This window comes from Electrona antarctica (genome assembly GCF_951216825.1).
Source record: "Electrona antarctica genome assembly, chromosome: 8".
Classification (NCBI taxonomy): domain Eukaryota; kingdom Metazoa; phylum Chordata; class Actinopteri; order Myctophiformes; family Myctophidae; genus Electrona; species Electrona antarctica.
The window spans coordinates 50,647,737-50,719,825 of NC_136789.1; the positions used below are offsets into that span (position 1 = coordinate 50,647,737).

The 72,089-nt window shown below is 42.0% G+C and overlaps 3 protein-coding genes across 4 annotated transcripts; all 3 read left to right on the forward strand.

Annotated features, from left to right (window-relative positions):
- The first annotated feature begins 471 nt into the window (after positions 1 to 471).
- LOC306927753 (E3 ubiquitin-protein ligase rififylin) lies at positions 472 to 23,590 on the forward strand. Of its 2 annotated transcripts, none has more exons than XM_079507598.1 (8): positions 472 to 574; positions 4,172 to 4,361; positions 7,981 to 8,118; positions 11,244 to 11,540; positions 14,022 to 14,156; positions 16,736 to 16,943; positions 17,866 to 17,892; positions 20,352 to 23,590. In XM_079507598.1, exons 3-8 carry the CDS (start codon positions 8,107 to 8,109, stop codon positions 20,531 to 20,533), a joined length of 861 nt encoding a protein of 286 aa, XP_079363724.1. In that variant the 5' UTR covers positions 472 to 574; positions 4,172 to 4,361; positions 7,981 to 8,106; the 3' UTR covers positions 20,534 to 23,590. The 2 variants fall into 2 exon arrangements, with proteins under 2 accessions (XP_079363724.1, XP_079363723.1); XM_079507597.1 differs by lacking the exon at positions 472 to 574 and adding an exon at positions 1,022 to 1,195.
- A 5,320-nt stretch (positions 23,591 to 28,910) lies between these two features.
- Positions 28,911 to 35,851, forward strand: LOC306927768 (interferon-induced protein 44-like). Its single transcript, XM_079507617.1, has 8 exons — positions 28,911 to 28,963; positions 30,060 to 30,561; positions 30,638 to 30,686; positions 31,810 to 32,005; positions 33,372 to 33,524; positions 33,723 to 33,894; positions 34,474 to 34,574; positions 34,717 to 35,851. Exons 2-8 carry the CDS (start codon positions 30,087 to 30,089, stop codon positions 34,903 to 34,905), a joined length of 1,335 nt encoding a protein of 444 aa, XP_079363743.1. The 5' UTR covers positions 28,911 to 28,963; positions 30,060 to 30,086; the 3' UTR covers positions 34,906 to 35,851.
- A 9,393-nt stretch (positions 35,852 to 45,244) lies between these two features.
- Positions 45,245 to 49,104, forward strand: LOC306928827 (interferon-induced protein 44-like; the record flags this gene model as incomplete). The annotated part of the gene is made up of 7 exons (XM_079509099.1): positions 45,245 to 45,719; positions 45,803 to 45,851; positions 46,846 to 47,041; positions 47,594 to 47,746; positions 48,086 to 48,257; positions 48,646 to 48,746; positions 48,925 to 49,104. 7 exons carry the CDS (start codon positions 45,245 to 45,247, stop codon positions 49,102 to 49,104), a joined length of 1,326 nt encoding a protein of 441 aa, XP_079365225.1.
- Between the last annotated feature and the right edge of the window lie 22,985 nt (positions 49,105 to 72,089).

Consider the following 72,089-nt stretch of genomic DNA (forward strand, 5'->3'; position numbering starts at 1 on the left):
CGTTGCTTATACAGACATGCATATGCAAATAGAACATAGCCTATTGTGAATATCTCACTATTTATTGTCCAGTTTGGCATGCAAATTACAATGAGTTAACTTATGACGTTAATGTTGTAGGCCTACAGAACTGTGTCATTCACACGTACTTCAGCGCAGGCGCAATAGGACCAAATTGGCTTCGCTGCGTCGATCAATGCGCTACGTCGCAATTGGTGGACTATTGAATTCGGTGACGACAGGGGTCGCTGTTGTGCATTATTCGCCGGAGTCGGGGCTTTCTACTGTTGTGCAAAATGTGAGAGGAACAACTACTTGTTTCGTTTAGTTAGTTTGAGGTTATTGAGGCTACAGACTGCATGCGGTCACACATTCTGATCTGATGGTGGGGGAAATAGAAAAACAGGTAGGTAAGGTAAGGCCAGGCAACAAAAGACTGAAATTATTTTCCCCCACCTCGTAGCCTAGTCAAAATGTAATCCAAATACAATAACAATGGCCATTGGCCACGTCTACTCCAAAAATCATAATTCATGATGGATTGAAAATGGAGGACCCTGATGCGTAAACACAAGTAGGCTATTTAACAGCGCCTTTTCTGGTTTTATCCTAGTTCTTGTATTGGCTTTTGATTGATTGATTGATTGATTGATTGATTGATTGATTGATTGAAGTATTAACAGTTTGCAGAAGTACGGTATACATTTCAAGCACAATTAACTCAATACAAAAACTGTTAACTGTGAGTGGACGACACCATATTAAGCATTACACTTGTTTACAAGAGGGTCCACCGTTTTCAATTCATCACCTGATCCTGATCTGTATCTTCCTTGGGAGTCTTGGACTGTAATACCATTCTGCAATCTGTGCAATTTTCAATCAATCAATCTTTCTTCTTGCGGGAGTCACGCTATTCGATAGGTCACCAACTCGGGTGCTACTGCTGGTTAAAAAAAAACAAAAAAAACATCGTAGCTGACTGTGGCTTCATGGCCCAGGCAGCCCAGGCACCGTCCGCGACACGCACGCACGCAGACGAAGATCCACAGCATCCACACACCGTCCGGACTATAAAAGCCTTCCCTGGGTTGCGTGGTCTGCAAAACCGTTGAACCGCAGATGGATCATCTGAGACGGACCAGCAGCAGATCACCATGGCTGTCACGGAACGGACACGCGCTTGGTTAGACAGGTAATGTCGGAGGAGGCTGACAGTCTGATATATAGCATTGACTGACACACACACACACACACACACACACACACACACACACACACACACACACACACACACGCAAAACGACCGGTAGGCCTATGTTGTGTGTTTTTTTTATGTCTTTCGGGGATTGCACAAAATAGGCCAGGCGATTCACTATAATATAAGCATGAGATCCAGCAACCAGAGACTGCATGGCATGCCTGGATGTCTGATATCTCTGTTGCTCAATGATGGATGATAAACCACCACCACCATCATCATCATCGTCATCATCCACCATCCATGTTTCATCCATCCATCCATCCATCCACAGTCCACATTGTTGTATCACCATCCATCCATCCATACATGTAGGCACCAGGGGTGTCGCCATGAGCAATGATAGCTCCTCCCTGACAACCATGATCAGTATGATGGTGCGACAGCTAGTGGGGGTCCCTCATGGCCCCCCCACTGGCCTGCTGCCACCAACACGCACACGCATGCACGCACATACACGTGTGTGTGTGTGTGTGGGTGGGTGTGTTAATGATGGTGCAGGACAATTGCATCACTTGTGGTGATGCAACATTTTGAAATGGGTGAAAAAATGATGATCTTTTTATTTACATTTTTCTCCTCCATAGATGAAAATGCAATGTGACACATAACATAAAATGGAAAAGATCTCCTATTGGGCAATGTTTGCTGCTACTCCAAGCATATAACCCATTACGATCCGAAGCCCTTTACATTCTAAAAATCACACCCGTGTGAACTGAGTGGTGTAAGGTCTTATATAGACTGATCAGCTGTGGTCTGACGTAATGTCTGACGTAATGAAATCACACCCGTGTGAACTGGGTGACCATAGCAACCATGCAATTTTTTTTGGTACGAACAAACACGTGGACACGTAAACTAACAAAGCCAGTTGTTGGAGTGGTTTACACCACTCAAAAATAGTTTAATGAAAGAAAAAAAGAAAGAATTGAAAACGTAGAATACGTAGAATACGTTGCTATATCAGTGGTTCTCGACTTCTCAAACCTTTTCATGTCAATGACCCACAAAATGATGTTTGGCTGCTGACCTCCATCTGAAAATATTATGTTCCAGACTCCAGTGACCCCCAGAAGCAAAGATTTGCTATAAAATACATATATATATTCAAAGATTTGCACACATTTTCATGATTTTTCAAAAATAGCAGATCTACAAGCTGATAGTGTAAATGGCGCATTTATATAGCACTTTTATCCAAAGCGCTTTAGTTTACATAGATTGTGCAGTACATTAACACCCATTCAGCATTCACACACACATTCATGAATGCAACCATGCAAGGCACCGGCCTGCACATCGGGAGCAATTAGGGGTGCAGAGTCAGAGTCTCGCTGAAGGACACACACACACACTCTGGGGCTTCGTACACACATAAAGAACAACTGTGCTGTGCTCTGCCTGTGTTTCATGGCCGCCCCAATGCTTTTCCAATGGAAGTCACGTGGTTTGACCAAACACTTGTGTTTGATTGCCCCCCCTCCCCCCATCACACACAACTGTTTGGTCAAACCACGTGACTTCCATTGGAAAAGCATTGAGGCGGCCATGAAACACGGACAGCACAGAGCATGTCCGTCTGTTATGTGTGTACGAAGCCTGGGGGAGCCCACGGGGATCGAACTGGGAACCTCACGGTCTCCATCTGGCTGTTCTATACCGGCCACTCTACCCCTGAGCCACTGCCGCAGCGTGGCACGAAGTGAGCTTGTATATCTGCTATTTTTTAATAGCCAAAGTATTTTAGCAAAAGGCTGATGCACACCTCAGAAGGCTAGTCACAGGTGCGTATAGGGCAATAGAGCATATATTAAAAGGGAAAGGGAGACAAACCAGACATCAAGCAATGGTACAAAGAATTGTCAAATTGTCTTGCACTAGAAAAATTTACTTTAGCCATTAAAGGGAAATCTGATGACTTTCAAGAAATATGGGGACAGTTCATGCATTTTATGAGAAGCAATCCATTAGGACCTGTATTAGATAATCCACAGTAATGTGGGGAGGAAAATGGGGACCATATCTGTTTTATTTGTTTTTGTTTTTTATTGTTGAGTTGTTTGTTATGATTGTATTTTTTATTTATTTGTTGTCATTGTATTTGTGTTGTATTGTATTGTATTCTATTGTTGTATTGTATTTGTTATGTTTGTTTTTTCTGGACATTTTATTTAACAAGAGAGCTATAACTGTAATGTTTTATATAAATGTCAATAAATATATTGTTTTAAAAAAAAAAGAAAAAAAAAGTGAAAGGGTATGTTTGGAAAACAAAGAAAAGGTCCCGCACACTGTCAGTCGTCAGACACTTGATGTTGCTCTTTAGTAGGTCGACGTTTCGGTCGATTAGACCTTCATCAGGACAGACAATTGACCGAAACAACGACCTAATAAAGAGCAACATTTTGGCAAGTGTCTTGACAGTGTGCGGGACCCTTTCTTTGTTTTGTTTTTAAGTATAAAATCTAAATTACACTGATTCTCGGCCGAGCTACACCAGGCACCAGGTGTATACGCACACACGCGCCCACCCACCTATAGGTCCAGTCCTATTTTAACCCATTTAGGCCTGACGTCGAAATTATAAAAAAAAACGTTCGCTCTGAAAGAATATATATTCAAAGATCTGTGCCGCATTTTCATGATTTTTCAAAAATCGCAGACCTACAAGCTCGTAGCGCGCCACTCGGTGGCGCGCTATGAGCTTGTAGATCTGCTATTTTTCAATAGCTAAACTGTAACATAATGCTTAGTTAAAACACCAAAAGGGGTTCCCGTCCGTATGCGGGGCTCGCGTGTGTGCGTAAACGCGCGCGAAAAGCCTGGAGTAGCCTCGGCCGTCTTTACCTCTTTTAATTGGTTTGTGTGTGTTTGTGTGTGTGTGTGTGTGTGTGTACGTGCGTGCAGACAGGAGCATGTGAGCGGCCTCCTGTAGCTGGTTCGGTTCGGTGTGAAGCCCACCGCCACAGTGGAAGAAGACGGAAGCTCATGGCGCCAGGCCTGCACCCAGCTGGGCGTCATCAGCCCCTCCGAGACCACCTCACACACACAGCTGTGTAAGGCATGCGGAGGCCATTTTGACACCACAGCGAGGAAGGTGAGACGGTAGCGGAATTACATCTGGAACTTTACACGACGCTCCACGATTTAGCGTCGCTTGATAGTTCACAGTAATCGTAAAGAAATCCAACAACAAACAAATCACGTGCATTAAGGCTCACACTAAAGGCTCATTCATAGTCTGGATTTTCGGTGGTGAGGTGACCACCGCTCCGGTGGTGAGGTGACCACCGGAGCTGAAATAACGTTGAGCGGTGGTGAGTAAAAACAGAGAGAAGGGCTGGAGCGGTGGCGGTAGTTTGCTCTTCACCGCGGCTCGTGACGTCATGTTGTAGTTCGGTGGTGAGCTGACCACCGAAAATCCAGACTATGTATGAGCCTTTACTCCAGTTTTAGGTGATAAGGTGACCACCGCGGTGGTTGGAAAAACTACAAAATGACATCACCGAGCCGCGGTGATAAGTGACTCAAGGCTCATACATAGTCTAGATTTTCGGTACTCACCGCTCACCCAAACACATCTCTCTGTTTTGACTAAAACTACAACATGACGTCACTGAGCCGCGGTGGTAAGAGACTCACCGCTCACCCAAACACATCTCTCTGCTTTTACTAAAACTGCAACATGACGTCACTGAGCCGCGGTGGTAAGAGACTCACCGCTCACCCAAACACATCTCTCTGTTTTGACTAAAACTACAACATGACGTCACTGAGCCGAGGTGGTAAGAGACTCACCGCTCACCCAAACACATCTCTCTGTTTTGACTATAACTACAACATGACGTCACTGAGCCGCGGTGGTAAGAGACTCACCGCTCACCCAAACACATCTCTCTGCTTTTACTAAAACTGCAACATGACGTCACTGAGCCGCGGTGGTAAGAGACTCACCGCTCACCCAAACACATCTCTCTGCTTTTACTAAAACTACAACATGACGTCACTGAGCCGCGGTGGTAAGAGACTCACCGCTCACCCAAACACATCTCTCTGCTTTTACTAAAACTACAACATGACGTCACTGAGCCGCGGTGATAAATGTAAGAGACTCACCGCTCACCCAAACACATCTCTCTGTTTTGACTAGCCACCGTTTCGGTGGTCACCTTATCACCTAATGAAAAGGAAGGGATGTCCGCACACTGTTTCTCTGCTCCCAGGCAAATGTTACGTCTGCAGGTCTTCGTCAGGTATGTTATAGGTATCATACCCGACGAAGACCCGCAAGGGTCGAAACGTTAAAAAATGTCCTTCCTTTTCATTGTACGTATATTTTTGACCAGGACCTGTAGAATTTCTGGAGATGTGCGTGCTTCCTTTTGGATCCTGTACACCGTATCACCTAAAACTAGGGGTGCAGTACTAAGTTCCGACACGTGTTTTGGTCCGACATGCAGTCATTAGACCGGGGTGCATACTTAGTTTAGACTAGTCATTGGTTAGACATGGGTTAAGGTTAGGTTTAGGTGTGCTGCCCCGTGGGAGGTTAGGTTTATAGGGTGAGGGTTTGAGATAGGTTGTAGTTGTAGGACTAATGACTGGTCTAACCAATGACTTCACTAGTCTAAACCAAAAACTGTCTGTACTGCACCCCATTAGACCGACACCCTACCTTCTATCCCTAACCTAACCATGGTACTTAGTTCAGACTAGTCATTGGTCCGACAAAAGACAACCTACCTCAAACCCTAACCTAACCATAACCGCAAGCAAGCACGGGAGTAGCGCATGTTCGAGCGGTTCCCACATGACTAATGCTCCGTCTTTACGTGCCGGATCCCAACGAGAGTATGAATGGGCTTTTAGAAGGACTGAAGCAGTGTTGTTTTCGTCGACTAAAACTAAGACGAAAAATGTTCGTCGACTACCTTTTTTCACTGACGAAAACTAAATGGAAACTAAATGAAAACTAAGCCATGATGACTAAAACTGAGACTAAATATGTTGACGATTTCGTCAACAAATAAAAACAAGACTAAAATGTTAGGAAGGGACTAGTGGACAAGAGATCCAGTATAAGTCATTTTACACTTGGTTGCATGCTGAAAATAGCAGATCTACAAGCTCGACGCGTTGTGCGCTTGTAGATCTGCTATTTTCAGCAAGCGTAAAAACAGTCATTACGATGGCATCGAGACCCACCAAAATGCATTTTAGTCGACTAAATCAGACTAAAATCGTATGATATTTAGTCGACTAAAACTAGACACTAAAACATTCCAGGTGACTAAAATGTGACTGAAACTAAATGAAAACGATTGGAGAGACTATGACTAAAGCTAAAAATCTAAATTGTGCTGCCAAAAACAGCAATGGACTGAAGGTGTAGTGTAGTGTAATATCCAATGATATTGATACACAGTGTGTGTGTGTGTGTGTGTGTGTGTGCGTGCGTGCGTGCGTGCGTGCGTGCGTGCGTGCGTGCGTGCGTGCGTGCGTGCGTGCGTGCGTGCGTGCGTGCGTGCGTGCGTGCGTGCGTGCGTGCGCTAGCCACTGTTCTTTTGGGCACATGAACGAGGCACAGTGGAGACGGGAGCGCAAAATGATCCGAAGTTTACAATAGTATAGCTTACCCCCAGAGTCCCATTGATGATCCGATCACAATTATTATGCATATGCCATGTTAGCTATACAGTTTATAGCTCATGCTGAGCTAAACATGTGTTTTAATTTTGAAGTATTTATATTTAAACAAGATGAAGAAAGTCTCCACTCTCCACTCGGATCCCCACACAGTGACAGCCCTCCATGTTTACGCACGACAGACAGAATATTCTGTACACTGCAATGTTTTTTTATGTGTTTCCTTAAGCAATAGATTAATGTGCTCGTCCTCATATTTCGATGAGGGCTTAATTCGGTCTCCTTATTTGACCACGTCACATGATAACGGGACATCTTTGCACTGCGTAAAATTAATATCCCTTCTCCGTCTCCAACTGTAGTGTTTAGCTCCTTATCCGCCACATGATAGTTTGATTCATTTCCTTTATTTGCTACGGATTGCATTCCCACCTGCACCGAATCGAAATCAAGTCCGTTTTGGGGCGGAGTAGAATGTGGTTCTTTGCTGCGCATTAGGATGAGCCTTCACACCTGCCAAACGAAGCGAACTTTCGGACAATGCGCAGCAGGATTCGTTTTAATCACAGTAAAGCTTTCTGGTGTGAATGTCACCTAAATCTACAGTTGATTTAGTCGACTAAATTGTATTTTGGCGGTCCTTGATGCCAAGCTCACAACGCGTTGCAGCGCGACGCATTGTGAGCTTGTAGATCGGCTATTTTCAGCATGCAACCAATTGTAAAATGACATACTGGATCTCTTAATTGTCCACTAGTCCCTTCTTAACATTTTTGTCTAGTTTTTATTTGGTGACGAAATTATCAGTATCTTTAGTCCTAGTTTTAGTCACCATAGCTTAGTTTTCATTTAGTTTCCATTTAGCTTTCGTCAGTGGAAAAAGGTAGTCGACGAACATTTTTCGTCTTAGTTTTAGTCGACGAAATCAACACTGCTTGAAATGTACTGTAATTCTCCAATCTGTTAATCAATCAATCAATCAATCAATCAATCAATCAATCAATTGTGGCTTCTCGCACTCAGGGTTATCTTACTGGTAATAATAACTATAACGTGTCTCCCGCGTGCAGCATGTTTGCGTGGACTGCAGGAAGAGCTTCTGCGGGCGCTGCTCGGTGCAGCCGGAGCCCCTCCGCCCGCCACTGTGTCACACGTGCCAGCGCTTCCGCGGAACCTTCTTTGACCGCGCCCAGCTGATGAGGCTCAAGGTGAGCTCCGGGCCTCTCTTGCTTCTGTGTTTTGTTCGCATGCTATGTGTTTAGCCCCATTTAGACCATAGAGTATATAAAGGATAGAGACCGAACTGGAGCAGTTGCTCAGTGGCGTTTTGAAGCGCCCGGAAGACTGCCGGAAGTACCTCCTCCGGACCTCAAATTTGAGGTCCGGGGTGACGTATGGGTGACGTAGGGAGTGATGGTCCTACGTGTCCGTGCACGGGTCCGCCTGCAGTCCTTCCTCTTACCACTAGGGCCCAGAGCTTCAACGTTGGAGCGCCTCACTGGCCCCTTGATTTAGACCTGAGGACGATTCTTAAAAAAAAATGTTTCTGGAAAAACCTATGTTTCTGTGTCAGCGGTGCTCAACCTTTTTCACGTCAAGGACGGGTGCAGTACTTAGTTTAGACAGTATTTGGTTTAGACTAGTCATTGGTTAGACCAGTGACTACAACCTACAACCTACAACCTACAACTACAACCTATCTCAAACCCTCACCCTAAACCTAACCTCCCACGGGGCAGCACACCTAAACCTAACCTTAACCCATGTCTAACCAATGACTAGTCTAAACTAAGTATGCACCCCGTCAAGGACCCCCAGAATCATCTGTATTTGGCCGCAGGCACTAGACCCCCATCTGAAAATGCGTTGTTCCAGAGACCCCCCCCCCCCCCCCCCTCCAGAAGCAAAGATTTGAGTTAAAAACGTTCACTCTGAAAGAATATATATATTCAAAGATCTGCGGCACATTTTCACGATTATTCAAAAAAATAGCAGACCTACAAGCTCATAGCGCGGCACAGAGTGCCGCGCTATGAGCTTGTTGATCTGCTATTTTTCGACAGCTAAAGCATAACATAATGCTTAAAGGGGCATTCCACTCATTTTCAACATTTTACTATGTCATTAATATACCTTAGAGCTGCTGTGTGGAAATAATAAAAAAAGTCCCCCCATGCTGTGTTTCCTAGTATGAAAAGTATGAAAGAAATAATTAACATGGTGAAACACATCTTGATGACATCATCAAGATGTGTTTTACCATGTTAATGATTTGTTCAGACCTCCAGTTCTAGGAAACACAGCATGGGGGGACTTTTTTTTATTATTTCCACACAGCAGCTCTAAGGTATATTAATGACATAGTAAAATGTTGAAAATGAGTGGAATGCCCCTTTAAAAACACCAAAAGGGGTTCCCGCCCCAAAAGGGGGTTAGGCATAGATACATGTCCGCGGGGAAACTAAATGACATAAAGCTGCTGCCGTAGGCAGTAGGAGAGGTGTTCACACGTCATCATGCCCTATTTCCCCTGTACAGTTTGCGGTATGTACCGTTCTCTTTCTTGGCAGAATAGTGAGTACCGTACTGTACTTTCTACTCAGGTAAGATATTACTGTATTCGCATGCGAGACAACAATAGTATATCCATGCATTTGCAAGCTGGCAGACCTGCGGTAACAAATTGCAATACATTTGAGGAGAACGAATGATTTTCCGCTGAGGAAAACTACGAAAGCGACCATTTACAGGCAGAATAACAATAATGTGATATGATCATCATTCATTATCACATGGAATGCAGGGCTTAACAAATGTGTTCTGCTTCTCCTGCAGCCTAAAATCTCATGCTCACTCCAAACATAATCTTGAAATGTTCGCTTGCTCACTCGTGCCGCCCACTGTATTTGTATTCGGCCACATGACATCTTACGTCGTCATTTAGTGCTCTAAGCGAGCCTTAGAAGGTCTTAAGTACCAGGTCTTATTACTTAACTTAAGACCTGGAGGCGTGGTCAATGCTGTTTGGCCACTCAGAATAGCCAAATGGCATTGATCACGCCTCCAGGTCTTACGTTAAGTAATAAGACCTGGTACTTAAGACACGCATAACACTGCCCTAAAGTCTAAAGACTTGGCTGGCAAACGATTTACGTCGTAAGTGCTCTAAACAAACAATTACAAATCCCATAAACTTGGCTGCCATATGAGGTCGTCTTCGAAAGCTGTGCAAGCCATTTTTTGAGGGGCTAGCGACCCTCAAAAAGATAATATGCCTAGGACAGCATGGCTATTGGTTAGAGCCATTTCTTATCCACTTTCAACCTGCTGTCCCTTCATTGGTATACCTTTTATTTATTTGTCTAGTCAACTGTGGGCTGGCTATGGCTCAGGAGGTAGAGCAGGTCGTCCAATGATCCCTGGATCGGCGGTTCGAATCCCGGCTCCTCCATGTCCACATGTCGAAGTGTCCTTGGGCAAGACACTGAACCCCGCATTGCCTCCAATGAGTCGGTCGGTGTGAGCTCGCCACCATTGGTGTTTGACTGAGGGAAGTGAGGACGCTGGCGTCGACTGTTCACCGCTTCACCTCCCAATGTATGAATGAATGGACCATTGTAAAGCTCTTTGAGCACTCGGTAAAAGCGCTAATAAAAATGCAATTCATTATAGTTAGTGTGCATGTGTTTACACTGCTGACAGTGAGACTAATGACAAAATGACAATGTGTACAGACAGCGCCTTAGCGATGAGATTTCAAGTGTTTCAATTCCTGGAAGCAGCAACAATAACAAAATAAAGAAATAAATAAAAACACAGGCAAGTAGTAAGGTAAGAAATGGGCAGTATTGTACGTACACAGCGGTATATGTAATACAGTATAAAGTGTCTATTTGCACACACACACACACGTATCTATGTGCGAGAACCTGGATCGTCTTGGGTTGTGTGTTTTGAAAACATGTGTTATTGTAACTATATTTATAAGCGTTATTATTAATAACCCATTTTGGGCAGGAACCCCTTTTGGTGTTTGGTGCATTATGTTATGCTTTAGCTATTGGAAAATAGCTGATCTACAAGCTCACCGAGTGGCGCGCTACGAGCTTGTATAGGTCTGCTATTTTTGAAAAATCTTGTTAAAATGCGGCACAAATCTTTGAATATATATTCTTTCAGAGCGAACGTTTTTTTTTATTTCGACGTCAGGCCTAAATGGCTTAACGATTTACTTTTCCCTTTCAACCCCCCCCCCCCCCCCACACCAACCACCTCACACACACACACACGCACGCACGCACACACACACACACACACGCTCACGCACAACAAGGTGCGTGAGCTGCGGGATTACCTCCACCTGCACGAGGTGCCCACCCAGATGTGCCGTGAGAAGGAGGAGCTGGTGGAGCTGGTCCTGGACCAGCACCTCCCCAGCGGCAGCAGCAGCGGCAGCAGTGGGAGCAGCAGCGGTGGGCGTGGCAGCAGCACGGAGGCCGGCCCCCGTCGTCGTCGTCACAGCAACGGTCCCACCCCCTCCCCGGAGTTCCTCCTGCCCCTGGTGGTGGCGGCCGAGGGCCCCGGCAGCCCCTCCTCCGACTCCCCCGGGTCGGAACACGCCGATCGGCCGGTAGGTATATAGGCTACAGCAGTGGTTTCCTCAAGGACCCCCAGGTGTACCATTTGTACACTCTCAGAGTTAAATTAACACCCTGAGCGGCATGAACGGAGGTCTCCGTCCTATCAAATAGTACCGCTCGGCGCTCAGGACGGAGATTACGGTAATCACCGGACGGAACTTTATTGATGTCATAAACAGTGGAATATCTACTGTATATAATGAAACTATGTGTATGCAGTGGCACTGCATACAGTACAGTGCATACTATGCACTATACGCTATGTCTACATAAAATGCTATCTAAGTTACGTAAGTTGAGCCTTTGCATAAGCCTGTATAAGGTCATCAAGACTATATCATATACATTTCTTTGTATATTTACAGTATTTGCCATATCTCGCCTTGTGCGATCTTTTGTTCACAAAAAACGCCAAACATAAATTACATTTTTATTTGAATACGTTCAGTTGTTCAGCGCCAAGAAAACACAATTCAATCGTTAATCACATTGTCAATGAATGGTCACCTGAACTGTCCTTGATGCTGACAGCTCTATGAAGTATGTATGTCTCCTTGGTTCTGACAGCTCTATGAAGTATGTATGTCTCCTTGGTTCTGACAGCTCTATGAAGTATGTATGTCTCCTTGGTTCTGACAGCTCTATGAAGTATGTATGTCTCCTTGGTTCTGACCAGAGCCATAGAACAGGGGTATTCCACTAGAATAGGCCGGGGGCCACAACTGTAGAATGATTGTGTGTGGGGGGCCGCACAGCATGCGCGCAAAGTGGTTTTCAGACTACGGCGGAAGATTGGGAGTGAGGCTGCAGTTCTGATTGTGATGGGAAGTGTGTATGTATGTCTCCTTGGTTCTGACAGCTCTGTGAAGTGTGCATGTATGTCTCCTTGGTTCTGACAGCTCTATGAAGTGTGTGTGTGTATGTCTCCTTGGTTCTGACAGCTCTATGAAGTGTGTGTGTGTATTTCTCCTTGGTTCTGACAGCTCTATGAAGTGTGTTTGTATGTATGTCTCCTTGGTTCTGACAGCTCTATGAAGTGTGCATGTATGTCTCCTTGGTTCTGACAGCTCTGAAGTGTGTTTGTATGTATGTCTCCTTGGTTCTGACAGCTCTGAAGTGTGTATGTATGTCTCCTTGGTTCTGACAGCTCTGTTAAGTGTGTATGTATGTCTCCTTGGTTCTGACAGCTCTGTGAAGTGTGTATGTATGTCCCCTTGGTTCTGACAGCTCTATGAAGTGTGTATGTATGTCTCCTTGGTTCTGACAGCTCTGTTAAGTGTGCATGTATGTCTCCTTGGTTCTGACAGCCCTATGAAGTGTGTATGTATGTCCCCTTGGTTCTGACAGCTCTGTGAAGTGTGTGTATGTCTCCTTGGTTCTGACAGCTCTGTGAAGTGTGTATGTACAGTATGTCTCCTCGGTTCTGACAGCTCTATGAAGTGTGTATGTATGTCTCCTTGGTTCTGACAGCTCTGTGAAGTGTATGTATGTCTCCTTGGTTCTGACAGCTCTATGAAGTGTGTATGTATGTCTCCTTGGTTCTGACAGCTCTGTGAAGTGTGTATGTATGTCTCCTTGGTTCTGACAGCTCTGTGAAGTGTGTGTATGTCTCCTTGGTTCTGACAGCTCTGTGAAGTGTGTATGTATGTCTCCTTGGTTCTGACAGCTCTATGAAGTGTGTATGTATGTGTCCTTGGTTCTGACAGCTCTGTGAAGTGTGTGTGTATGTCTCCTTGGTTCTGACAGCTCTGTAAAGTGTGTGTGTATGTCTCCTTGGTTCTGACAGCTCTGTGAAGTGTGTATGTATGTCTCCTTGGTTCTGACAGCTCTGTGAAGTGTGTATGTATGTCTCCTTGGTTCTGACAGCTCTGAAGTGTGTATGTATGTCTCCTTGGTTCTGACAGCTCTATGAAGTGTGTATGTATGTCTCCTTGGTTCTGACAGCTCTGTGAAGTGTGTATGTATGTTTCCTTGGTTCTGACAGCTCTGTGAAGTGTGTGTATGTCTCCTTGGTTCTGACAGCTCTATGAAGTGTGTATGTATGTCTCCTTGGTTCTGACAGCTCTGTGAAGTGTGTATGTATGTCTCCTTGGTTCTGACAGCTCTGTGAAGTGTGTATGTATGTCTCCTTGGTTCTGACAGCTCTATGAAGTGTGTGTGTGTGTGTATGTCTCCTTGGTTCTGACAGCTCTATGAAGGGTGCATGTATGTCTCCTTGGTTCTGACAGCTCTATGAAGGGTGTATGTATGTCTCCTTGGTTCTGACAGCTCTAGTATGAAGTATGCATGTATGTGTCATTGGTTCTCACAGCTTTATGAAGTGTGCATGTATGTCTCCTTGGTTCTCACAGCTCTATGCAGTGTGTATGTATGTCCCCTTGGTTCTGACAGCTCTATGAAGTGTGCATGTATGTCTCCTTGGTTCCGGCAGCTCTGTGAAGTGTGTATGTATGTCTCCTTGGTTCTGACAGCTCTATGAAGCGGGCGAGGAGCCCGCCGCCCAGCACGCGTCTCTGAACGTCTCTGAGGAAGACGAGGAAGAGGGCGAAGACGAGGAGGATGATGATGATGACGACGACGAGGAAGACGAGGAGGACGACGAGAAGGTACACTTTTTTGTTTTTTTTGTTAAACGCCTGGCCTGTTTTAACCTGGTTTCTATTTGTAGAAAATGGGTCCGTCCAACTCTCTGTGAGTGGTTATTTAAGCGCATCGGGAGGAGTTTCTTGACCCATTTTCAACCTGTAAGTGGTCCACCTCACTAATGGTCACTATAATAATGATGAAATGATAGATAGATACTTTATTTGTCCTTTCGGAAATTTGTTTCGTGCACAGCAGTCATCAGGATATACATACAACATATGGAAACAAACAGATCACACAGTACATAGACAATAAAGAAGCAATGCCAACAGAAGGCCACCAGTCATAGTTCCAAGAGGCATCACATCACACTCTATGCACGGAACTGAGAAAATAGCACTCTATTAAGAGAACCTATGATGAACTTTATCAGTCAACCCAAATGTTTTTCTATATTTTCCTAAATGTTTATATATTTTTCTAAATGTTTATATATTCATTGCTTGATCTAGCAGTCCCCTAAACCCCTTTAAACCCCCCCTCTCTCCTCAAGGACTCAGTCAGATGTACCTCATTGTATTTTGTAAATACTGTGTTTCAATGTGTATACCCATAACCTCTGGGACTTTGATATGTGACAAGATAACAGGAAACTCCGATATTTCGCCTTTAGTCCTATATATGCATTTATGGACCTTGATGTCTATGATTTAATGACTGTCTGAACTGCTGAATATTTGCACTTGTGGTACAAGTTGGCTGTGTGTTCATGTGTCTGCACGGGACAGAGGAAGTTGTCTCACCTAGGGAGACTATATAATGTGACACTTCCCGTGTCTCCAGCAGACAACGCTGATGAAGGCTTGAATGCCGAAACGCGTTCGTTGCTGCTGCTCTGCAGCATATCATGTCAACAATTAAATAAATGAAGAGTGCCTTAAGACGTGAGTTCCGTGAGTGCTGGTTTTCTCTTTTAGAGAAATGTCTGTTTACGGAACTGAGATGGGGCCTGCTTGTTCATATACGTCCTATACTTATGGGAACAAACGATCTTGAGGCCCTATAGCCTGCAGGGAAGGTACCATGTACCGTCGCCCTGGTGGTCAAAGATGGTATTGGCTGTGTAACGGGTGTGTATTGTCCCTAGTAAAAGCTTTCCCCTTCCTGAGTACCCAATGGGTCTCATACATATGCAGTCATACTCTCAAATCGTACCCCAGCTATTTTGCTGGACACGTTGATGATTTTATGGAGTTTGTTCTTATTAACCAATGATAATGAGCCATACCATGAAACAAAACAAAATGTCAAAGGATCGATGAAAAAGTGCCATAACTTTTTTTTCTCCACGTTATACTGTCTCAGTCTGCGCATAAAATGCAGCCTCTGCTGACCTTTCTTATAGATGGAATGAGTGTTGGAATACCATGTCTGCTTGGAATCAATCGTTGTACCCAAGTACTTGTATTCCTCCACAATCACTACCCCATCCCCACCAATGACTATTTCCTGGTGTGCATGGGCAGCAGTCCTAAGGTCAAATTTGACCTCCTTAGTTTTTTTGATATTCAGCTGAAGGAAGTTACTCCTGCACCAACCGGCAAACTCGTCCACTGTTCTTCGATAGCTTATCTCATCATCCTCAATCAGACCAACAATAGCTGTGTCGTCTGCGAATTTAACAATACAGGTGTTGTCTGACTCACTCCTACAGTCGCTTGTGTACAGCGTGAACAATACCGCTGAAATCACGCTGAAATCACGCTGAAATCACGTAAACAATGTTTGTTTACTTATGTACTTAGGTCTGTGTTTGAGAGGAGGGTTGTGGACAGTCAAAGAAAAGGGACATAATTGGTTGGCAGGTTTGGTCATTTATTCATTATTCATTATTATTCAATGAGCTGCTCATTGTGAATTCAACATTTCTAGGTGGATGAAGGATGACAGGATGTTTGGTCATTTCAAACAAGATTTAACCCATTCAGAATGGGAACCCCTTTTGGTGTTTTAAGCATCATGTTATACTTTAGCTGTTGAAAAATAGCAGATCCACAAGCTCGTAGCGCGGCACTCGGTGCCACGCAACGAGCTTGTGGATCTGCTATTTTTGAAAAACCGAGAAAATGTGGCGCAAATCTTTGAATATACATTATATTCTTTCAGAGCGAAGGTTTTGACCTCAAATCTTTGCTTCTGGGGGGGGGGGGGAATAACAATGTGAGCGTCCTCTCTGATGAACCATGACGTTCTTGTAAACATGTTAAACGTGAGTGATGTGTTGAACTGTCGATTTGCCCCCCCCCCCCCCCCCCCCCCCCCATATCAGGGATACTGAGTATTCAAGTGGTTTACTTACAAAAGTGGCATTTTACGTTTAAAGCATATTATGATTATTGTTATAATGTCGTTAATTAAACGCAATTATTTTTGCCATAACAAATGTGACGCGGGATTGTCATAATCGTCCCAGGTCCCTGCATCCCTATACTGCACTTATTTCAGTGTCCTTTTAAATAATGTTAACGTTTGTACCGTTTTTAATTGTGCAAATAAATAAAATAAATGGTTGTCCTCCCGTCCGTCCGTTCGTCCGCAGTCTTCCGACGGCGAGAGCCTGCTGCCCGGCCGGCGGGCGTCGCTGTCGGACCTGAGCCGCGTGGAGGACATCGAGGGACTGACCGTCCGCCAGCTCAAGGAGATCCTGGCCCAGAACTTTGTCAACTTCAAGGGCTGCTGTGAGAAGTGGGAGCTGATGGAGAGAGTCACCCACCTCTACAACGACCAGAAAGACCTCCAGACACAAGGTACGTGACTGTCGGCCAGTGTTGATTTCGTCGACTATAAAGCGTTATTCATGGTATGGATTTATCGGTGGTGAGGTGACCACCGAACTACAACATGACGTCACAGAGCCGCGGCGAAGAGCAAACCACCGCCACCGCCCCCAGCCCTTCTCCCTGTTTTTACTCACCACCGATCAACGTTATTTCGGCTCCGGTGGTCACCCCACCACCGAAAATCCAGACTATGAATAAAACCAAGATCTAAAATGTTCGTCGACTACCTTTTTCCACTGATGAAAACTAAGTGGAAACTAAAAAAAAACTAAACTATGTATGACTAAAACTAAGACTAAATATATTGACAATTTCGTCAACAAATAAAAACCAGACTAAAATGTTAGGAAGGGACTAGTGGACAAGAGATCCAGTATAAGTCATTTTCCAATTGGTTGCATGCTGAAAATATTAAATATTTTCAGCAAATGTAAAAACGGAATCAAGGCCCGCCAAAATACATTTTAGTCGACTAAATGAACTGCAGATTTAGTCGACTAAAATCTCATGACATTTAGTCGAAAACTTAACACTAACACATTCCAGGTGACTAAATGTGACTAAAACTACGTGAAAACCATTCAAGAGACTATTACTAAAACTAAAATAGAAACTTGCTGCCAAAAACCCATTCACACACCTTTACATAGAGTGTACATTACACACACACACACACACACACACACACACACACACACACACACACACACACACACACACACACACACACTGCACAGTAACGCAAAGTTAAATGTGAGACCTATAAAGTTGACTGGTCATTTTGTTCTGGCACAAAACCTACTTGCTTGAAATCCTTTAGTTGCAACCATTTATATTGAATGGTTTCTTTCATTTGGACGATTCATTATTTCTTTGTCTTTCTTTCCAGTGTCGACCACAACACCAAGCACTGAAGGTACGTGTTTGATTTTATTGTATTCAAGCAATGCTGTTGTAAGGAAGTTGTTGCATTTGAATATAAACCCAACGTTTATAGTCGTACAGCGTACATGTCTTTTCCAGCCAGTTAAAACAAGAACAGTTAAAAAAGAAATTCTGTGTGTGTGTGTGCGTGCGTGCATGCGTGTGTGTGTGAATAATTTGCATGGTAGAGTATGTTAATACAATATAATAACTAACGCAGCTGTGATGATTGTAGTTGGTCTCCATGCTCTTCTATTGAGTCATATCTATCCTCAGTGGTTGGGTAGGACACCTACTGGTGGACAAGAGGTATTGCATTATTGCATTATTACATTAAAACTCTTTGAAACTCATACTATGCTCTCCCTTATAACTCATTATTATAATTTATTAGCATTTCTAATAATAACAGTGTTGTTTTTGGCAGCACATTTTTTTTTTTTAGTCGTCCCTTGAATAGTTTTCATTTAGTTTTAGTCGTAGTCCCTTGAATAGTTTTCATTTAGTTTTAGTCGTAGTCCCTTGAATAGTTTTCATTTAGTTTTAGTCGTAGTCCCTTGAATAGTTTCCATTTAGTTTTAGTCATAGTCCCTTGAATAGTTTTCATTTAGTTTTAGTCGTAGTCTCTTGAATAGATTTTCATTTAGTTTTAGTCGTAGTCTCTTGAATAGTTTTCATTTAGTTTTAGTCACATTTTAGTCTAGTTTTAGTCGACTAAATATCATAAGATTTTAGTCGACTAAATCTACAGTTGATTTCGTCTAACAAAATGTATTTTGGCGGGCCTTGATGCCGTCGTAATGACGTTTTTTCACTTGCTGAAAATGGCCGATCTACAAGCTCACAACGCGTCGCAGTGCAACGCGTTGTGAGCTTGTAGATCGGCTATTTTCAGCATGCAACCAAGTGTAAAAGGACTTATACTGAATCTCTTGTCCACTAGTCGCTTCCTAACATTTAAGTCTAGTTTTTATTTGTTGACGAAATCGTCAGTATATTTAGTCTTAGTTTTAGTCATCATACAGTGGCTTAGTTTTCATGTAGTTTCCATTTAGTTTTCGTCAGAGGAAAAAGGTAGTCGACGAACATTTTTCGTCTTAGTTTTAGTCGACGAAAACAACACTGAATAATAATAATAATAATAATACATACAATTAGCACTTTTCTGAGTACTCACTTACGAAAACAGCAAACTAAATTAAACTAGACTGAAAAGAGAATGTGAGTCTGAAAAGGTGGGTTTTTGAGTGTGGGTTTTATACAGTACGTGGCGAGGGTGGAGGGAGGGGTTTTATACAGTACGTAGCGAGGGTGGAGGGAGGGGTTTTATACAGTACGTAGCGAGGGTGGAGGGAGGGGTTTTATACAGTACGTAGCGAGGGTGGAGGGAGGGGTTTTATACAGTACGTAGCGAGGGTGGAGGGAGGGGTTTTATACAGTACGTGGCGAGGGTGGAGGGAGGGGTTTTATACAGTACGTAGCGAGGGTGGAGGGAGGGGTTTTATACAGTACGTAGCGAGGGTGGAGGGAGGGGTTTTATACAGTACGTAGCGAGGGTGGAGGGAGGGGTTTTATACAGTACGTAGCGAGGGTGGAGGGAGGGGTTTTATACAGTACGTGGCGAGGGTGGAGGGAGGGGTTTTATACAGTACGTGGCGAGGGTGGAGGGAGGGGTTTTATACAGTACGTTGCGAGGGTGGAGGGAGGGGTTTTATACAGTACGTAGCGAGGGTGGAGGGAGGGGTTTTATACAGTACGTAGCGAGGGTGGAGGGAGGGGTTTTATACAGTACGTAGCGAGGGTGGAGGGAGGGGTTTTATACAGTACGTAGCGAGGGTGGAGGGAGGGGTTTTATACAGTACGTAGCGAGGGTGGAGGGAGGGGTTTTATACATTCCGTAGCGAGGGTTGAGGGAGGGGTTTTATACAGTACGTGGCGAGGGTGGAGGGCAGCCTTGATGTGAGCCGGGAGCGAGTTCCACAGGGAGTGTGGGATCAAGCAACGGCTACCTATACAGAAATACAGCATATCCATCCATCCGGTATAGCATTAAGACATTAACGTGTGAAAAGAATATCAGTGCTTTGTACATTCAATTAGATTAAAGGGCCAAAGAGTGTCAGTGCAGTTGTCATGTTCAACCACATAGTCCACAAAGGTTCACTTTTTAGTCTGCTCTGAAGAAGACTACTGCCGAAACGTGTCAGCGTTCTCAAATAAACATGAGAAATTGCATATTTTATTTTGGAGAGCCGCTTTTTCCATTTAGTTGGTTTATGAGTTAAGTTATTTTCAAAACCGAGCAGCCTCAACCAAGGGCACTTTCCAGAGGAAGCACACCTGTTTTTTCTTTCTTTATCCACAAAGGTAACATTTCACAATCCCCGCTGTGTGTGTGTGTGTGTGCGTGTGTGTGCGTGCGTGCGTGTGTGTGTGCACTTCTGCTTCCAGACTCCGCCACGGCCAAGCGCCTGGAGGACAACCTGTGTCGCATCTGCATGGACTCGCCCATCGACTGCGTGCTGCTCGAGTGCGGTCACATGGTCACCTGCAGCCGCTGCGGCAAGCGCATGAACGAGTGCCCCATCTGCAGGCAGTACGTGGTGCGCGCCGTGCACGTCTTCAGGTCCTGACGTGCGCGTCGGCACGGCGCCGCGGACACGGGCGCCGACTGTGGACAGACACGCGCCTGCGGACAACAGGGGGGGGGGGGGGAACTGTCGTTTTAGAGAGCAACAGTGATTCTCAAAACCTATGTTTTCATTTTAAAAGCAGTAGTTCACGCAAAAAAACGTATTTTCTATCCATTACACATCCCGTGAAGCCTTGAATTCATTGGGATTTGGTTTTGGTTTTGGTCGCATTTCCTGAACCGATAATTTGACGATCGGGTCACCTCAGCTGTCAATAAATGGTAAATGGTGCATTTATATAGAGCCTTTATCCAAGGCGCTTTACAGAGAGTGTGCATTACATTCAACCATTCACACACCTTTACATAGATTGTGCATTGCATTCACCCATTCACACACCTTTACAGAGATTGTGCATTACATTCACCCATTCGCACACACATTTATACACCTTTACATAGATTGTGCATAGAGTCTTGCTCAAGGACACTATTAACTCTGGGGGAGCCGCGGGTTCGAACTGGGGAACCTTCCGGGTCCCAAACCGGAAACTCTACCCCTGATCCACTGCCGCCCCGCTGGGAGACTCCACCAGTCATCGCATTATTGGCCCAGGGAAGCCCTCCTTTTTGGGTGAACTACTCCTTTAAGGAACCCAGTAACTCTGAGAAATGTACAAGTACGGGTCCATTCGCTTCCATTTGCACATCTCTCAGAGATACAGACGTGGAAGGGATAGGACGGGTCTAGCCTATAAGATTTAGACTCTCGTAGTCTACGTATTTATCGATTCTGACGTCTGATCACTCTCTACGGGAGTCTTAGGGCCGATTCATACTCCTATTTTACCGCTGTTTCGGCGCTGTAGTGCCGAAATGATTTCGGCTCGTCAGAAATTTTCAGTAGCACCGAAGAGCCGACTTTAGGACGGTACCCGCCCCCCCGAACCTCAAATGACGTCACATTGTAGGCTCTACAGAGCCGAACCGACTTTTATTCGGCTCTAAAATAGGAGTATGAATCGGCCCTAAGAGACCTTGCCCCCATGGGTTGCTGTCTTTAAAGCTGTGCCTCAGAGTAACTCTTAACTTGTACAAAACTTAACTTGCTCAAATCTAAGGTGCTTTCCCTGCTGCCCCACTTGTCCGGTAAGGGTACGCTAAGCAATTACAACCCGTAGTTTTCAATTTAAAAAAAAGTATTTTAATCCACTTTATCTCGGAATCTGGCATCCATGCATCTTGGATTTCCCTCCAGTGTGAATGCGCAACAGAACCCTGACCGCTAGGGTTCTGTTGTGCATTTGTACAAGTTAAGAGTTTAACTTTTCAGACAGCTACCCATGGGGGCAAGGTCGCTTAGACGTCAGAATCAATAAATAAATGGTAAATGGCGCATTTATATAGCACCTTGGGCTTTACATAGATTGTGCATTACATTCACCCATTCACACACACATTCATACACCGATGGCGGCGGAAACCATGCAAGGCACCAACCAGCACATCAGGAGCAATTAGGGGTTCAGTGTCTTGCTCAAGGACACTTCGACACTAACTCTGGGGGAGCCCGTGTTGGAACTGGGAACCTTGTGGTTACCATCCAGACACTCTACCCCTGAGCCACCGCCTCCCCCCCCCCCCAGTACGTCTACAAGAGTCTAAATCTTAGGCTAGGACGGGTCCATTTAGAACCCCCCACAAGGAACCCCCTGCGGGTTCCTGGACCCTAGAACCACTGGTTATTATTGAAGATGGGGGTGGGGGGTTCATCTTCATCACGATCACATGCAAACACTAAAACCTGCGTTACACTTTTAGTTGTACCTGAGTGTCGTCGTGCACCACATTTTAGCCCGCCTATACAAGCTCACACAGCTATAGTCTTGGAATCCCGAATCCGGAGGAACTGAACTGGATCCAACATTGAGGAACCAGGAATCGGTTCAATCACATTTTGGAACCGTTTCCAGAAATCCGTTTTTTTTATCACACTTGTCAGAGCTGGTTATGTGGATCTTCACATCGCGCTATACAATTGCAATACTAGTGGTTCTCTCAGACGTTTTTATTTATCCCATTCTGGGCGGGAACCCCTTTTGGTGTTTTAAGCATTATGCTATACTTTAGCTATTGAAAAAATTGCAGATCTACAAGCTTGTAGCACGCTACGGGGCCCCGGAACAACATATTTTCAGAACCCCTGACATCAGAAAACTGTCAGGATTTAGAAAGCATTTGTAGAATCGGCCTCAGGTCTAAATGGGTGAATTCAAAGGACCACCACAACAACTCTGAGAGTGTACACATTTGACCGTTAACCGTTAACTCATTCCCGGACAATTACTCTGGTCCGGCCCGTGCACCTGGTGCCCGGCGTGGTTGTCACTCTGTCCCTGGGTGGTCCCAGTTGCGCGCGTAGCTTTTCAATACTTCAGGGGGCGGGGGAATCGGACCGCTAATCCTAAAAAATAAAAGATTCCAACCCTACACATAACAACGCAATCGCGGCGCGCTCTCCAAGCTCACAACTCATTGCAACGCGATGCTTGTGAGTTAGAAGAAAGGCGGGTTCCACCATAGGGCGATGTCGTCAGCAGGCCGAAGCTAGCACAGCTAAGAAGGCGGCACTGAGACCCCCCTTTTCCACCAGTTGGTTCCCAATGGGACCCGGTTCAGTTCTTTTTTGGTTCTTAGTCCATGAGCTCCAAAATTGGGGGGGAAAACTAGACCTATATTAAATTGTTTATAGGATCAATACAAGTAAATTAATACATGATAACCCTTCCACAGTAGTAGCCTTTTCATATTTTCGATATTCGCATATTTTCCTACATACTGCCTCATTTGCATATTTAAAAACGTAAAATGTGTAATACAATAAATCATTGTCTTCGTGTAAGTACTCAACTGGGGAAGTTTCATGGTGATAACAATCCAATATAGGTATGGTTCGGCCCACTCAATTCATAATTAACGTTCCAATTTTGGAGCTCTGGCTCATGGACTAAGAACCAAAAAGAACTGAACCGGTTCCCATTGGGAACCAACCGGTGGAAAGGGGGCCTCTGAGTGGAACAACTCGGGGGCCCTTTTTGAAACTAGCTCCTTGCCACTCGCCCTACACACTTCCACTTGGTTTGAGCATAGATATATACATATTAGAGATGGCACTGGGATTCCCATCCCATCCAGTGCCGTCTCTATGATTTATATATCTATGCTCAAACCAAGTGGAAGTGTCTAGGGCGAGTGGCAAGGAGCTAGTTTCAAAAAGGGGGTATATATGGGTTTATTGCCTTTTCTTTTATTACCGTGCAAAGTACAAGAAATACAGGACCCGCATTTTCTTTTGTACTTTGTACCTTAATAAAAAATAAAGGCAATAAACCTCTCCCGAGTTACTCCAGTGCCTCCCTCTTACCCCTGGCTGTGATGTGTCGTGTGTTTTAGATGTACGGTTTCCGCTGTGCGACACACACGTGCAACTGAGTATAACTCAGGTTTACACAGGTTCTCTTTTTTTGCTTTCTGAACCACCCTGGACTCTTTTTTTCACCTCAACTGGAACTTTGAAACAAGTAACAACTTGAATTATTTCCCTGCACTTTATATATTTTTTTTAACCGACATTACCTGACTTAATGTTTGGCCCTCTGTGACACAAACATAACTACTGCAGTATCTCCACATTTAATGGTATCCGAACTGTTTCCGTGGCGTTTTAGACTTTCTTGTCATATCCCGTTTTTTAACATTGTTGTCAGTTTTTGTCATCTTTAATGCATGGCTAGATTATGTTGTTTTTATAACGACATGTTCGGTCTGATAGACAGTGATCAGAGCTCTCTAAACGGGGTGCTAGTAAAAACTAAATAATGTAAATGTCTTCTTTACATATCAATAACCGATTGTAAAAAAAACTGCAATATAGTGGGCTGCGGACAGGTGCTAGAGTGTCAGTGATACATTGAAGCTAGTATTTCATTTCATTTGACGACATAAATAAATGATTTTAGGATTCATCATTTTGGAATTTTGCATTTCATTTTCAGAATGAGACTAAATGGTAAATGGTGCATTTATATAGCGCCTTTATCCAAGGCGCTTTACATAGATTGTGCATTACATTCACCCATTCACACACACATTCATACACTGATTGCGGCGGAAGCCATGCAAGGTACCAACCAGCATATCGGGAGCAATTTGGGGTTCAGTGTCTTGCCCAAGGACACTTTGACATGTAGCCAGGAGGAGCCGGGATTCGAACCGCCGACCCATGGATCGTTGGACGACCTGCTCTACCTCCTGAGCCACAGTCGCCCCTATAGAGACTAGTTTTAGCTGTCCATTATTCGTGTCTTGATTTGTGAAATGCACTTCCATTTGTATTGCTGTGAAATACTTGCAGGAATGGAGGCGCATATTCAATCGGGATGCATGCGAATGAAACTGCAACTTAACTTTCCACTAGCATGATGTGTACAAAAGGTCAGGACATTTCAGCAACACTTTACTTCTGGAGAAAGAAAAGATCGAGTCTGCGATGCAGTCCAGGAGAGATCCTTGTGACGTAGGCTACACACCCAGAAATGCGGTGCTGCTGTGCTGAGTGAGTTTGAGGGGTCCTCGGAAGTCGATAACAGTCTTCTTTGTTTTCCCCACATTTAGTGAAAGGTGGTTAATCGTTGCACCAAGTGTTCTGTGCTTCCACCTCATTCCATAGTTTTGTCGGGAGTAACGACAAGACAGATTACAGTTGTGTCATGTTTTTTTGTCACCATGCTGATGCGTTAAAGGACCACTTCACCACTTTTCAACCTATCTTCATATAATAGGTCCTCACTAATAATCATGATAAAATGGCACGATTTTTTTCTACTCAGTCTGTGTCTCATAGGAGGGCTGTGGGCAGTTTAGAAACCGTCTTCCAGTGACATCATCATTAGGCAGATTTGTTTTAAATCGCATTGAAACTTTTCAGGACTAGAAAGCCTGCAGTTTCTATTAGCTTGTATTCCCCATCGATGATGTCACTGGAAGACGGTTTCTGAACTGCCCACAGCCCTCCTATGAGACACAGACCGAGTAGAAAGAAATTGCGCCATTTTTTCATGATTATTAGTGAGGACCTAGTATATGAAGATAGGTTGAAAAGTGGTGAAGTGGTCCTTTAATACTTTTGCTGTAGTTCTTTCAGGTTTCCTAGAAAGGCCACCAGATTTTTGGACTCTGGCACATTACAAATGTGCTTGTTTTCTCTTTTCTCATGTCAACTTAAGCTAAACTAAACTTGTAAGAAGCCTTATGAACCAAGTTACCAACACTAGTTCCATCCATCCATGTAGCCCCCATACAGTATATCTCCTGTTAGCCCCCAATCCAGCACTTGATGCTGAAACCCGAGCAGGGAGGCCTTGGGCACCATCTATATATTTTTTGTTATGAGTCAGCCTGGGGAGTGAAGTGACCTCCCAGTCTCGAGCTGGACACTCTTAAGGCTGCTGAGCTGGTTGTGAGCTTATACATCTGCTATTTTTGGTGTGCGACATCAGAGAATCGAAGTATATAAATCGTGCTTGAAGAGCAGGGGACTGAGCAAGTATATGTGATGCTTTGATTTGATTTGATTTGATTTGATTTGATTTGATTTGATTTGATTTGATTTGATTTGATTTGATTTGATTTGATTTATTTAGAAAAGCAATCATAATACAACATTATAATCAGCGATTCAAGGATTACACAGAAAAGTCCAAAGACTTATTTCCACTGAGGTCCTCTCACACTGAACGGAACAATACTTTAAAATACATCACAAATACATAACAGTATATATACATTACATACACAACACAACAAGTACGACCCTATCCATCCCTCTAAGATGACCCTTTATAGGGGAACCTTTTCCAGTAGCCATTGTTTAGTCTTCTGTTTAAATGTCCTCAAATTGGAGGTCAGTTTAACACTGGTTTCCAGGCTGATCCACTGTGTGGCTCCTATATAAATGAATGAGCCTTTGCCCACTTTACTTTTAAAAGCAGGGAGCACCTGCACATCTGCAATACTGGCTCTGGTGAAATGGTTGTGTACCTCGTTTACTTGCCTGAAACATGTTCTTAGAACTGCTGGGACCTCTCCGTATTTAATTTTATGGACCATGTTTAGTCTAGCCATTGTCTAGCCATTGTAATGCTCGATGTGTTATTAACTTATTGCCCCTCCTAGTCCTATTCTCTCACTGATAACGTACAGTATCCAGTTACAGAGTGAAGTGTTCAGCCCAGCAGGCCCAGTTTCCGTATCATTTGCTAACCGAGGGATGATGATGATGTCCAAGTGAAATTTCATGTCTGTGTGGGTGAGGGCGAAGTGGAGTGCAGAGGAGATAGCATCATCGGATTATACCACATCCGCATCAAGCAAGAAAGGTTTCAACATTTTAAAGGACTTCTCACATCCAGGAGGGGAGTACACCAGTCTACTCTCTGCTGCCCCATCTGGCGGAGTCAGGTTACAACCAGCCCAACCCTGGCCTCAATTCAGTGGTCTCCTTCGGGTAATACACTGTAGTATAGCCTATGGTTACCTGGAGGAATCTGCATCCTAAATGCATCACCAGTTATACAGTAAATTGTAAACTACTTAAAGGGCAACTTTAGTTTTTTTCAACCAAGGTTCATGTTTTGGGTTATTAGAGAAAGTAAAAGATGAGTGTTCATTTTTTTTTTTTCATTTGCTGCTTTCTTAATTTTTTGGGGATTTTAGCTGTTTTTGACAGGGGGTGGGGGCATTTGAGCATGGGGCAAAATGTGTATTTTTTTTACAAAATTATATAGCGATTTATTTTTTATTATTTACTATAGTCCTACTAGACCCCAAGAAATTACATCTAGCCACAGAAGATCACAGGATCTACTGAATGTGAAGGTAGCCTACTGGGGGAAGCCACACTGTGTGTAATAGGCTCAATGTCAGTTTGACACATTCAGTAGATCCCGTGATCTTTTGTGGCCAGATGTAATTTCTTGGGATCTAGTAGGACTATAGTAAATAAGAAAAAAATAAATCGCTATACATACATATTTAGCCCCATGCTCGAATGCCCCCACCCCCTGTCAAAAACAGCTAAAATCCCTAAAACGAAAGAAAGCAGCTCATCTTTTACTTTCTCTAATAACAACCTAAAACAGGAACAAGATTTGTTTTACAAAAATGTTTAGATTTTCATTATCGTGAGAACGATGGCTTCCATTTTTGCATTGCAACTTTTCGACTAGAAAGCCTACAGTTTCTATTAGCTTGTATTCCCCATCGATGATGTCACTGGAGGACGGTTTCTGAACTGCCCACAGCCCTCCTATGAGACAGAAAAACATTGCGCCATTTTTCATGATGAGGACCTATTATATGAAGATAGGTTGAAAAGTGGTGAAGTTGTCCTTTAAGGTACAGTATGCACTTTAATCACTTAAGGTGATGGCTGAACTGACGCATGTGGGGACAAGAAGACTCAGTTGAAATGAAATGAAATCTATATTTACCCAGGGTATCTGGGCTAAGCTCAAGAACTTGTTTCCAGCCAGGCCCTGCTCATAGAACACATTTCATCGTAGTGGTTGATGCCTTGTTCAAGGGCATTTCAGCGGTGGTAATTTTAACGTGTCGGACGGCTGATTCGAACTGGGAACCTTCCGGTATCTAGACCGCGCCGCTATCCGTTCGGCCACCGCTGCCAAAGTTGTCAGTGAGCAAATCAGATAAAAGCTAGCTTTTATTTGTGTTAAATATCAGTCAGTGTCTAACTGTAGCCTGCCTTCTTCTTGAAAGCCAATATGCCAGTCAGAAACTTACCTTGTGTTCTCTCTAGATCTATTAGACACACGTACCACACACACCACAATAGTGAAAATTAAAGAATGAAGAAAAATAGAGTCAAACATTGTATGATGTTATTTTCCTGAACCAATTATTTGACAAAAAAAGGTTTCATTTGCAATCATTCAAATATCCTGTATTATTTATTATTCATTCAGAATACGTCTGTATTCCAATCTGAATACACTATATTCTGTCTTCAATCCATAGAGATTCCATACGGTAGCATATGTCCATCAACCCTTTTAAGAACATGCAGAACCTGTGTGTGGTGTGTGTGCGTGTGTGTGTGCGCGCGCATGTGTGTGCGCGTGCGTGCGACCGTACAAATGATGACCGGATACAGTAGGCGGGCTCTCGGCAGGATCTGCAGATCGCAGATGAGTTTACGACCAATCACAGCCTTCCCTTTTGCAGCTCAGCCAATCAGAGACGGTTCTGGCTTCTGAATCTGGACGCATAGATGATAGTTGAGGTTGAGGCACAAGGCTACAATACAAGTTGAGCTACTACTACTAGGCAGCCGCGGCGTAAAAGGAAGGCAAAGGTAATTAGCTCACAAACACACGCTCCTGAAATGTTACTTTACTTCAAATTGATTTTAGTAGTAGACTATATGATCCCCTGTTAATAAGAGGATATGTTTATGTTTCTCGGCCGACGCTGCAGCTATTTCTGGTGACGATTTGGACACGCATGCATCACAATGTTTTTTCGGATAGAAAATCTCTGGATACGCAGCGAGAGAATGTTATTTTTTATATTCATTGTGTGACTGAGAGACAGTTAAGAGTTATTATGCGACAGTTATTATGCGTCAGTACTCATAGCTAGTACTATCATATTTTACGATATTGTCTCATTAAGTTTCGTTTTTTAGAATTCAATGAAAACGAAACTTGAAAATGGGAGCGGCGGGGAAGTTTCTTAAGCGCTGCCCCTGTGCCCCATACTAATCATAATGCAATAAGTCATGTGTGTATATAGGCCTATATAAAATAATATGTCGGTATGTCTAAATGTAATGACCAGATTGATCAAAGATTTCAGATTTGCAATGAGATTGAGAAGAGCTGAAACAAAAATAGCCATACATTCTGAAAATAAGCAGTTTAATCATCTTGCTCAATAATAATAATGTACTTTGCTTTTTGTATGTAGAATGAAAGTTGCTTTAGGCTATTTGAAACTTTTGCTGATATGTTACAAAAACTACATTGATGTTGTTTTCCAGTGCCATGGACACATTTAATTGCATGGCAGTCAGATTGAATTAGTGTCAGTACAAACATATGGATGTTTTAATTGATGGTTTATATAGTATATCACTTTGGAGTAAAAGCGATTATTATTATTATTATTATTATTATATATTATTGTAACACAAAGTAAGTTTCTGACTGGCATATTGGCTTTCAAGAAGGAAGGCTACACCTGTCAATGTTGCTGAGTAGCATAGGGAGACACTGACTGATATTTAACACTTACCTTAGCAGCAATAAAAGCTAGCTTTTAAACAAACAACAAACTAATTTGCTCATTGCATTGACTCTAGCACCATCTCCTGATATCATAAAGTTGTTGATAAAATAAGTGTTATTAACTGCAATGGCTGTCTTTTTGTGTTCAATCTGATAATCCAGACCACTGGACTGGACCATTCTTCCACCATGAATCCCAGGCTGACCCAGGCCCAACAGAGGGCGCTGTGCTCCCAGCTAGGAAACGTGTCTCTGAAGCTCCTCTACAAGGCTTCAGTCGATGGTTACACTGCAGCAGCGTTCCACCAGAGATGTGACAACCAGGGGCCCACTCTGTCTGTGGGCTACAATAACTCTGGCCACGTCTTTGGGGGATACACCAGTATATCTTTTATTCAAAGTGATCAATGGGGGAACGATGCCAAGGTTTTTATTTTCACCTTTAACGGGGCAAATGTTATCAAATATCAGGTCACCAATCCTGCCAATGCTGTGCTATTGACCAGCGCCAGTGGTCCTAATTTTGGAAACAATTTAATTTTTTGTCATAATGGCCAACCTGTAGTGTACAGCAATCCTGGTCAAAAGTATTACAATTTCACTGCTGCAGAAATGCATGGCAACGACCTGCAGCTGACAGAATGTGAAGTTTACAAAGTCGAAGGTGAGTTCAATACAAACATGTAAACATGATGTTTCTGTGTTTTGGTCACTGTCTAACGGTCTTGTTGCTTGAACAGAATGTAAACTCCTTGAGAAGCCATGGAGGAACATAGACTGGACTTCTGAGTAAGTCTGGATTAGTCTGTCTGTTGATATATGGCACCATACCATATAATACTGTACGTATTCAGATAATACTATAATACTATACTGGGTCTGCAACCTTTTTGACATGAAGCGCCATGTTTTCATTTTCTAGATGCATAGTCATACTTAGTACCATATCAACATTACGTTTAATTAGCCTATGACAGTGACACCACATTAAGTTTAATATTTCCAACTGATTTTGATTGTCCATATACATACCTTTTATTTTGTGTCAAATATTTTGTAGATTTAATGATCATTAGCGCTAACCCACCTATCTCCCAGTCCCAGACTCTGTCAGATTTAGGAGTTTGAGTGAATGGAGAATTATGTGCAGGATGTAATCTCCACATAGGTGTGAGGCGTCTTTTTATGAATATTATATTTTAAAAGAAAAATCCTTTCTCTCACACCTATGCCAATGTGCGGCTGCCAGTGATCACCTTCCCCCCCATGCCTAACTATATTGTATTGTGCTAGGATAACAGTCTGTTCTAAATATGTATGTTTATGGTGCAAATTTGTGTAAACTAAAACAAAACCAAATCGACTGAAACTACACATTTACTGAGTCACACAACACTACTTGACTGTATATAGTTGCCAAAGAAAGGGTCTTGACAGCATTGCAAGAACAACACCACACTTGTTAAATTTGGTTTATACAACCAGGGCAGGGGCGTAGTGCTCACTTCACACACCACCATGGCATTCCACCAGACTTGAGCAGCACCATACTACTGTCACACTGTTACATGTATGACATTACATTACGTTACAATGTAGCATGAATATTAGTTGTTGGTAGGGTGCTTAAGGAAAACAATAACCAACAGACCCAGCTGGTCTCTGCATTCAGTAGAATGCGTTGGTCTAGCCAGGGCAATGGCGTGCCGTGAAAATAAAAAATAAATGTTTCATAATGCTGGTCGGAGTGTGTGTGCACGACTGCGCGTGTGCACACAACAGCATTAAAAATAGCAGCCGAGGCCCCCGACAGTTAAGAAATCAGCACTGCACCTCTGTATACAAGATTTGCTTACATTGCATCTGAAACATGCTTAAAAATGTGAAATCTGTTGAACACTGGTCTCCACAGGAATAAGAGAAAGCTGCTGGTCCAAATACAGACCTACAAGCCCATCATCAGTTCTGTGTCCCAGATCAGGGTTCTGCTCATTGGACCAGTGGGAGCAGGGAAGTCCAGCCTTTTCAACTCCATCAAGTCCATCTTCAGAGGACATGTCACCAACCAGGCCATGGCTGGCAGCTCTGGAACCAGCCTCACCACCATGGTAGACCACTGCTCACTGCTACGTAACTCTGACCCATAACCGTAACAAGTGTGAACTAATGTTCTTGGTTGACAAAGAGGGCACAGATGAATGCCAGGCAATACAACTTAACAGCCCCGCCAAGCATATGAAATGGTAGTCCCACTGGGATTTCCCATCAGTGTGGGGAGGGAGGGAGTTTGTTGATGCAGTCAACGGTGAAGGTCACTGTTTTCCTTTGTGTTTTGGTTCCTTTGGTTCCTCAGCTGTGAATTCCTCCAAATGCCATGGTGGATATATTGGAAGTGGGAACAATTACAAACAAACAACACAGGTCAACGTGACATGACAGTGATTATTAGCTGCTACCAACTAGTGGTAAGTGGACGTACAGGATGAGGCCGAATAATTGACAAGGCTGATTGGAAGGCTGCAATGCGATATTACTACTACTATCTTTGAGTGGTGCAACCACTCCAAGGAACTGCAATGTCTGTCTTGACCTATGTACCTATGTGACTATGTTTAGAGTACCAGTAGGGGCAAAGGTGGCGCTGTTGTGCCAGAAACAGAGAGAGAGATAGAGAGAGAGAGATAGAGGGGCAGGGGGAGAGGGGAGTTGCACCACTCAGTTCACACGGGTGTGATTTTTTTTTTACCAAAAGGTAGGAGGCTGTTTCAATTGAAACAATTGAAACGTATATGTAATTACTAGAATATTTCGTAAAAGTTAATTTTCTTCCGTAATATAATTCAAAAAGGGAAACTTTCATATATTCTCAATTCATTGTGCATAAAGTATTTAAAACCTTTTTAGTTTTAATCTAGATGATTATGGCGTACAGCTCATGAAAATCAAAAAAATCCTATCCCAATGCATTTTTACGAGACCACTAAAAAAACACGCTGCCTGAAAAGGAAGATCAGCATCAATATAAAGCTTGTCAATGTATGGAGGCACACAGTGCTGTAAAATATCAATAGATGGTTGTGTTGAGACTCTGGACATGACAAAACACAGTGATGATTTTAGACCATGTTATCTGCTATGGTGTTGATCCACTGACGGTGAAAACTTAACACTGGTTTCAACACAGCCATCTTTTTAGAGTAAATTGTGCTTCAGTATGCTTCATGGAGATGCTAATTTTCCTTTCCAGCTCGACTCAACAGTGCCACTGGCTGATCACCCCATTGATGAAATGATTTGTTCAAATCAAAAGTAGCCCAGACCAAGTATTAACTGCATACATTAATATACTTTTCAGATGGTCGACATTTCTCGTTTAAAATTTTTTTTTTAGTAGTCTCGTAAAATATTCCAATTCATTGGGATAGGATTTTTTGCTTTTGAAGCTGATAACTTTGACCATTGTACATCCCACAGTTTCGTACCTACCACGTTAAAGCTGGAAAGGAGGGCAAACCTCTGCCAATCATCTTGTGTGACACCATGGGATTGGAGGAGACCACGGGGGCGGGGCTTAATGTGGACGACATAAGCAGCATTTTGAGAGGTCACATTACAGACAGATATCAGGTGAGTGTTTTCACATTTCTAACTGAAAACCATTTAATAGAGTTTTAGTAAAATACTAATTGTGGTTAAGCTTTGTTGAAGATCTTATGAAGAGGATCATCTTATTTCAATCATCATTGACTTGTGTTGCATTAAATCAACATTATTCAGTCAGTCATGAGTGAAATTAATGTGTTTTCTTTCCCCTACTCTTCACAGTTCAACTCTGCAGTTCCGTTGCAACCAGAGGCCCAGGGCTACAAGAAGAGTCCAGGTCTTCAGGACAGGATTCACTGCGTGGCCTACGTCATCGACGCCAACAAGATCTCCATCATGCCCTCCAAGCTGGAGGACAAACTGACCGCCATTCGAAGCAAGATCAACCTAGTCGGTCAGTTGGTCAAACGCAGCATCACTGTAAGGCCCAATTTATGCAGCGCCGCACGTCTCGAAAATAGCCAAAATCAAGCTTATTATGCGTTTCAACTGCAACACATTGTGAGCTTGTAGATCGGCTATTTTAGGCACTCCATATATAGTATAATTCAGGCTTATCAATGTCAAGATCTCTCCCAGTGAAGCTTGCTTCCAAAATGAATAGTAATGTTTAACTGTAAGGCGTTGTGGCTCGAAGAAAGTCTCAATGCCACGTGTTGTGTGCTTGTAGATCGGCTATTTTCAGCAAGAGATACTGGCGTACAATGAAGTATAAACCAGTGGTGGAGGGACATCATAAGCACATGCTGTCACACATAGTCAAGGAACAACAGAACATCATCACATCACGTCAATTACATTCACATATCACATACTGCAGTGTACATCACATAATGTCAAAGTTCTATCACATACTAATATAGTAGCATAGTCCTTGGTTTACAAAACAAAAGTATCACAATTGCACAGCCTGGGGTCGTTATTTTTATTTTTTACAGCTGTTGAACATGTTTGTTGTGGTGCTGTTCTCCAGGGATCCCTCAGTTGGTCCTGTTGACTAAAGTAGATGAAGCCTGTCCCGCTGTGGCAGAGGACCTGACCAATGTTTATCACAGCCTCTACATCAAGACCAAGGTGAGTTCTACCAAAGACAAACGATAGGAAACCAACACTACCTCAATGGGCTTGAGTGTGTCCCCCAAAATAATTTAGGGATGCTCGGTTTGGGAACCATTGAGTTAAGCTAACGTTCATCTGTTGTGCTGTGTTGCTGCAGCTCCAGGAGGCCAGCCAGCGTCTGGGTGTTCCTCTGTCCTGTGTGGTTCCTGTGAAGAACTACAGCCAGGAGCTAGAGCTGGACCAGAGCTGTGACATCCTGCTCCTCAGCGCCGTCAACCAGATGCTGCGCTTCGCTGAGGACTACTTTGACGAAGTCAACGAGAAATTCAGCGATCTTGAAGTTTAAAAGAATCCGTTCACAGTCAAAGAGTCTGAATACATTTGGACTCTCTGTCGAAATATCTATCTATCTAATAGCTATAATTCATCCCCCCCAATTCTAATACGATACATGCATTTATAGAAATGATTAAACTCTGGACATTATAGAAATGGATAATTACTGTTAGGACGCAGCTCAAAGGAACCAACCTTTCTGCACTAACCACCAATATTCATTTTTTTATTATTATAGTTGATGCAGAAATGGTCACGAGTCATTTGACCTTCAATGCCATGTTTTACAAAGTGAAAAGTTATTTAGACTTTAACCTAACTCGTATAAATTGCTTTTAGTTGAGATTATCCAGTGCCTTCTCTTTATTTTGTAATGGTCCCTTGTTTTCGATCTTATTCTAATCTGTTTAATCGTAGATTGAATGTTTACTTTTCTTACCAATATAGTGGTTTTGGTATGTTGGTACTATTCCTTGGTATAAAGTCACTGGGTTTGGATAATTGGATATTATATACACTGACACCAAGCTAGACAGGAACGCCCAAAAACGTCACATCCGGTTTTAGCCTGGGGTAAGAATTTTCTATGGCTGCCAATGCAACTTGGTCCAATCCTTAATCACATACGGACAAACATCTATGCCGATGCTATTTAACTTGTGCCTTGTCCACGGGCAACAGATCTTTCAACGTATGGCATTGCAAATACGTTTGATAATCGCTACTCTGCTCAATATTGTTTTGAAAATGCCGCAAATTGCATTGCAGTGAACGAGCGCAAATCACAACTTCCCCAGGGGGTGGGCTGAGTCACAGTTTGAGGCGCTGATTACGTGCCGTGGTGTCAGTGTATGGTCATTTTCTGGGAGCTCTGACTCGTACTCTATCATTCTGATAGATCAGTCCTCATGATGCTTACTTCTTTTTCCTCTATTTTCACATTTCCTGTAAAAAAAAAAAAAATCAGCCTGTTTGCCTTGGATAAAGCTGAAGAGGAGGATGCAGTCCCCTCCATAATCCAAAGAGTGACTGAAAATTACCAATATAATTGCTAGTTCAGTTCAGGTATTCAGGTAAACATGAACATAGTGAAAATTCAAAACTACAGTATACTTACCATGTACATAATTGTATGTATATATATTGGCCTACTTATTTTGTAAAATGTACCAACGCTTTCTTGGCTACTGTTAAAGGATCTCATGCTTGTTCTGAGTGAGAAGTTTGTTCTGCATTGAGAATTAAGAAGCATGTATAAGACAAACCACACAACATTATTCCATGGTTGATCTGTGGTTGCAACACCGTCAGAACCTAAATTGAGGGCAGAGGAGATTGCATCGTCAGATTATACCACATCAAGCAGAAAGGTTTCAATATTTTAAAGGACTCTCCCATCCAGCCAACCCTCTATTCAGTGGTCTCCTTCGGGTAAGACTGCAGCAGTAGTATATTAAGACACTCACTTCCACAATAGCATTTAGGCTACCTGGAGGAATCTGCATCCTAAATGCATCACCAATATGTATACACTAGTAAATTAAAATTGTAAACTACAGCACATGCACTTAAATCTGTCACTTAAGGGCATAGCATGGGATTTTGTAATGTGGACACTTGTGTAGACCTATTCAAGTTATGTTTATTATCTGTGGACACTTATTATACTTACTTACTTTTACTTTACTTTACTTTATTATACACACTGTGGTTATTCTCGTTATCTCTGAGCACAGCAAATTAAATTGCAAATCATTGGAAACTAGAAAAAGTGCCCTTCTGGGCACAGTTCTCCACCAGGAGGATAGGACTGTGTGAGATGTTTGGCAAAATGTTTAGGAGTAATATAAACTATGTTTGCCTTTGATGGCAATTGGATGATTTGAGGCATTTTGTTCCAAAAATGTTTTTTGCAAAAATCAACCTGTTGGTGGTGCTATAACAGGCCAATGTGAAAAGGGTGGGATATATTCCTCAGCCTAGTAAGAAAATGTGTGAAAGATTTCACGTAAATTGCATGCTGCGTTCATGATTTGAGGCTTTTGTTCAAAACGGGGCAATCTTGCAAACTGTGAAAGCCAATTATAGCCAATTAGGATGGAATATGAAATATCGGACAGATCCGACTTGAGCACATGACCATAGAGATACTGTGTAACGATTTGTGAGATTTTTGGACAGAATCTGGAGGAGTATTATCAAAAAATGTGTTTTACAAAAGTCGGCCTCCTGGTGGCGCTATAAAAGGCAGATGCGGAAAATGCAGGTCAAAGGTTTGTCCTTGGCCTCTAGGGAGTGTGCATGCAACGTTTCACGCAGATCGGTGCAGTTTTAGGTAAAAAATGTGAAAAGCTGCCTCATGGTGGCGCTATAACAGGCCGTTCTGGAAAATGCGGGGCAGAGGTTCATCGTTGGCATCCAGGGAGTGTGTGTGCAAAGTTTGGCATCGACCGGGTTAACGGTGCCGGAGATTAGCTGGTGACGGACGGACGGACGGACACACACACACACACACGGACGGAGTGCAAAACATACTCTCTCCCCATGCCTTCGGCCTGGTGGAGACAATTACTGTAGCCTACTTCGTTTTTGGAAATAAGTTATTTAACCTTGAATGTTGGTGGACCGGTTGATAGAATTTGCAAACTGAAAGAGTCCAGGTGAGGTGGGTGCATTTTATTTCTCAGAGCACTTCATATTGAACCACGATGGTGTTGACTTTGGCACAGGTTGCTGATGGCTTAAGCAAGTCTGTCAGTTGTTAGTGAGACGACTGAAGCTGTCATGGGAAGCTATTACCTTTTGATATCAGCAGATGGCGCTACAGTCAAAGTAATGAGCCAAATTCAATTATAGTTTAAAAGCTAGCTTTTATTGTTCATTAGTATTTTAAACAGACTTATAGCTTGTTACGTAGACAGCTCTAGAATTGCACTTTATGTAGTCATAGCACTTTATAGTACACATGTATAACATATTATATAGTATAGTATGTATAGTTTACATAGATACTCCACTGTTACGTTCTTAGTCTACGCATGATTCATGATAACTACTTTTTATATATGTGATGTATGCCATGCTTTTGTTATTGCTTAATGTAAGTCGCTCTGGATTAAGAGCGTCTGCTAAATGCCTAAATTGTAAATTGTTCAAGTGTTAAATATGTCACTGACTTCTCCCTACTCAGCAATGTTGAGAGGCCTTGAAAGCCAGTATGAAATGTGCTTTGTGAAATATGGTCTTAAATGGACAATTACAATTCACCCCTTTTGCAACCAGACACGCACGCACTATTTTCGCTATTTGCAGATAGAATAATTAAGTACTAGCACCAGTTCTTCTCTCTCTCTCACTGGCCACATTTACATGCAGACATTCATTCGGAATGAATGGATTCATTCCAGTCATGAGACTAAAAATGCTCATGTAAACACCTCAATTGGAATAGAATATCCCATTCCGAATGAATTTTCATTCGGGTCTGAAGTGGTGGTATATACCGTTTGCATCGGTATAGAGCTACCATATAAACACCTTATTCCGAACGCTTCCCCGTTTGGAATACATGAATTATTTTGCGCATGTCCATGCTGTGATGTTAAACATAAACAGGAAGAGAAACAGCAGCACATGGGCACAATAATACAAGCTGACACTGGACTGGAGCACTGGAGGATCGAACAGAGAGGACAATTCTCATTGTTCAATCCAAATTTCCAGAATAATGTTTAGTTTAAACAAAATGTGTGTGGACACATAACTAGTAACATTTCTGCACTTGCGCAGGAAACCAGGTTCAAATCCGGGGTAGAAGAGGAAAGTTACATTGTCCTGCTTTAACATCATAGCATTAATCATAGCTGGTAAGGTCACCAGAGATTTCGACCCAGGACTATTCGACCAACCGCAAATTCGAGTCCGTTCGACCCGTTTTTACCGGGTCGAATTATCTTTACTTTACTTTACTTTATTTGTTTATTTAGACAGGACAGAGCATATTAATGAACGTCACATGAACGTAAATACACCGGGATTAGCAAAGATGCTAATTTTCATCCGCAGTCCTCACACAAAACATAAAAACAGACAAACGGTGTAACCCCTAGAGGGTTCACCTTGTAAACAAAATGTAAGTAAGATGAAATATGCAATATAAATGAAATCCCAATTATAATATTCGCATCTCATATATGATGCCTAATTCTCCATATTCAGGATTTAAGATGGGGAACATATACAGTTGGAGGGGGGTACAGCATTGTGTAAACAGAGCTATGTTACATTGTGTCGTTCTATATGGGAGAATAAAATGAGTGCAAGAATAATTGTCAGACAACACAGAGCTGCTGCTAATGTGTAGACTGAACGTCACTTTATGACTGAATGACAAAATATAGTGTATTCAAATCACAGCATACAATCAATAAAGGCATTACCATTATAGCTATAACTTTTCTTATATATTATACTTTTATACTTCATGTGATTATTCACAAAACCCCACTAGCAAAAAACGTCATACTCTGCTATGGGGATGAGGATGGTGGCTGCTAGCCTTAGGAATGTGATCGTTGATGGCCTGTGTCTCTGTGTCTCTGTGGGTGGCTCCCTTTAGCCTCCATTAGCCTCCATTAGCTTTGTAATTGTTTGGTAAATAAAAACACCAACACAATAATTGTTTGGTAAATCAATGTACATATTATTATTATTATGTCTCTGTCTCTCTCTCTCTCTCTATGTCTCTCTCTGTCTCTCTCTCTCGCGGTCCGGGTCGAAAAGTCAGGTCCAAGCGGGTCGAGAGCGGGTCGAATGGTCCGGGTCGAATAGTCCTGGGTCGAAATCTCTGGTGACCGCTGGTAACAGACGGACGGACGGACGCACACACACGCTTGCTTACTATGCACGCACGCGCGCACGCACGTGCACACACACACACACACACACACACATCTAATTTATATGCGTGTTTGCGGGAAATAAGGGTGCTGCGGAGCGCGAATTACGCACGGGGAGCAATGCCCATTCGATTCTGTCAACTGCAGGTTGTTTATAGCAGAAACGAATATCTCATTTCTTTGGTGGGCACAAATAAAATAAAATAAAAAGAATAGGCCAGCCTACATCATTTAGTAGTAGGCCTAGCCTAGGCTACTATAGCGTTGACGAGGTTGTTGAGGAGGAGGAAGATTACGAGGGTGACAGCTATCTGTATGTTCTGAGATGGACTGCGGTCACCGCAGTTATATTTTATTTTCCAAATGCTGCTAATGTATTTTAGTGTTCTGACGGCCAGGCCGCTGTGACAACTGACTGCTGCTGTAAATGTTAGGCTATATGGGAATGTGTTGTTGGGATGGAAATGTATAGGCTATTATATCATTGGTTATATTTAGAGCCTATAGGCTATTGTGTGTAACGTCATGGTACATACAGTATATAGTTAGTTTCATTCCAAATTATTTTGGGCCTATAGCCTATTAAATGATTATGAGAGGTTACCTACCAGCACCTGTCATCAACCACAGCTTGTACCCATCTGAGGGAGGGAGGATAGGGATGTGTGTCCCATCTATAATCCCCATAATTTGGGGAATGCGGTGTGCTGCCTGGAACCGCTCCGCTATTGCCATGGCCTCCTCCTCATTTGGGACACGGACAAGTTGTCGAATCGGCCCACCCAATCCCCTTGCAAAACATGTATGTGAATTTATGGACTGTGCTTTTGTGTATGCCGAATTGATTTGCTACTAGCCTGTATTCCCCACAGCTCCCTAATTTATAAAGCACTATGGCCACTCGCATCATTAGAGGAATGGGCGCTCTGACCGTAACCTCGTCAGGGGCCATATATCTCTCCATTAGTGTGCAGAGTCTGACAAAAGACGCACGTTTCATCCGAAAGTCATTTTTCCATTCGGCGTCTGTATATTCTAAAAGAACTATACGCTCCCACCAGTCTTGGCTTCGGACTTTCATCCATTCTCTCCTGCTCTTTCTTGGCGGTGGGGGAAGAGGCGCAACTTGCCGGGGAAAGTTTGTCGCGGCTAAACGCAATAACTGGTGACGTTTCACCCGACTCTTTTTTTTAGCCTGAAGTAAAAAAAATAGCTGTTCAAATTGCTGCTTAACTAAAAACAAAATGTCAATACAAATGGCAGTAGCCAGGATACGCTGTCGTGCGTCCATCTACATTCACTTCACTTCCCTGTCAACTCAAATGTCAAACTTGTCTTGAGCAGGTTACACCCTAGCCCTGAAACATGACTGCCATGATAATCATCATGACAGTCATGACGCAACTGCAGCCTGTTTTACGCGATCGCTACATTTACAGTCCAAACGTGTATATAAACATTCCGTTTTCAAATATAAAGTACTCACAATTTGTCCCACGGGTGTTAGAGATTTGTTGGTACAGCGATTAGCATTGCTGCATCCCGCGTTGTTTAATAAAAAGCATTTTTATCCGAGCTGTTTTTTTGCCATTGGCTTTCAACTACGCGCCCCTGTCGGTCGGGAGGAGTGTGGCAGTCTGAAACACTGGGTGTGTTCGATATACTCACGCTGACAGCACTGCCAATACAGACTAATAGGCGAGTGCGCTCCCGGTGTGCAACTTTGTATTTCCCAAACGAACCCCGTTTGAGAAAAGTAGCCGGGGAGCTCGGATAAAAATGCTTTTTATTAAACAACGCGGGATGCAGCAATGCTAATCGCTGTACCAGCAAATTTCTAACACCCGTGGGACAAATTGTGAGTACTTTATATTTGAAAACGGAATGTTTATATACACGTTTGGACTGTAAATGTAGCGATCGCGTAAAACAGGCTGCAGTTGCGTCATGACTGTCATGATGATTATCATGGCAGTCATGTTTCAGGGCTAGTTACACCCCAAACCACTTACTGCGCATGTCCAAAGTTATTCGGAATGAGCATGCATGTAAACACATGAGGAATGAGGAATACCTTTATTCAAGTTCCATGTAAACAGTTGAGTATGAATCTCTGTTCGGAATGAAGTCATTCATTCTGAATACATTTTGTGCATGTAACTGTGGCCACTGTCTCTCACACTCACAGCATATGGAGAGAGGGCGCCGCGGGGTTTTTGACTTGTTTTAATTTAAGTGTCAAATCACAACAAGTTGTGAAATCTATCTCGGCCGCCACTAATTGAAGCAGGGGTGCGTTGCGCGATTCTGACATAATAGTATACCTGCAATGTTGGTGAGCTTGAAGTTGTTTAATATAAAGGACTTTATTTCTGTTTGGATGAATGGGCTGCCTATGGGGAAGTAGCACCTAGCTGGCAAAGATGGCTGCGGTCTGAATAAAGACAATGGAGACAAGTCCTGGAACGTAAGCAGGAATGCATTGGACCCATGCAACAGCCCAGCGTTAATGATCTTAAATCCCTTTATTTTAGATTGTTTATCGTACAACATAAACATTACAGAGACTTTAGTTGTTACTGTACAATACTTTAAAACGGTTATCATGTTGCACACATGCCTAAAATTGCTCTTATTTGCGCCCCCTCGTTGAAAACACTATTTCAAACTCCAGCGTGCCCCCCTACAGGAACAGCGCTCGGTTTCTGCCCCATCAACTCTTCTATTAGATGGATCTGCCTTATCCTAGCTCACAAGACACTGGTCAGCGGGAGGCATCAGTGTTCATGTTGTTGACTGAACCAGGCAGCTGCACGTATCTGCGGGGAAAAGGTAATTCACTCACAAACTCTAAAAACGTTACTTTAGTTGTATTAGTATATGATCAATGATCTCCGTTAAGAGGAACGAACGGCCGCGGCTGTAGCTATTTCTGGTGATGATTTCATTAGTTGGACACACGGTTCTTCTGTTGCATGCATGCATCAGTTGGAAATGCTTTGGAAATAGGAAAATCTCTGGATGCACTGCCAGTGAGAATGCACATTTTCCATTATAGGCTATTGTGTGAAAGAGTTATATTGTCATGAGTAAGTAAGATAGCTACTATATAATATATATATGAAAATTGAAAACCAAAGTTGAAAATGGGAGCGTGGTGGCGAGTGGCGACTGCAACACTAGATTTTTGTTTATAATGGGATGAATCTAGAGTTGCACATTTGCAATTGACTCCCCACTCAGAGTAATCTAGTAACAGAGTGGCGACACTAGCGTAAGCGTTGACTACCATTGTACCAATGGAATGCGGAAGTGCTCATTCTATCAATGGGATAGTTCCAGTCATAGGAGCAATGTTTGGAACGCTTTGGAACTATAGCCCACATAGGCACCCGCTTTGTGGCGAGATCAAAACTCTCCTTCTCTACTCTCTGTCCCCACTCATCCACATTGCTTTTGCGATCTGCGACGTTAAACTCACAAACGTATTGCAGCTGTAGGGAAAACTTGAATTATCCTCTTTCAATCTGCAAAGCGTTTGTTTCATAAAAATCCACCGTAGACGTTGGAGGTTGGAAGCACGTTTCGCGTCACACTTAGAAAAACAATCACATAATTTTCTTGACAGAAAATAAAGCTCATAACATGTTTATGGTGGATTGTTGTGAAACAAACGCTTGGCAGATTGAAAGAGGATAATTCAAGCTTGGCCTAGAGCTGCAATGTTGGTGAGTTTAACGTTGTTTAATACAAGCAGATCGCAAAAGCAAATTGGATCAATGGAATGTCAATGGAGGGCCCCTGAACTGCTGTGACCAGTGTCAAGGCAGCTAGAATAGTCTAGCTAGGATAAGACTTCCAGTGGCCGAGCTCTTCAGAATAAAAGTACCCGCTAAAGTAATCAAACGATTAATTTGCATATTAAAACAATAAAGTAAGTATTTAAACGATAATTTACAACACAAAATATGTTTCTGTGTATTTTCAAGAGTTATAACATATACAAAATATATACAAAATATATCTAAATGGATACCGGTAAATGCTGTTCACTGGAGAGAATATCCCTTACAAAAACACTGGACCAAAAACGCCTTTTCGTATCAACAGGTCTGACATATACACACGTTCGGGGAGACCCCCTCTACAACACCACACCCTCCACTAAGTGGGAGAGGCGTAAAATCAAAAGTTACCGGGTCCCCAGTCGGCTCAGCGGTAAAAAAAAACATGCCATTTCCAGACCAGAGTGAATGCTGGACCAAAAACGTCTCTTCGTATCAAGAGGTCTGACATGCACGCTTTCGGGGAGACGACCTCTACAACACCACGCCCTCCGCTAAGTGGGAGAGGTGTAAAATCAAAAGTTTTGATGAAAAATATTTTCTTTGTACATTATATTGCCTTGACGATATACAATATCGCACCCTCCGCTTAGCGGAGGTCTTCCCTTTTATGTTACTTTTCAGCTTTACAATTCAAAAATTGAAAAAATACTCAGGATTTAAATTCAAATATAGCTGATCTACGAGCTCAAAACGCGTCACACTGCGCTTTGAGCTTGTAGATTGACTAGTTTTGCTCCGACCTGTATAGTATGCAGTGTCCCTCTGGAGTGATTGTGGAAATATAGTGGCCCTCTCTATCGTCAAAGTTGCCCACCCCTGAAATAGGTGACGCTCCACAGTACAAGCTGGTATAAAATGAGCCAAGTGTCCAATTTAATGGGATACTATAGCCATTTTAAATTGGTAAAAACCTTTTATGGCACATATAAGTATACCATTTAAAAATACATATCATAAATTATTTTTTAAAAATAAATGTATGACTTTTAAAAGAACACATTCATTACGAGGTCTTAAGGTCTCCACACACCTAGCGAGAATTCTGATTTTTAAGCGCCGTTTCTCCATCGGTTTTCCGAAAAACGCGACCGGTGTGCAACCACCTTTAACCTCTTATTCTGAAGGCCTTATCCTAGCTAGCTCCCAACACGGGGTGTGTGTGTGTGTGTGTGTGTGTGTGTGTGTGTCAGGCTATTTGAAACTTTTGCTGATATGTTACAAAAACTAAATTTATGTTTTCCAGTGCCAGGGGCACATTTCATTGCCAGGCAGGCCGCAGTCAGATTGAATTAGTGATCAGTACAAACATCTGGATGTTTTAATTGATGGTTTATATATTTGTAGTAAAAGGGATTATTATTGTAAAACAAAGTAAATTAGGCTACACCTGTCTGGAATCACTGACATATTTAACACTTTAACAGCAAGAAAAGCTAGCTTTTAAACAACAAAATAATTTGCTCATTACTTTGACTCTAGCGCCATCTCCTGATATCAAAAAGTTGGTGATAAAATAAGTGTTATTAACTGCAATGGCTATCTGTTTGTGTTCAATCAGAGAATCCAGACCACTAGTCTACTGTAACTGGACCATTCTTCCATCATGAACCCCAGGCTGACCCAGGCCCAGCAGAGGGAGCTGAGCTCCCAGCTTGGAAAGGTGTCTCTGCAGCTCCTCTACAAGGCTTCAGTCCATGGTTACACTGCAGCAGCGTTCCACCAGAGATGTGACAACCAGGGGCCCACTCTGTCCGTGGGCTACAATAACACTGGCTACGTCTTTGGGGGATACACCAGTATATCTTTTAATCAAAGTGGTGCTTGGGGGAACGATGCCAAGGCTTTTCTTTTCACCTTTAACGGGGCAAATGTTCTCAAATATCAGGTCACCAATCCCGCTCATGCAGTGTTAATGCACGGAACCAATGGTCCTTATTTTGGAAACAATTTAGGTCTTTGTGTTAATAGCAACGCTGTAGTGTTCAGCAATCCTAGTCAAAATTATTACAATTTCAATGCTGCAGGAATGCATGGCGACAACCTCCAGCTGGTTGAATGTGAAGTTTACAAAGTCGAAGGTGAGTTCAATACAAACATGTAAACATGATGTTTCTGTGTTTTAATTACTGTCTAACTGCCTGGTTGTTCTAAATCTAAACAGAATGTAAACTCCTGGAGAAGCCTTGGAGGAACATAGACTGGACTTCTGAGTAAGTCACTCTGGATTAGTCTCTGTTGATATAAATGGAACGGTGGAACCATACCATATGATACTGTACTTAATCATATAATACTTTACTATAGTGGCATGTTTTCATTTTATAGATAGTCAGTGTGCCATGTCAACATTAAGTTTAATTAGCCTATGACACAACATTAAGTTTAATATTGATTTTTGATTTTAATAACTGATTTTGAAATGAACGAATAAGAATTATGTGCTGGATCATGTCATTTGCATACACATGTGAGGCGATTTTCTTTGAATATTTTATTTTATCTAACCAACTGAAACTACACATTTACTGAGTCACACAGCACTATATAGCAGAGGCGTTTCCAGGAATTACATGTTGCGCAGGCAATATGTGGTGTTGTCGTAGCGCATCTCTGGACGATAGGTGTGTGAACTGTTTTGCAGACGTGCTAATGGGGGACCATTTAAAACAAAGGCAGCTTGCATGCTGTGGTTTGCTACTAAATAGAAATTTGCATGCACAAGGGCTGCCAAAGTAGGCTATCTTTTGTTTTTCTTGTTTTTTCGCCCCCTCTCTTCGAAGTTGGACTGGACCAGCTCTAAACTGACTGGGCCACGGCCCGCATGGCCCAATGGACCCTACGCCGGTGGTGCCCATCAGTTGTGCGCTCCAACCCCCAGCTGGTCTCTGCATTCAGTAGAAAGCGTTGGTCTAGCCAGGGCAATGGCGTGCCGTGAAAGATCAAACACATTTCACAATCTATACTAGTCAGGATAGACTAATCGTATCAGCGTCCATCTTCTTAATTTTACATAATACAGTACATAAAATAAAATAAAAGTTAATACTGTTTGGAGTGTGTGTGTGTGTGCATGTTCACGCAACAGCATTAAAAATAGCATCCGAGGCCCCTTAAATCAGCACTGCACCTCTGTATACAAGATTTGCATACATTGCATCTGAAGCATGCTTAAATGTTTAATCTGTTGAACACTGGTCTCCACAGGAATAAGACAAAGCTGCTGGTCCAAATACAGACCTACAAGCCCACCATCAGTTCTGTGTCCCAGATCAGGGTTCTGCTCATTGGACCAGTGGGAGCAGGGAAGTCCAGCTTTTTCAACTCCATCAAGTCCATCTTCAGAGGACGCGTCACCAACCAGGCCATGGCTGGCAGCTCTGGCACCAGCCTAACCACACAGGTGACCCACTGCCCACTGCTACGTAACTTTAAACCATAACCACCCATGTGAACTAATGTTCTTGGTTGACAAGGAGGGCACAGATGAATGTCAGGCATCCCACTGGGATTTCCCATCAGTGTGGGGAGGGAGTTGGTTGATTCCGTCAACGGTCAAGTCACTGTTTTCCTCTGTGTTTTGGTTCTGCTGTTCTTCCCCCCTCTCTCCCCAGAACACAGACAAAACACGTGTTTTGAATGTGTGACTCCAGCCATAGAGACAGTGACAAAAAGGGAAACAATATACAATAGGAAAGGAACATAAAAGGGCCGGAAAGGAATAGGAATAGTGGCAGGTAGGCAGTAGAGGGAAGGCAAGGGGGAAACAATGGAAATGTTGAGGAATTGTTGGCCATGGATGTTAGGAGATATGAGCATGGTGATGGACTATGAGCGCCTCCATCAAAACCACTGTTTTGGTGAAGAGGTGACCACCGAAAAGGTGGCCACCTCTTCACCTAAAACTGAATAGGCCCTTTAGTAGAGTGAAATGATAACATTGTGCTTCTTACAGTTTCGCACCTACCACGTTAAAGCTGGAAAGGAGGGCAAACCTCTGCCAATCATCTTGTGTGACACCATGGGATTGGAGGAGACCACGGGGGCGGGGCTTAATGTGGACGACATAAGCAGCATTTTGAGAGGTCACATTACAGACAGATATCAGGTGAATCTTCGCACTTTTTTTTTTGTCATCAAAGTTTTTTAATGATTTTACAAAAAAGCATACAAAATACACATGACTTACACAAAAAAATGACAAGAAAAAACAAACACAAAACAAAACACAACTAGCAGTCTCTTCGCACATTTTTAATTGAAAACCAAACTAGAGTTTTCGTAATACTAATTGTGGTTCTTGCTTTGCTGAACAGGATCATCTTATTTCAATCATCTTTTGCTTTCTTTAATTAGATAGGACATTAGTGAGATGGGAAGGATGTAATGCATCATTCAGTCAGTCATGAGTGAAATTAATGTGTTTTCTTTCCCCTAATCTTCACAGTTCAACTCTGCAGTTCCGTTGCAACCAGAGGCCCAGGGCTACCAGAAGAGTCCAGGTCTTCAGGACAGGATCCACTGCGTGGCCTACGTCATCGAAGCCAACAAGATCTCCATCATGCCCTCCAAGCTGGAAGACAAACTGACTGACATTCGAAGCAAGATCAACCTAGTCGGTCAGTTGGTCAAACACAGCATCACTGTAAGCCCCAATGTATGCGCCACGCTCGCCACGCCACGCCAAGCTCATAATGTGTTGCTCATAATGTGTAGCTTGTAGATTGTCTATTTTAGGCACTCGTTATGTAGTATAAATTAGGCTTATCAATGTCAAGATCTCTCCCAGTGAAGCTTCCCTTCAGGAACAACAGAACATCATCACATCACGTCAATTACATTGTATCACATACTGCAGTCTACATCACATAATGTCAATGTTCTATCACATACTAATTATAGTAGTATAGTCCTTGGTTTACAAAACAAAAGTATCACAATTACAAAGCCTGGGGTCCTTTATGTTTTACAGCTGTTGAACATGTTTGTTGTGGTGCTGTTCTCCAGGGATCCCTCAGTTGGTCCTGTTGACTAAAGTAGATGAAGCCTGTCCCGCTGTGACAGAGGACCTGACCAGTGTTTATCACAGCCTCTACATCAAGAACAAGGTGAGTTCTACCAAAGACAAACCATAGGAAACCAACATTACCTCTGTGTGTGTGTGTGTGTGTGTGTGTGTGTGTGTGTGTGTGTGTGTGTGTGTGTGTGTGTGTGTGTGTGTGTGTGTGTGTGTGTGTGTGTGTGTGTGTGAAGCTAACGTCCATCTGTTGTGCTGTGTTGCTGCAGCTCCAGGAGGCCAGCCAGCGTCTGGGCGTTCCTCTGTCCTGTGTGGTTCCTGTGAAGAACTACAGCCAGGAGCTAGAGCTGGACCAGAGCTGTGACATCCTGCTCCTCAGCGCCGTCAACCAGATGCTGTGTTTCGCTGAGGACTACTTTGATGACAAATTCAGCGATCTTGAAGTTTAAAAGAATCCGTTCACAGTCAAAAAGAGTCTGAATACATTTGGTGAAATATCTATCTAATAGCTATTATTCATACCTCCCAATTCTAATACAATACAGGCATTGATAGAAATGATTAAACTCTGGACATTATAGAAATGGATAATTACTGTTGGAACGCAGCTCAAAGGAACCAACCTTTCTGCACTAAGCACCAATATTCTTTTTTTTATTATTATAGTTGATGCAGCAATGGTCACACGTCATTTGACCTTCAATGCCATGTTTTACAAAGTGAAAAGTTATTTAGACTTTAACCTAACTCGTATAAATTGCTTTTAGTTGAGATTATCCAGTGCCTTCTCTTTATTTTGTAATGGTCCCTTGGTTTCGATCTTATTCTAATCTGTTTAATCATAATGTTCCTTTTCTTACCAATACAGTGGTTTTGGTATCCCTTGGTATAAAGGCACTAGGTTTGGATTATTGGATATTTCATGTTATAATTCCTAGTTCAGTTCAGGTATTCAGGTAAACATGAACATATCTTTCACTTCTAGTCATTTTTACTAGTTGACTAGTTTACTATTCGACTAGTTTAACTACCTATAAAAAATAGTTTTTTGTTTTGTTTTTAAATACATTTGTACATTCAAAAACTGTACATTGGTGACTAACTATAATCTAGTGCAGGCCTACACAATTCTTATCAACTAGTCAACTAGTACCAACAAGGTCGACTAGTGGATTTACTAGTCGACTATAGTTGAATTTGCTTAAAGGCCTAGAACATAGTGAAAATTCGAAACTACAGTATACTTACCATGTACAGTATATACTTATTTTGTTTTAGTTTTTACATAAAATGTACCAAAGCTTTCTTGGCTACTGTTAAACAGGATCTGTAGACCTATTCAAGTTATGTTTATTATCTGTGGACACTTATTATACACACTGTGTGGTTATTCTCGTTATCTCTGAACACAGATAAAAAAAAAATCCAAATCAATTGGAAATTACTTAGTTTTTGGCAATACGTTATTTAACCTTGAATGTTGGTAGACCGGTTGGTTATTGCTGTTCAAATATTAATTTAATCTTGAATGTTGGACTGGTAGATATGATTTGCAAACTGAAAGAGTCCAGGTGAGGTGGGGTGCATTTTATTTCTCAAAGTATTTCATATTGAACCACGGTGGTGTGTGTTGGTAATGGATGGCTGAAACATGTGGGGACAAGTGGAGTGAGCCTTGGCTGTTCTCATGGAAGCTATTACCTTTTGATATCAGGAGATGGTGCTAGTGTCAAAGTAATGAGCAAAATTAGATTATAGTTAAAGTGTTAAATATGTTGTTGAGAGGCCTTCTTGAAGCCAATATGCCAGTAAGAAACGTACTGTTAAAAAATAAAATATTTGAAATATGATCTTAAGTAATCTAAAGTATGCATTATGGAACATGTATGGTAAGCCTACAACATCTTTTTGTATCCTTCAACTTCTTGTTGTGCCCCAAAATGGCTGGATATACAGGTTTTATAGCCGTTTGTAGAAATATTAGACCTGTAATTGTCAAATGTTTAAGCATGTTCTATTATCATGAATACTTTACTTTAAAACCATTTTCCAAATAGTATTCCTTTTTACATTGTGGACAAAATAGCCCATTTTACATTGAGGTGCCCAGATGTCCCATTGTCCCAGTGCCCAGTGTTGCCCACTGCCCACCTATCCTGTTAGATCTATTTATTCGACACACACCACAGGTGGGGTTACGACCAACCACAGCCTTCCCTTTGCAGCCCAGCCAATCGGAGACTTCAAGGCTTCTGAACACGTCTGAGGCTGCGTACACACCTAAAGAACAAATGTTCGGTCCGTGTGCGATGCCTGATTGCTATTTGATTGCTGCTCCAATTCATTTTCAATGGGAGTCACGTCGTTTGATCGGACAAACCTGTCCGATGTGGGGGCGGAGGGCACAACAAACACATCGGACACCTTGTAGTCAAAACAGCCAACGAACAGGGTGGGACTTCAGATCGGACAGAAGGGTGGTTTTTAACCGCAAACTAATAGGAGAGAACTTCCGTTCTTGACAGCACTGGGTGGGGTTTAGGCTGTAGTCTTCTGAGTTACGTGACACAGACTATTATATCGCTTGTTTGTATGTCTTCTTTTGGCTACGGCCGTGCGTAACTTGGAGAGTCCAAGTTGCGCACGGCTGTCTCCAGTGAGTGAGTCCAGTCTGGTACTATTTCTATAGTTCTATTCTATATACAGAAATACAGGACGATAGCCAAAATAGCCGTCGGGCCTCGGCAGTTGTGAGGCTGCATTAATAATTAGTTCTAAAAGCATGTCTTTTTTACGGGGATCACTATTGATTTTAATAGTAGACGCATATATGTCTATGAGTAGCCTAGAGTAGAAATGTAATGGCAGCGTACGAGGTTCACATGCGCAAATATAACAGATGTACAAGTTATCGACACGAATGGTACTTACGGTATGGTACACGATGTAAGCTTGTAGATCTGCTTATTTTAAGCATGCGCCACCGCCACCACGCAAAGTTATGACGCGCGCACATGTGGGGGGAGAGACCCGATATATTTTATAGCTCTATGGGAGAGACGCAGACAGAGAAATATTTAAAATCATCCTGTCTCGCTCTAGCGCACGGCCGCACGCATAAAGAGCCAATGGAGCAAATGTTAAATAAGCTACACAGGTGGTCCTAAATGATTAATTGATTACATCACTATAGCAAAAGACGTGATATAGGTCAACTCAACTGCAGCGGAGCTGTTCTGACTTGAAGCTTAACTGACCAGCAAGCACGGCTTCAAGTTTAAACCATAAGATGACATGGAAATGCCCGTTGATTTGATGCGCAGAATCAGGTTAAGGTGCACACATGGAAGAAAAGTCCTTTTTATCGGGATTCGGGGATACTTTGTTGTAGGCTATACGTCTCCGGTGAATTGTATGCACCAGCAGCAAGCACATTATTGTTCAAACACCTGCTCCTCTGTTCATCTGTTGTCTTATTTGGCTAATAAAATAATTATTAAGAATTAATGCAATTTCAAGTTGTTGCTGCAATCATGATTCATGTTGCTGTTCTCTTCTCTCTGTGTGACTGAAGGTTGCGCCCAAAAATTGTAGACAGTGATTTCCCGCACCCCCTCATGTTATTTTTCCCTCCGTCGCAAAATGACCTCTTTTCTTTTTTTCACTATTTGGTTCGCTTAACATGTCCACGTGTCATTTGTTTACATATTTGGTACGCTTTACAAAGTCCAGTGTGAACACCAAACGGACCAACGGTCCTTGATCCGGACCTTCTAAGTGAACTTTGAGTGTGAAAAACGGCCTCGACAAACTACCGCTAGCTGCTGCTGCAGTCAAGAAAACTACACTGAACATATGTGCATCTATTTCCGTATCGTAGCACCGCCCAAATCGCGCAAAGCATTGTGGGACATGGAGGCATCAAATCATAAAAATGTAATCAGTGGTCGGTCGGACAGATCAATGTGTCCGAAAGGTGTGTACGAAGCCTGAGAGGTAGAACTTGAAGCATGTCAGCGTGGTGAGGCTTCAGTTCAGTCAGTGTTGTTGACTGAACCAGGCAGCAGCACATAGCTGCGGAGTAAAAGGTAATTCACTCACTCCTTAAATGTTACTTAAAATCAGTTTTCGTAGTTTCCGTTAAGAGGAACGAACGGCTGATGCTCTGCGGCTGTACAGTAGCTTGATGATTTCATTAATTGGACACATGGTTCTTCTGTAGTCACTTGGAAACGCTTTGGATTAAATAGGAAGATCTCTGGATTCAGTGAGAATGCCAAATGTTCCATGATAGGATATTAATTGTGTGACAGAGTTAGAGTTGTTGTATTTTGTCAGTACTATAATATTCACTAGAGTTGTTTTATCTATGTTCTCGTTAGGTTTAGTTTTCTAGAATTCACTGAACCAAAGTTGAAAATGGGTGCATGGCGACTGGCGAGCATGGAATAGAACATTTGACAACCACTTGGACTCCTAGGGGCTCCAATTTTGTCGCATCTTTTACCCGCAGCGCGGCCCGCAATTCAGCCGCTGACCGAACATTACTAATATAGGAGCTTTCTCTGTCCCTTAATGGTATTTTCGTCCAGCATCACCCGCTATCTTCTTTGCAGACACCGGTATTTGCGCCTAGAGGTGTGGTCATGGGCGTGTTGGCACGCTTTTCCCCAAATTGCTATTTTGGTCACACACATTTGGGAACGCGATAATGGCATTTAAAAGCACCCGTTAGCCATGCCAAATTAGTTTGGTAAAGAGCGGCCACCGCGTGCTTCAATGGAGGACTCCAGACACAGCGGCTATGAAGCAATATAGCACTAAGGGCGATGGGTAAGGGATCTCTTAAAGCCAAGACTGGTGATTGGTTCAATGTGGTTTACGCCCAAACCACACCTATGCATAATATAAAGGGTAATGGAGGTGTTTAAGGGATTTAGACAGGTAACCAAAATACCAACTTTAGTGGGGGAACACCCTTTCCCCACTCCTAAAACCCCAAATAGTGGCTTTAGAAAGATGAGACAAAACTGGAGCCCATTATGTATGCCATAGTGTCGTAGTAAATCAGTGTCATACATAGCCTATTCTTTTTTTTATAAAGATTTATTTAATGATAATGCAGACATCATCATTTACAGAAGACAAGTCAAACTCAAAAAACAACCCCTCCCACCCCAACCCCAGAAAGGTAAACTACACTCTCATCACTCTGTATTGTACACAACACCACTTGACAACATCAACTCGGATAAATAAATACAAATAACAATTAATACAACTAAAACTAAATCAGCCCAGAGGAGATATTGAAGGTAAAACCTCAAAGAACCTACCCCATATCTTTTCAAAAGTAGCAGGCTTTCTCCTTACATTGTACAGTATCTTTTCAGGAGTACAGTATGATGAAAGCTCATTCAGACAGTGTCTCTGTGAAGGTGAGTTTTCAGATTTCCAATTAACCAAGATGATTTTCTTCGCAGCTGTACTGGCGAGTAACACAAAAAATTTGTGTTGATCAATTTAACGTCACCCAGTAACCAAATTCTTGGATCATGTGGTATTTCAACCTCTATGATATCAGAGACAGTAGACATGATGGACTTCCAGTAATCAATCAGAAGTGGGCAGCTCCATAACATGTAATAGGCAGCCTTCTGTTATCTTACATGAAATGAAATGAAATGATTACTATATTTACCCAGGGTATCTGGGCTAAGCTCAAGAACTTGTTTCCAGCCAGGCCCTGCTCATAGAACACATTTCATCGTAGTGGTTCAATGCTTTGTTCAAGGGCACTTCAGCGGTGGTAATTTTAACGTGTCGGACAGCTGATTCGAACTGGCGACCTTCCGGTATCAAGACCGCTCCGCTATCCGTTCGGCCACCACTGCCACTAAATCTTTGGCACATAGGGGAAATACTCCCATCAATCTTGTGTAACCTGAGCGGGGTAAAGTAGGTTCTATGAAAAATGTTAAATTGCATCTGTCTATGTTTGGTGGAAATCAGAACCCTCTGAGCCCTCTCTAAAATGATTTCCCAATCCACATCATCATAAGTGCATCCCAAGTCTGTCTCCCACTTATGTTTAATGTTCAATGTATTGTAAATTGGTAAATGATTGTTTAGAATACTATATATGGAGGAAGTTAATCCTTTAGTTGAGGTGATAAGAGTACAAAACATGTGAAAACACCGATCCCGTTTATGCGGTGAGAACGAGGGCCAACTCTGGCCCTTCTTTTGGAGAAGAGCTTTGTCTTGTGCATAGTGGCAAATTGGTTGCGTACAGCAGGGAATTCCTTGGGATTTATTACAATACTTTCACCGCCACAGAAATGTATGGCAACAACAGGCAGCTGTTTGAATGTGAGGTCTACCAAGTTGTAGTAGGTGAGTGAGTGGGTGAATACAAAGACAAACACATGCAAGACTTGACGTTTCAGTTGTTTTTACCGTCGTCCTATAACGTTGTTCTGACCGTGGAGATGTTTCTGGGCGTTTCAGCCGAAGGTAAACTCTTTGAGAAGCCATGGAGGAACCTGGACTGGACTCCTGAGCAAGTATGGATCTGGATTTAGCCCATCTAGACCTGAGGCAGATTCTGAAAACGCCTTCTAAATCCTGACCAACGTTTTCTGATTATTTTTGAGGGGCCCTATTATGTCCGGCTTTTGGCGTGTTGTGGTGGTCCGCCCCTACTTAATTTATTCACGTCACCTTAATTCACGTCACTTCATTCATCCGTCCCTCTCATCCATTCACAAACCCGGTCAGCCAATGACACCACGTCATTTTCCTCACGTTACCTACCCCGCGTCAGTCGAAGATCCAGTCAGGAAATCACCCCGCTGTCACTGTTCCACCACACCAGCAGCGGCCATAGCACTATCTGTCAATGTAAAGTTTTCCGTGTAGAGCCCGTGCCAGTCCCTGGCCCCGTGTGTACATAGTCCGCGTCGGCAGGCGATCGTTGGACGGAGGCACGCTACTTGTCAGGAACACACCGCTCGGCGAGCAGAACAGCTGACAGAGAACCCAGGCATCATCAACAACGGCGGACCCGGCCATTTAAATCCGGAGGATCTGTCGCTCCATGGTACTGAGGTAACGGGGAGAGACTCACTGTTTGGCTTCCGTGGAGTGGTCGAGTGAAGTAGCCTAGAGCTCACACAGACAACGGTCTTTTGAAGAGGAGGATCTGAGCGTTTGGGTTTATTTTGACGTCTATTTTGTTTATTTATTTATTATTTGGGAGGGGCCTGTTTATTAAACAGTTGATTTATTTTGCATTTGCTGAACTGAACCATTTAAGTTGTTTTCACCTGAACTGAACTTTACAAATAAACCTTGTGAGGTATCTTTTTCATTTAAATAAGGACTCGGTGTGGTTTACTGTGGAACATATTGATCATTACTGAAAGTGAATATTATAATTGTGTTGTACTGGATATTATTTGGTGTTTGTACATTACATTACATTACATTACGAATGGGTGCATGTTTTAATACATGTGCCCATGTGGGTTTTGTTCTTGAGGTTATATTATTTATTATAATATTTAACCCCTGATAAAGTGTCGGATGAAAAGCCGACTGGCACCCCAAGCACATTTAAAGGGCAATCCGCTACAGTGTGTAACCCAAATGTTGTCCTAACACGAACATTAAATGCCATTGACAATGAATGGACAATTTTGAGTCCAGCCTTTTCAACTCCATCAAGTCCATCTTCAGAGGACACGTCACCAACCAGGCCATGGCTGGCAGCTCTGGCACCAGCCTCACCACCCAGGTGACCCTCTGCCCACTGCTACGTAACTCTTAACTAAGTGGTTTTCAACCAGTGGTCCGGGGACCACCAGTGGTTCTTGAAGGCGTTCCAGGTGGTCCCCAGCTAGAGAGTTGGTAGACTGGAACTCGCCTATGCTTTTTATGGCATAGGCAGCTCCCAGCAGGATCCGTCGGGAGAAACTAGGCACAGCTGCTGGACATGAGACTAATTAATTAGAGCGACAGAGAGAGGAGTGTGTGTGTTTGCACGTCAATGTAACAAAGGTGCAGACGATCAGAAATCAGCAGAGAATGAGCGACGTTTGCACAACTGTATGCCGAACTGAAGTGGACTCGGCCCCAGACTTTTTTAGTGGTGCAACCACTCCCTTACGGAGCTATACTGTATGTGTGTGGGTGAGTGCCTGGCTGGGTATGAGCACGAAAACAGCATGGCTGTTTTTCACCACCTGTGCGCAACCTAACACACACACAAACACACACGCACATATTAACTGTATATATGATGATTTCGGGTGTGCCAGTACAGTGACAGTACAGTACAGGGTACAGTACTTTACTTTATTATGGATCCCCATTAGCACTTGCAGAAGCGTGGCTATTCTTCCTGGAGTCCAGTACACAAAAAACATCATTCACCACAACATACAAATACAATACACAAACATACAATGGTTCACTTACAAAGGATAAGAGTTACATCTCAAAACAATTGCAATTTTGCATTTTCACATCATTTCATCATAGAGGTTGGAAGGGGTTTTCCATAGCTCCATAGGTCCATATACATTTTCCATACACATCAATCCCTTTTTCCTGTGTCATAAAATTAACTAAAAAAAAACAAACATCAAAAACAATAAACAAAAATATAAATTCAAATAAAAACACATCATTGGAATTAATATGGTTAAACACATCCCAAACTCTTCTCCCTTCTGGCCCCAAAACTGTGGAATGCACTTCCCGTTGCAATCAGAACTGCAGCATCACTCCCGATCTTCCGCCGTAGTCTGAAAACCCACCTTTTCAGACTCCATCATGGCCCATAGCACTTACCCTACCCCCTTAGACAGCACTTCTTAGACTTATATAGCATTTGAAACATACTTATAGCATGTCATGTAGACGGCACAATAAGTGCATTGTATGTAGTCATAGCACTTCATAATATATATGTACAGCCTAGTATAGCATATATGTATAGTTTATATGTATAGTGTCATTATATAGATATGTTCTAGTTATAGTTTATATGTATAGTGTCATTATATAGATATGTTCTAGTCACGTTCTTAGCTTACGCATGTTTCGCGATAAATGCATTTTACATATGTGATGTATTCCCATGCTTTTTGTTCTTGCTTAATGTAAATCGCTCTGGATTAAGAGCGTCTGCTAAATGCCTAAATTGTAAATTGTAAATTGTAAACACAGATCCGTCAGGTTCATGAAATATTGGAAGATACCTTTTTACCATGATTTTGAAACCTTCTTTTGTGTTTGCTTGTATTATATATCCTGGTAATGAATTCCACCCTACAACAGCTCTATAGCTATGCTGCCACACTATGGAAAGAGCCGCGCACGTTCTCGGCTGCGCGCAGTTTAAATTCTGAGTTTTTAGACAGCTGGTGGATGGAAAAGAAGCTCCACCTCCGCAGACTTTTTGCGCGACGGCCAGATTCCCGGAAACGCTCTCCTCCGCGCAAAAAGTCCGCGGAGGTGGCGCTTCTTTTCCATCCACCAGCTGTCTAAAAACTCGGAATTTAAGCTGCGCAGAGCTTAAGAAGTGCGTGGCTGTCGACCGTTTTGCGCTTAGGTGTGGAAAGGGCTTATACATAACAGTTCTCTGTACTGATGTCCTCACTCTAGGTAAATTGAACCTTCCTTCAATTGCATGTCTTGTTTGATATTCATGATTAGCAGAATGTTTTATTAAACTTTTATATAATATTTTTGGATAAGAAGGTGGAGCTTCTTTTCCATCCACCAGCTGTCTAATACTCAAGTTAATAATATGACAAACGGGGACAGAAATTAAATTGGATACCAAGCTAATACATTTTATATCTATATTGTCAACACCTGGTGGTCTGTCTTTACATTTGTTAAGCAGACACTCAACTTCATTAAGTTACATTTGTTATTTTAAATCTACAGTCCTGTCCATTGAATTGTTAATTAATGTAGTTGATGGGCTTATACTTGTATGCCTTAACCGGTCGATCTTAGACTGAAAGTAAGCATTAAAATAGTTAGCAATATCGTCTGGTTTGGTTAAATATACTCCATCAACTTCAATATAGGATGGGCAGGATTTAGGGTTTCTACCCATCATATCATTTACTACATTCCACATTTTCTTTATCATTTTTTATTTTGTTCTCATAAAACATTTGTTTTTTATTTTTATTTAGAAAAGTAACAGTTTCGTAGTTTTTTATGACTTGATGTAATCGCTGTTTGTTTTGCTTCATTTCTTAGTCTCATTGCTTCTTTTAATTCAGTGTCCAACCAGGGTGACTTCATATTCCTTACTGTGTGTTTTCTTAGTGGAGCATGTTTTTCAATAATTTGTAGAAGTAAGAAATGAAAGACCTCAAGTGCATCATCAGGATTTTCATTGTCCATTACTGGCTTCCAACAAATATTTTTGACATCTATAAATGCTTATTCATTAAATATTTTCATTGATCTCCTGTGGACTATTTTTGGTCCTGATTTAGGAACCTTTGCTTTTCTTACAGTTACCACTAGATTATGATCAGAACACCCCACTGGTATGGATAATGCTTTAGAGCATAAATAACTACAGTTTGTGAATATATGGTCAATGCATGTCTCACTTTTGCCACCATCTTTCCTTGAACACACTCTAGTTGGTCTTTCCACCATTTGAATTAAATTACATGTTCTTGCAGTTGATTGGAGCTTCTCTTTAAGTGGGCAATTAGACGAGCTCCAGTAAATTGTATCACCAAATAAATAAATTTCGCGACCAAGGTCACATACTTTATCTAACATTAAACATAGTTGGTTAAGATAATCCATATTTGCACTTGGTGGTCTATAGACACATCCTATAAGCAGGGGTTTAACATGTGGTAAATTAATTTGCAACCAAATCACTTCAATATCTGCAGCCATTAGATCAAATCTTACTTTTGTTGGAATATGATTTTGTACATAAACTGCTACCCCCTCTCCATGAATATTTCAACAACATCATCTTCTAAAAATATTGTACCCCTGGATTCCCAGTACATCATCATTAAATGTATCATCTAGGTGAGTTTCGGATAGTGCCAATACATGTATATCCAAAGATAATAATTCTGATACTTATTTTATTTCTCAGGCTACAGATATTTATGTGAGCTAGTTTAAACCCCTTTCTTGGTAAATTAATTACAATCATAATAAACATATCTTTCCTTTGGTTTGTGAACCATGAAACACATAACACACGTACATACAACCACCCAAACAAACACATATAATACACATAACAAAACACAGGACAAAACAGTAATACAAAACATTACTAACTTAAAATACTAACTTCCGGGATAACTGTGTGATAGACCTACCTCTCCTAATGTTGAGAGGCTCCCGAGTTGTTTATCATTTTGTGTAAACATATGGACTTAAAGAAGAAAGAGAAAAAATAAATAAAGAAAGAAAGAAAGCCTTCTGGGGATTCCCTCTGAGGGTAGTATTAGGCAAAAATGCTAATGCTAATACTAATATTACTTTCTATTTTATTTATTTTTTCCCTAAAAAAGTTGAACCTCTGGCGCCCTCTTGGTGTAAACTAAAGTAATAATAATTGAGAAGAAATCTTACCTCTAGCTCCTCTATACGTTACAAAAACGTTGGGAAAAGCAGGCAAAGCTAGAAGAATATGCATTGGTACTTAAAAATGTGTTTATTTAGTTTATTTAGTTTAAACATAGTAGTGTGGACAGGCAGTGGTCTCTCTCATTAAACAGACAGAGAGATTCTAAGGGCACCTGTCGGCTCTCCAAAACTGATGGGCAAATAAGCAGCTTGAGGGAGGTTTGGCCCTATACTGCACCTAACCTGGCTGTGGCTCAGGAGGTAGAGCAGGTCGTCCAATGATCCCTGGGTCGGCGGTTCGAATCCCGGCTCCTCCTGTCCACATGTCGAAGTGTCCTTGGGCAAGACACTGAAACCTACTTTGCCTCCAATGAGTCGGTTGGTGTGAGCTTGCCACCATTGGTGTGTGAATGTGGGAAGTGAGGACGCTGGCGTCGACTGTTAGCCGCTTCACCTCCCAATGTATGAATGATTGAACCATTGTAAAGCGCTTTGGGCACTTGGAAAAGCTCAATAAAAATGCAATTCATTAACCTCCCATATCACCCATGGCTACATGGTTTCAGTGGGAGAGAGAAGCCAAGAAAAAAAGAAGAAAAGAAAAGCAAAAAACAGAGCTATTGCTCACTGTATTCATATGTATATAGGTTAACATTCAACGACATGCCTTGTCAATGAAAGAAAAAGAAAAGAAAGAAAGAAAACGGAACATGATGAAAGTATACCAAAAAAAAGAGAAGAAAGAAACGATATCCTGGCACTAGTTTGTATGCCTATACACTCCTCTCTCGAGACAGAATGAGGTTTGCGGTCATGTCCAATAGGTTTCAATAACGTTTCTGGAGCAGGAGGTAAGTTCCTCGAAAGTAGTTGTGTCAGAAATTAGTCTAATATGATCGGCTAGTTGTAGCATGCATTATGCTTTCAATGGTTGAAACAGTTATGTACTAATAAGAGCATATTAATTGTAATGAAGCCTAATCTGAAGTAGGACCCGAAATAGCTGCTGTTCAGTTTGCGGTACACTTCTGACCAAATTTGTCCTTAATAAAAGCATATTAATCTTAATGAAGGTACAAATAAGTTTAAGGTTGAGCCAAAATATAGCTGCTGTAGGCCTACACTTCTGCGCAAATTTGTCCCTATAATTACAGCATATTAGTTCTAATTAGACGTAACGTAACTTGAAGTAAAATGAACAAGGCTTAATAGAGAACATATGAAGCCTAACAGTGTATTCTGCGCAAATTCGTCCCTTTACAGCATATTATTTCTAATTAGACGTACCGTAACTTGAAGTAAAATTAACTAGGCTTTATAAAGAACACATTTGTTCTAACAAGTCTTACAGTAGGCTAGATAACATGTTATTTCATATAACACCACATGCGCAAGGAAGTAGAAATAGCATTTAATAAAGAACATTATAATAATGTAATTTGACCTCTAACTAATTGCAAAAAAAACAAACTCAACTGATTTTGCATCTTCAATATATCCTGAATAACAGAAAAAAGGTTGCCTGGAATTGTCTGAGGGGGAAGTGTTGAAAATGGCCTGTACAGTATGGCCACCATTGACATCCTATTATAAGGCAATATTTTCAAAATTTCCTTATGCTTTAAGTAGCATGTGACATATCAAACTAGGGGGTTTTCAAAATGTGCTGACGTCATCACATTTTGGCAAGTTGCTATGGCCAAATTTAGCCCAATGAGTGTTTTTATGCAAAACGAATGCTTGGAATGGATTCAGCATCATGAAAACCCCCTAGTTTGATATGTCACATGCTACTTAAAGCATAAGGAAATTTAGAAAATATTGCCTTATAATAGGATGTCAATGGTGGCCATACTGTACAGGCCATTTTCAACACTTTCCCCTCAGACAATTCCAGGCAACTTTTTTTCTGTTATTCAGGATATATTGAAGATGCAAAATCAGTTGAGTTTGGTGTTTTTGCAATTAGTTAGAGGTTGATCCTGTATTTTCCATAGATTTCCTGTACTACTAACAGTGTAGTAAGTTCTGACCTCATGAAACATGACTGGATTTCCCTCACGGGAAAATGAACGTAGATCTATCGACCAGTTGGGGTCATGTTCAATTTACAGTACAAAAGCTGTTAAATTAGATATAATGTCCCTGTTAGTAAACGGAAATAACGTGACATAATATTAGGCTTTGTTAGGTCTTATGCGATTTCTTATAAGACCATAATGTCTTAGGCCCTAAGACATTATGGTTATAGGGTACTTAGGGTATAACTTCTGTCTAAACACATTATTTCTAATTACGCCTTATGAGGCCTTATTAGGCTTAATTAGGTGTACCGTAAATTGTGCTGCGACCGTTTTTCCCGTGGTGGTTGTTTCTCTGAAGACTGACGCCTCCTCTCCTCCCCAGCGCTTGGATTCCCACGCTGAGTTTGGCCAACCTGGGGGGCCACCGATCTTCTACTACCCCACTCCTTTCCCTAAATACCTTTGTGAATAAACCTGAACAACACCTGAACAACGCCTCCTCTCTTGCTGTGCACTTGGGTCACACTTGCTAAATATAACAAAAATGACCTCTCAGACATGCTAGTGTTGAAGACAAGACAAACCATAGGAAACCAAGACTACCTTCCTGTATGGATCTGTGTGATGTGTGTACCTGCACCTTCAGGACACACAACTAAATGTCCACAGACACTGTTGGCTTGAACTCAGCAAATGGGGTGGAGAGAGGCAACCACATCCACTTACCATTGTGTATCAATTCTTCGTACTATTGGTGAGACTGTCTTAGTGTTGTAAAGATCTCTGCTCAAAGATCAACTCCACTTATTATTTCCATGATCAATTAATCTGTTGATTATTTGATTATTTGAGGTAGTCACAATGATGGTAGTTATCTGAACACAAACAAACATCTTGAAATTTCTTAAATCATAATAGTCTAGTAGCCATTGTGTGAACCTGGACATGTTGAGTACACCAAGGTTTTATGTTAGAAATGTTTAGTATGGGTCCCCAGCATGTAGAAACTGCCGGATGCTAACTTGCATATGTTGAGCAATTTTCATAATTGGCATAATATGTGACCAATACCGTCATCACAAATTGATGATGTCAGCACATTTGGGCATGGCCGTTTTAAGCCCAATGAGTGTTTTTTTTTGCAAAACTAATGCTTGGAATGGATTCAGCATCATGAAAACCCCCTAGTTTGACACATCACATGCTAGATAAAGCATGATGACATTTTGAATATTTTGCCTTCTATAGGTTGTTAATGGTATGGTCACATATTATGCCAATTATGAAAATTGCTCAACATATGCAAGTTAGCATCTGGCAGTTTCTACATGCTGGGGACCCATACTAAACATTTCTAACATAAAACCTTGGTGTACTCAACATGTCCGGGTTCACTCTTTGGCTACTAGACTATAAGGCTGGTGTAATTAAAATAAATCGTATTGAATTATTGTATTTTTCTTTATGGATTAGCGATTGATCCTTTTTCGATCTCCGTCCCCCAGAGCATGTGCTTTGCATAGACTGTTACAGTACAGAGGCAACTCAGGTCCAGACCGCCCTGTCAGTGTATGGAAGTCAAGGATGGACGGTTTCACAATCTCTGCAATAGGATTATTGTGCATTTTATTGTGTTACACATTAACGATTATCCTTCCATCCCTACTTTGAAGGGAAGATCGCCTCTTGTGTTGCTAATGAGCCTCACTGGCCGGCTCTGGGAGCAACACTGTTCTAAACCCCAGAGATGAGTCCCCCAAAAATAATTTGATCATGGGGACCCTCCCAGTCCCAACCGAGACAAGCTCTTGGAATTGTAGGAGTTGAGGCACTACATGTAGTTTGACTCGGTTCCACAGATAAACATGGTGAAAATAGCTGAACTACACCATGCTACACCTACGCACTGTGAGGCGTTGTGAGCTTGTAGATCAGCTATTTTCACAATGTTTGCCTCTTTCTTACGTAATATTTGACAAGTTGGTATTAAAGGTCTTAAAAGTTATTAAATTGTCACTTTGGAAATGTGCAGATGCCCTGTATAGAGCGTCGCAGTCCCACCCCCTTTCATGACAACAAGCGGCCCGGAAGAGAATTTCCTATACATTTTTCCCATAGACATTTCAGAAAGTAATTATTTAAAGACCTGTAAGCCTCGGACAAAGCCAACTCGGATATTGACAACTCATGACAATAAACACAAGTTTTTTGGGCCGAACACGAAATGTCTATGGGAAAAATTAATGGGAATTATCTTCCGGGCCGCTCGTCGGGGGCGAGACTGCGACGCTCTCTACACTTTATGTTGGTGTGTCTACTACTGAGTGAGAACACACTAACTCGGGACACTCTGTTTGGGCACCCCATTCGACTGGTATCATACCATTGAATGGGGCCAGTATGGCCGTTATCATACCATCTTATGGGCCCAGTATGGCCATACTGGCATACTCACTGTTTCAGTATGTCATTATCAGCGATTGTCATCATCACTGATGTCCTGACGGAGGCGCACCGTGTCTGGTGGCCTTGAGCTACGTGAGGCACTGCCGAGCGAGGCGCTAGCCGAGCGAGTCGCAGTGCCGAGCGTTTTTTTTTTTGCCAACGGCTGATTCGGTCTGGCTTATTAGCCAGGCTAGTGACATCCTGCTCCTCAGCGCCGTCAACCAGATGCTGCGCTTCGCTGAGGACTACTTTGGCGAGGTCAACCGTTGCCCCTGCGACCCGCCTCCGGAGAAGCGGTTGAAAATGGATGGATGAGCGACAAACTCAGCGTTCACAGTCTCCCTGTCGAAATATCTTGGATGACATTGTGTTTGTGGCTAATTCCCTCCAATTCTAATACGATACAATATACATTTTATTAGACCCTGGACAGTATAGAAATGGATAAATACTGTTAGAACTCAGCTCCTACACTCAGAACCTACACTAACCACACTTTTGTTTTGAGTGCAGAGATATGTGTGTGGCTGGGTGGCTGGGTTCTTCCGGGGACTCCCCGGGGACCCCCACACGAAGTTGCACCACTCACTTCACACGGGTGTGATTTTTTTAAATTATAGTTTATGCAGCAATGGTCACAATGCCATTTATTTACGAAGTGAAGAGTTATTTAGAATTTAACCTAACTCTTATAAGTTGCTGTTACAGTAGTTGAGATTATCCAGTGCCTTCTCTTTATTTTATAACGGTCCTTTGTTTGGTTTCATCTTATTATCTTATCAGTGATTGAAAGTTCCCATTCTTACCACTATAGTGGTTTTGTTTTATTGGTATAAAGGCACTAGGTTTTGTATTTGGGGTTTTTGTATTTTGGGATACTGTATTTGTCTTATACTGTATATGTCTTATAATTCCATGAAGAAGTTCAGTTATTCAATATAGCAAATCTACAGTATATTACCATTTACATACTATGTATAAACTTTTGTTTTTTGTTTAGTTCATTCTTCAGTGTACTGAAAATGTCTTGGCTACAGTTACACAGGATCTCATGGTTGTCCTTACGTACTGGGGATTTTGTTCTCAGACAGTTATGTGCGTTTTGCATTGAGAGTTAAGAAGCATGTATGAGACAAACTACACAACATTCCACGTTTGAGCTTTGTTTGCGACACTGTCAGAACCGTTGATATGATCGTTCATCTCTGCGAACTGGAATTTCACAGTTCACGCATGTTTCTGAGTTCTGATAAAGACTGTCTTTATGACATTACTGTCACAATTTCTTTTGCGATACATTTTTAATGTTCACATATAGTCTAGGACCAGGCTAAGATATGTATGCACTTCATTTAGGAGAGAATATCTCAACTGTTCTTGGCTAATATGACCGCCGCGAACAACTTGTAACTATGTCTAATTCTCTATCCGGGACGAAATACCTGAAAATGACCACACCCTATTCAAAATGACCGCTAGTTGAAACAAGGCTCTAACTTCTAAACCGTTGGAGCTACAGATTTTCTGAGATGCTCAAAATGTTCAGAATACTCATGTTTCAATACTTAATAGATCATATGCACACGGTGGTCATCTTTTTCCATCTTTGAGTGATTATTCAATGAGCGCTTCCAAACTCCAATACCTGCAAGGAATTTCTTGACATAAAGTAGCTCATAACATCTCTACCGTGGATTTTTATGAAACAAACACTTTGGTCATTTCCGGGTATTTCGTCCCGGATAGAGAATTAGCCATAGTTCCCAAGTTGTTCGCGGTGGTCATATTAGCCAAGAACAGTTGAGATATTCTCTCCTAAATGAAATGCATACATATCTTAGCCTGGTCCTCTACTAATACAAATTCCTATCCCCACACTAAATGGCCCACATGTTTAACAAGCATTAGACACAATTCATGAATACAAGCATTAGACACGATTAATAAATACAACAAAAATCACCATACATCAAAGAACCAAAACAAATACAGGTACAAAACCATTGGGGAAAAATGGGGGTTGGGGGAGGGAACAATATAACAGTAAATGTATATACTGATATTTACCATAGTGTGTTGTTTATCATGGATTTAGACAACATACATAAAAGAAGAAAATCACAAGACATGTTTTTCAGAAATTATGAAAATTGTGAAAACGACAAACTGTAGTAGGCTATGTTGTGTCCTTTTTCAAGGTTTTCAAATGCATAAAAGACAAATTAAGCTTTACGACATAATTTAATTAATTATAAAAAGTTTTTGAGTGCAGGATACATCTTCCACCACCTGCCTTTTAATTTTTACTATGACAGTCAATTTAAAGTACTTTATTTCTAAAACTATGAAACATTTCAAAGATTCATTTTCAGGCAAACATGTCCACCGTAAGATTAACCAAATTAGGTTTGAATGGGGTTTCTAGGTGTAAGTATGTACAGTAGGACTAGTGTCATGCCAAAGTTTGTGCTATTGCCATTGAGAATGCATTAGGGCGTTTAAGTTAATTAACTCAGAAACTACAAAACATTTCAAAGTAAAAAGTTCAAGCATGTGTCTCCACAGTAAGCTGAATTATAAAAAGTGTGAATGGAGTTTCTAGGTGAAAGTGCTTTTTTGACATGCCAATATCTGCCATTGAGCCCCATTATACATTTCTCAAATTTGAAAGCACTATTTCTAAAACTATGAAACATTTCAAAGATTCCTTTTCAGGCAAACATGGCCACCGTAAGATGAACCTAAATAGGTTTGAATGGGGTTTCTAGGTGTAAGTATTTAGGACTAGTAGCATGCCAAAGTTTGTGCTATTGAGAATGCATTGTGCGTTTAAGTTAAATAACTCAGAAACTACAAAACATTTCAAAGTAAAAAGTTCCAGCATGTGTCTCCACAGTAAGCTGAATTATAAAAAGTGTGAATGGAGTTTCTAGGTGAAAGTTCTTTTTTGACATGCCAATATCTGCCATTGAGCCCCATTATAGATTTCTCAAATTTGAAAGCACTATATTTCTAAAACTATGAAACATTTCAAAGATTCCTTTTCAGGCAAACATGGCCACCGTAAGATGAACCTAAATAGGTTTGAATGGGGTTTCTAGGTTTCATATCATTGATACATTTGGAGAGGTTGCGATGCAACGGCCAAGATAGCATAGCAACATTTGAATATATATGGGACCCTATTACAACTCACCTTGACTCTGCTGTGTAACCGCTGGCCTGTTTGCCCTGTTGCTGTGCTCTCTTGTTGATTATGTCCTGTTTGCCCTGCTGCTGTACTCTTGTTGATGTCTTATGATTGTTGTGTTCATAGCCCGTTATCTTATCACGATAGGTTTGCCACTCGTTATATACATTGTCTAGTCTGGTGTATGTGTCATTGTTATGTATGTCCTGTATGTCATGTCTATAAAAAACCTAATAAAAACTAATATAATAATAAAAAATAATAATAAAAAAAATAGGTTTGAATGGGGTTTCTAGGTGTAAGTGTGTAGGACTAGTAGCATGCCAAAGTTTGTGCTATTGCCATTGAAAATGCATTGGGCGTTTAAGTTAAATAACTCTACAAAACATTTCAAAGTAAAAAGTTCCAGCATGTGTGCCTTAGAGTATATATGAATAGAGACGGCACCCGAGTTCTCCTCCCATCCACTTGCATTAAGTTGCTCTAAAGCACATGAGGCGATTTCACTCCTCCTTCCGAGTAGGAACAGAGTGCATTCTGGGATGGATTGGGCCCAAACACATGAACGCGCTGCTGTTGACTATCATTGCACGCGTTCACGTGCGTTCACGTATGAAACAGCGTTCACGCGTGTAGTATCTGGGAACCCCAATACACATATATCATGTAGCCTATGTGGAACCGGTACGATGGTAACCCCAGACAGCCTGAACAAGGCTAGGAATCACCCCTTCTCCCTCCCCTGGTGAGATAATGCTATTTGTGAAATGGTATGAAGGCATGTTTGCAATGCATACAAACATCACAGTTGATGTTTGTATGCATTGCAATCATGCCTTCATACCATTTCACAAATACACATTCTTACTGCACACAGGTCCATCGCACCCATCGCATTACATCATATTGTAATGTTGTTCACATACTCCATGCAAATAGTGCCATAACTGGTTTGATACTGAGATACACAACGGTTATATAGATCATATACAGTAGGCCATGCAGTTCAGGTCCCAGGCTAACTCCTAAGGTCTATCAAGGGAAGGCCTAGCCACGTTGACTAATAAGAAGCACAGATAAAGTACACAGGTCTGTCCCATGACTCTACACACAACACATGTAAACACACATATAGTATACAGGTCTATCTCGTGACTCTACACACAACACATGTAAACACACATATAGTATACAGGTCTATCTCGTGACTCTACACACAACACATGTAAACACACATATAGTATACAGGTCTATCTCGTGACTCCACACACAACGCCTGACATATTGTTGACAAACAAGACAGCACACATACAGTACACAGGTTTATCTTGTGACTTTACACATGGCCTACATGTTGACACACACACACACACACACACTAAGGCTGTCCCCAAACATTCAAGGTTCGAATGTTCGCTCGTTAGGGTTGGCACTCGAATCTTAATTAATGGGCTTGAAACATTCTTTTTTTAAATTTTTTGATTAAATAAAAAATATTATTATTTTTTCCCTTTTTTTATTAACTCGAAAATATATCTCGGCGAGAATGCGATATGAGCATGTACAAAAAAGGTAAGTTTCTAGTGCATTCCTGTCAGAAGTTATGATTTTTTAAATAAATATCTCCTAGTTCTGCTGTCCCATCTCCCGTGCACATTAATTTGCTGATTGGCCTACAGCTGAGGTGATTGACCTTTCTCACCTTGTTCTGTGAGAACAAAAGAGTTCCATTGAATGGAATGTCTGACGCGTCTCTCTCACACACACACGGACACACACACACACACACACACACACACACACCAGCATGATCGCTGACAGGGGACAGGGGAACCGTTCTTAGCAGCCATGATATATTAGCATATGCTCTCTAGCATCACATCACAAAAAGCAGGGAACTCTGATCATTGTTTCATCATTGCAAAACGGATACACAGGTGGAACAAATAACGAGCAATATACACTGTTTTAGCTGCCTGCCAGCAAGCTCACATGAGCTTGCAGATCAGCTGTTTTCGCGGAGCCAATTGACGGTGTGTGCGTGTGTGTGTGTGTGTGTTGGGAGAGACGAGAGAGATTGATAAAGAGCAGGGGAGACGCGCTGCGCTCTGATCGAGACGGATATCTCAAAGGTTATTTTTTTAATTAATTAGAAACAAATGGTCCGGATGTTCGCTCGAAAATTCCTGACGAAGTTCGAGTCCTAAAAAAAGGGCTAAGGTACAGCCTTAACACACACACACACACACACACACACACACACACACACACACACACACACACACACACACACACACACGCATTTCACTATCACACACACCCTAGGAACCAGATCAAATTTGGGCACACTGTTCAGCAGAACACAAACCTTGTGCCTTTTACCTCGTGCATCTCATTGTATGGGCATAGGCAGCTGTATATAGAGCGTCGCAGTCCCGCCTCCTACCCTGGACCAGGAAATGAAACCCAATGCATTAATCCCATAGACATTTCTTAAAGTATTTATTTAAAGACGGTTACGCCGCGGACAAAGCCAACTCGAGTCGTGACAACTCATGACAACACAAACAATATTTTGGACCAAACAAATAATTACAAAGAAGAAAAACAACAAAAAAAGTGTTGTAACCTGCCGTTTTTTTCTTCTTTCTAATTATTTGTTTGGTCCAAAATATTGTTTGTGTTGTCATGAGTTGTCACGACTCGAGTTGGCTTTGTCCGCAGCGTAACCGTCTTTAAATAAATACTTTAAGAAATGTCTATGAGGAAAATGCATTGGGTTTCATTTCCTGGTCCAGGGTAGGAGGCGGGACTGCGATGCTCTATCGGCTGCCATGTCTTGTCTGTACTTGGCCTTCAGAGGATCTACTGCTGGTGGTCACAATTTGTTAATCTTGTCCTTAAATAAACACTACATTTGAAATGAGGACGACACCTTGGACTCTCTCTTCCTAATTAATGGCTTGGTCTACTCCTATATTATTCACACCCACGAGAATACACGTGTCATCATGAACGTGCACAATGATAGTCAACGGACCAGCGCGTTCATGTGTTTGGGCCCACGCTGCAATACCAAATTCGGCCACTATGTCCATTTCGCCTCAGGGTTTCCTCCGGGTGCCGTCTCTATTCATATATACTGAGTCTAAGATGTGTGCCCACAGTAAGCTGAATTATAAAAAGTGTGAATGGAGTTTCTAGGTGAAAGTGCTTTTTTGACGTGCCAATATCTGCCATTGAGCCCCATTATACATTTCTCAAATTTGAAAGCACTATATTTCTAAAACATTTCAAAGATTCCTATTCAGGCAAACATGGCCACCGTAAGATTAACCTAAATAGGTTTGAATGGGGTTTCTAGGTGTAAGTATGTAGGACTAGTAGCATGCCAAAGTTTGTGCTATTGCCATTGAGAATGCATTGGGCGTTTAAGTTAAATAACTCAGAAACTACAAAACATTTCAAAGTAAAACTTTCAAGCCTGTGTCTTCACAGTAAGCTGAATTATAAAAAAGTGTGAATCGAGTTTCTAGGTGAAAGTGCTTTTTTGACGTGCCAATATCTGCCATTGAGCCCCATTATACATTTCTCAAATTTGAAAGCACTATATTTCTAAAACTATGAAACATTTCAAAGATTCCTTTTCAGGCAAACATGGCCACCGTAAGATGAACCTAAATAGGTTTGAATGGGGTTTCTAGGTGTGAAATGAAATGAAATGAAATGAAATCTATATTTACCCAGGGTATCTGGGCTAAGCTCAAGAACTTGTTTCCAGCCAGGCCCTGCTCATAGAACACATTTCATCGTAGTGGTTGATGCCTTGTTCAAGGGCATTTCAGCGGTGGTAATTTTAACGTGTCGGACGGCTGATTCGAACTGGGAACCTTCCGGTATCTAGACCGCGCCGCTATCCGTTCGGCCACCGCTGCCAAGCCTGTGTCTTCACAGTAAGCTGAATTATAAAAAAGTGTGAATCGAGTTTCTAGGTGAAAGTGCTTTTTTGACATGCCAATATCTGCCATTGAGGCCCTGTAGAAAACTGAATGACGTGTAGGCTCACTCAATGACTCCACACACACTACTGATGTGACGTTTAGATCACGTTTATTCTGTACAGGTTGTGTAGGCA

Bases quoted from the DNA above. Each gene is read 5' to 3' on its own strand.
- LOC306927753 (XM_079507598.1), top strand. The intron at 14,157-16,735 runs GTACACTTTTTT...GTTCGTCCGCAG, and splicing joins ACGAGGAGGACGACGAGAAG to TCTTCCGACGGCGAGAGCCT. The intron at 17,893-20,351 runs GTACGTGTTTGA...TTCTGCTTCCAG, and splicing joins CACAACACCAAGCACTGAAG to ACTCCGCCACGGCCAAGCGC.
- LOC306927768 (XM_079507617.1), top strand. From the start codon at position 30,087: ATGAATCCCAGGCTGACCCAGGCCCAACAGAGGGCGCTGTGCTCCCAG. The intron at 32,006-33,371 runs GTAGACCACTGC...TACATCCCACAG, and splicing joins GAACCAGCCTCACCACCATG to TTTCGTACCTACCACGTTAA. The intron at 33,895-34,473 runs GTCAGTTGGTCA...GCTGTTCTCCAG, and splicing joins AAGCAAGATCAACCTAGTCG to GGATCCCTCAGTTGGTCCTG.